The following is a 66,553-nucleotide window of genomic DNA, read 5'->3' as shown; positions in this document are numbered from 1 at the left end:
GGGGCCCGAGGAGCCGCCCTGGCTGCTGGGCTTCAGCCGGTGCGGCCGGGCCCACACTGCAGAGCGAGGCTGCCCCCCACACACACCCCCGCCCCCCGTGCTGAGGCCCCAGGCCTCTGCAGTGCAGCCAGGCCGTGGGCCCACAGGAGGGGCTGGGCTTCCCTGCAGGAAGGGAGTCTCAGGGTGCAGAGTTGCAGGGACTGGAGCTGCCGGCCGGGGGCAGTGCCTGAGCCCAGGTCCTTGCACCTGGGGGCGGGGGGTGCCTCGCAATTAGGCTGACGCTGTCAGACCGCGGCCGCGGCCCTGCCTGAGCGGTGACTAATGGGAACTGAATGTCGCTGCTGCTCTTCTCCGGCTGATCTGTCAGACGGGGGAGCGGGGAGGGCGCGGGGGGGAGCGGTCCGGCTGAGTCACTGTCCTGGGCCAGGGGGCTGCAGAGGGACCCCGGGAACCAAAGCGCCTGGCGGGAGCCCGTGGCTGTGGCCGTGACGTTACGTGAGGGAGAAAGGGGAGCCAGAGCCAGGCCTTCTGAGCCCCTGTTGCATACTGCAAGCACACACCCCAACATGGAAGACACACATGAACATGGAACACACACACGACACACACTTACACGGCACACATGCACAAGCTCAAACACACTTGTGTACGCAAATATCCATGCACACCCACACTTGCACACGTGCACACATGCTCATGTGCTCATGTGTGCATATGTGTTCACACACATGCACAGTCTCACCCACACACAGGGCAGTAATGCTGCAGGGGGGGCTCCCAGGGGTGAGCCTGGAGACTCAGCACCTCCGGCCGCTGCAGCCCACGCTGGGGAGGGCCTCCGGGCGGGGATGGGCCCCCCGAGCCTCTGCTCCCTTGTCCGAGTGAGAGGCTGGCATCCCGCCCTCCACGGACAGGTGAGCAGTAAAGGAGGTGCTGTGAGATTTGGGTTACCCTCCTCCCGGGGTGAATGGCTGAGGTCAGGGGCCCGAGGCCTCTCACCTGCAAAGCACACCCCGACGGATCCCTTGGGCCGTCTGAACCCCGAGGACACGTCCCCTGTGGCCTTGCGTCCTGGCCTCCCCCCCCCCCCCATCCGGGCGCAGCAGAACCTGGGAGGGGTGCCGTGCCTCCTGCGGGCAGGACAGACTCACCCCCCCCCCCCGAAAGGACCCAGGACGGGACCTTGGAGGGGTGCAGAGAGCCGGAGGCCGGAGGGCGCCCCCACGCTGTGGATGAAAACACGGAGTCTGCACACAGGGGCTCGGCCGGGACGCCCATCCTGGCCCCAAAGGCGACTCCACGCCCAGCCCAGCCTCCTGCCCCGCCGTGAGGGTTTGGTGCCGGCGGGAAGGGGGCCCCGGGAGGGAGGAGGAAAAGGGGTGCAGCCTTTGGAGGTCCCCTGGGTTTGTCAGGGGAGGGGGCCCCTGTGTGAGGGGGGGTGCCCTGCTGCCTGCGAACTGGCCTCCGTCCCCCCATTGCCGCTGAGCGCCCCCATCGACCGGCCGCGGCCCACGCCTGTTCTCACCGCCGTGTTCTCGCCGCCCCCGCCGCCCCCGCGGGCTAATTGCTCTGACATTTCCGCGGACAGGCGCTCGCCGGGGACTATTCCTGCTCAGGGACGGCGGCCGCTCCTTCTCTGCCCGCCCCCCCTGACGGCCCCGGACTGGGGAGGAGAGGGGAGGGCAGCCCAGGGAGGCCCGGCCCCCATGTGCTCCCCTCCCTGGGGGTGGGGTGGGCGTGTGCTCTCCGCAGGGCCCACACGGCTGTCCCAGGCCGGCAGGAGGGGGCGGGCATCGGCCCCGACCCCCGGGCCCAGGGCTGGCTGGGCTGGCGTGACGTCCTCAGAGGTGGGCGTGTCTGTGTCCGTGTCCGTGTCCGTGTCCGTGTCCGTGTCCCTGTCCGGGGACACTGGTCCCAGGACTCGAGGGAGGCCCACACGGCCTCAGGGACCTCCCCCCGGACACCCGGGAGGTGACCTTTGACCCCAGACCACGGGGAGCACCTCCCTGACGGTTCCCGCCGGCTTTCTTTCTTCCTTCCGTTTCATCCTCACCCAAGGATGTGTTTCCAGTGGTTTTCAGACGTGAAAGCGAGAGGGAGAGACAGACAGAGAGACACCGATTGGCTGCCTCCCGCACACCCCCAGCAAGGCCAGGAGCCTGCAACCGAGGCGTGTGCCCTGGACTGGGCTCAAACCCGGGACCCTTCCGTCTGCGGGCAACGCTCTATCCACTGGGCCACACTGGCCAGGGCCCAGGCGGTGTTCGGTGGTGGGGTCCCATGGAGGCCCGGGCTGAGGACCCCAGCGCTGTGCCCTCCTCCTCACCCCTCTGCAGCTGTCCCTGCCCCTGCCCCCCCCCCTGGGGGGCGCCTGGATCGTGGAGGAGACGGGGAGGGTGGGGGTTGCTGCTGGAGGTGGAGGGGAGCAGCCCCCAGGCCTGGGAAAGAGCTGGAGGCCCCCAGCCCCGCAGACGCCGTGGGCCCTGTCCCCGCCCGCGCCTGGCACCCCCCGCCCCCCTCGGGGGGAGCACGCTGTCATTACGGGCCATTAAGGCCCCGGGAGGCCAGGCTGTTGAGCTCAGCGCCTGCTGATTGCAGGCAGGAGCTGTGATTACTCAGCAGCTGGGCTGGGGGGGGGGGGCGGGGGACAGGAAAGGGGGCTGAGCAGGTGAGGGACAGGGCTGCTGGAGCCTCAGCCACGGCCGCATCCCTCACCATCCGCCTCCCTGCGGCCCTCCTCCCTGTCCACCCAAAGCCCACCCCCTGGACCTCAGTCCCCCCTTCTCCTCCTCTTCCTGCCAAGAGGAGGGTCCTTCCGGGTCTCTGCCCGCCCAGGAGTGCTGGGAGCTCAGTCCCGGGCATAGACCCCTCTGGGCCACGAGGGAGCCACGTCAGGGGCTTGGGGAACATTGGCTGCCCGGCCCAGAGAGCCCGCTCACCTCAGTCTTCCCAGCTGCAGGATGGGTCCACATGTACGTTGATATGTGTGCGATGTGACACGTATGCTGTTTTGTCGTATTGCTCCCTCAGATGACCACGTGTTCCGATCGGCGGCACACGTGCATTCTGAGCGGCACTTCAACTCGTACGAAGATGTGGACGATGGGATCTCTGCATAGTCTGCCTCCAAACAAGGAACGTTCTGTTGGGCCGGCGCCCACCAATTACCCGAAAGATGGGGGGATGTGTGGCTAGCGATAGATATTACTTTGAATAAAGAACTTATTGATTTTCTCTTGAAATTATCGTGTGTGTTTTTTTAATTACAAAATCCGAATTATTAACTGGTTGATGATTAATCTGAATTTTTTAACCAGTTGAAGATTAATCCATATTTTTAACCGGTTAATAGTTAATCTGAATTTTTAAACTGGTTAATAATTAACCCGCATTATTAACCGGTTAATACTTACTCTGCATTATTAACCGGCTAACGGTTCCTCCTCTCTATTAACCAGCTAATAACTAATCCGCATTATTAACCACAATGGTGCGGATTTTGTCACCAAAGAAAACATGGTAATTTCAAGAGAAACATCCAGCGTGCTTTGTTCACAGCGATGTCTGTCTATCGCTGGCCACACATTCCCTCGTCTTTCGGTGACTGTGGCTCCTGTCCCAGCAGCCCTTTTCCTGTGAAGGCTGAGGCTGCCACCAGGCGCCTGGGACGGGGGAGGCGGGACGGGGCCACCGGAGGGGGGCGGGCGGAGGCCGGGGGTGAGCCCTGGGGCAGGGCCGGGGACCAGAGGCGCCTGGGAGTGCGGGAAAGGCTTCCCAGGACCCAGAGGGCTCGGCTGGCCGGATGGCCGGACGAAGGGGATGGTGCCTGTGCGGGCGGCTGAGGCCCTGGCCCCGGCCTGGCCTGGGCCCTGGCGGGGTCACTGGCGGGGTCACGGGGCTCGGGGGAGAATGAGAAATGAGTCCCGGCCAGCGCCCCTGCTCAGGCAGACAGGAACGGAGAGACAATATTTGTGTTGGCAGCAGACGTCTGCCGAAAGGTTAAGTCCACAGCGGCGGCAGCTGCCCTTCCCCTGCTCGCTCAGCCCTCCGAGCCTCGGCCCTGCACCCCCTGAGCAAACGGGCGGGGCTGGGCCACGTCACGGGGCCCCCTCAGCCCTCCTGCAGGAGCACACGGGGTCCGGGCGGCTGGGACCGCCCTGGTGGGGTTCCCGCCCTCAGGGTGTTTGCCGAGGGGGGGATGCCGGGAGCCGAGTGGAGGTGGGAGGCCCACGGCGGGTCTGTGGGGCGCTGAGAGCTGGGCTCTGCGGGGTGCATAGGAGCTCACCAGGAGGGAAGGGCGAGGACCTGGAGGAGGACGGGGCACCGGTGTGGGAGGTGCTCCCCCTGTGCCGGCCAAGCACTCGCTGCTTCCCTCCCGGGGTGCCTGGGGTGGAGGAGCCCCTGGGATGGGGAGCCCCTGGGGCCGTGGAGAGGGACACCTGTGGGCACAGCCCCTCGGGGCTGCGATGGAGAGTGGGCGGCCCCTGAGGTGTGGGAGGTGTCGGGGAGGTGCCCGGCCAGGGTGGACCTGAGGGGAGGGGGCTGGACACAGGCCTTGGGCTCCTGCTGCGCCCACTTGTCCCCCTGGGTCCCCCCGGGCTGCCGACAGGGGCTGCACACCAGGACCACCCCGTCTGCGGGAGCGGCCGGCCGGCGGGTCCCCGAGTTCACGGTCCATACCCTCCCCGCTGCAGGCACCCCGGGGTGATGCACTGCCAGGCCCTGTGGGAGCTGATGAGGGGAAGAATCATCTAGAAAGACAGGCTGTCCTCCACCCCCAAGGGGGGTCTCTGCCTGGTGTCCGGACAGCGAGCCCCCGTGGGTGCCTGTGTCCCACCTCTCTGCTCCCTGCCAGCTGCCTCCCTGCTCCCCGCCAGCCACCCCGCCTGGTGGTCCCCAGCCCCCGGGGCGCCCGCAGGAGCGCGGTGGCTCAGAGCCGCCAGGCCTCCGGGGTGGGTGAGAGGCGGCTGCGGGGTGGGTGAGAGGCGGCTGCGGGGTGGGTGAGAGGCGGCTGCGGGGTGGGTGAGAGGCGGCTGCGGGGTGGGTGAGAGGCGGCTGCGGGGTGGGTGAGAGGCGGCTGCGGGGTGGGTGACAGAGGCGGCTGCGGGGTGGGTGACAGAGGCGGCTGCGGGGTGGGTGAGAGGCGGCTGCGGGGTGGGTGAGAGGCGGCTGCGGGGTGGGTGACAGAGGCGGCTGCGGGGTGGGTGAGAGGCGGCTGCGGGGTGGGTGAGAGGCGGCTGCGGGGTGGGTGACAGAGGCGGCTGCGGGGTGGGTGACAGAGGCGGCTGCGGGGTGGGTGAGAGGCGGCTGCGGGGTGGGTGAGAGGCGGCTGCGGGGTGGGTGAGAGGCGGCTGCGGGTGGGTGAGAGGCGGCTGCGGGGTGGGTGAGAGGCGGCTGCGGGGTGGGTGAGAGGCGGCTGCGGGTGGGTGAGAGGCGGCTGCGGGGTGGGTGAGAGGCGGCTGCGGGGTGGGTGAGAGGCGGCTGCGGGGTGGGTGAGAGAGGCGGCGGCGGGGTGGGTGACAGAGGCGGCTGCGGGGTGGGTGAGAGGCGGCTGCGGGGTGGGTGAGAGGCGGCTGCGGGGTGGGTGAGAGGCGGCTGCGGGGTGGGTGACAGAGGCGGCTGTGGGGTGGGTGAGAGGCGGCTGTGGGGTGGGTGAGAGGCGGCTGTGGGGTGGGTGAGAGGCGGCTGCGGGGTGGGTGAGAGGCGGCTGCGGGGTGGGTGACAGAGGCGGCTGCGGGGTGGGTGAGAGGCGGCTGCGGGGTGGGTGACAGAGGCGGCTGCGGGGTGGGTGACAGAGCGGCAATTAGATTTAATGGGACAGAGCCGCTCTCGCCTCCCTCCGGCGATGGCAGCAGGCGGGGAGGATGAGCCGGAGGTGGGGGTGGGGGACCCGGGGGAACTCTGACGTCAGCTCAGCCTATAAGAGGCCGCCGGGCCGGCCGAGGGCCGTGGAGAGAGCCCCGAACCTCCAGCGCCATGCCCACGCCCGGCACCACCGCGCCCCCGGCCAGGGGCTTCCGCAGGGCCGTCTCCGAGCTGGACGCCAAGCAGGCCGAGGCCATCATGGTAAGGGGCGGCCGGTGCCCCGGTGCCCGCCGGGCTCGACCTGGGCTCAGCGTGGCGTCCCGGCCTCGGCACCGCCTCTGCCCAGGCTGCAGGGCGGCCGAGCCTGCGTGTGTGAGGCTGGCTGGGTGGCGGGTGGGTCAGCATGGGTGCGAGGGTGTCCCAGGCCCCGCACAGCTCACGGTGCGGGGTGCTGGGCACACGGGGTGCAGCCTCTGGGGATGGTGGTCTGAGCTGCGGGGTGACCTGGATTCTGGGGCGAGTCCCACCATCCTCGCCCGTCCACCGTGCCCCCCAGCCCCCTCCACAGCCCCGGGGCCGTCCCCACACCATGGCCACTCCGGAGCCCCGAGTTGAAGGGAGTTTGTGCCAGGCAGACCCCTCGGTGGGCCCCTCCATGAGACGGGGGGCGGGGGGCTGGCCGGCCCGAAAGAGGGGTCTGCAGTGCATCCTCGGGGACAACCGAAGTGACCGGCCCCCACCTGTAAAATGGGCTTCGGTCTAGACACTGAGTGACACCGGGGTTTGCGTTCCAGAGAGCTCAGGTGCCGGCACCTTCTCCGGGGCCCTTCTCGGGGGGCCCCCATGGGGGAGTCCCCGGGGGAGGCCGGGCCCTGGCTCTGTCCACACCCTGAGGTCACGTGGGGACCCAGAGCGGGGACCCCCTCCCTCCCACCCCCGTTCCAAGGGCACCCGCACCTACTTGGAGTTCAGCTCCTCCTCGGTGCGGCCCGCAGCTCTGGGGGCCTCAGACACGCTGGCCGGGGCTGGCCGCCCCGGGTCAGGCTGTGGACCGGACGCCCGAGTCCGGATGGAGGGACAGCTCCTCCTCTGTTGGGGGCCTCAGACACGCTGGCCGGGGCTGGCCGCCTCTGGTCAGGCTGTGGACCGGGCGCCCGTGTCCGGATGGAGGGGACAGCGTGTGGCTGGTGTTCCTGGGCTGCAGAGCCTGGGAGGGACCCGGAGCAAAGGTCACTCCGAGGAGAGGCCCTGGGGGCTGTGGGGGGGGCGCTCCCCACCCGCAGACACCCCGCTGGCCTCCCCTCCCACTCAGGCTCTGGCCGCCGTCCATCCTGCCACCTAATCCAGTTAGGGTCAGGCCTGGGGACAGGCAGGCGGCGTCTCGGCGCCTGGTGACCCCTGCCGACCCCGTCCCCCGCTCTCCGCCCCCTCGCTGGGGCCGGCCGAGGCCCTGCCGGCCGTGGGTCCCGGTGCACACAGCAGGCGCTCATGCGGCCGCCGCCCTGTCCGCCCGCAGTCCCCGCGCTTCATCGGCCGCAGGCAGAGCCTCATCGAGGACGCACGCAAGGAGCGGGAGAAGGCGGAGGCCGTGGCGGCCTCGGAGCCGGCCGAGCCGCTGGGGGCCGGCGCCTGCGTGCAGAGGGACGGGAAGGCCCTGCTCAGCCTGCTCTTCACCCTGCGGGGGGCCAAGGCCACCCCCCTGTCCCGCGCCCTCAAGGCCTTCGAGGTGAGGGTGGCGGCGGGGGCCCCGTGGGCACCCGGGGGCAGGGGAGAGGGTACGGGGAGCCTTGGGGGACCCCACAGCCCCCATCACAGCTCAGGCTCTCGGGGACCCCAATGAGGCCCCCCAGCCCTGACGCCCCCCACCACCGCCCACGCCCGCCGCCCTGCACGTGTGGATGTGTGGACGTGGCTCCCAGCGGCTGTTGGGGGTCAGGGTCCCCCCGTCCGCCCCCCCCTCGTGGCTGATGTGGCGGCTGGCTGTGTCGGCTGCTCTGGCCACGCCAGGCTGGGCGGGCCGGCAGGAGACTGGCCCCGGCTCAGGCGCCCAAATGACATTACGGCCAGACCGCGTCCGGCTCCTGAGAGGCCGTGTGGCCCGAGGGCCCTGGAGACCCGGCGCCCTGGTTGCCGGGCAACGAGCTGGCAGTGCAGCCCCCTGCAGCCCCGGGGACTGTCAGTCAGTCAGGGAGGCGGGACCTCCTGGCCGCAGCACGCCGGCCGATTTTTGAAAAATCAGGACTTTTTTAAAACCTCATGGGACGTGGGACAAATTGTTAAAAATCAGGACTGTCCCGCCCAAAGCGGAACGTCTGGTCACCTTAACAAACGCGGCAATGCCCGGCTTCCCGCCACGGCCCTGCCCCCGGCTCCTCTCCATCTCCCCCCCTCGGCCCCCAGACCTTCGAGGCCCAGATCCTGCACCTGGAGACGCGGCCGGCTCAGAGGCCGCGGGGCGGCGCCCGCCCGCTGGAGTGCTTCGTCCGCTTCGAGGTGGGCGCCGCCGCCCTGCCCCACCTGCTCAGCTCCCTGCGCCGAGAGGCCGAGGACGTGCGGGGCCCCCGGGAGCGAGGTGAGCCGGCCCGCCGGAGAGCAGCGGGACCCCGAGGGCAGTGTGACCCCGAGAGCAGTGTGACCCCGAGAGCAGTGTGACCCCAAGAGCAGCCGGGACCCCGAGAGCAGCGGGACCCCGAGGGCGGCCGGGACCCCAAGAGCAGCCGGGACCCCGAGGGCAGTGTGACCCCGAGAGCAGCGGGACCCCGAGGGCAGTGTGACCCCGAGAGCAGTGTGACCCCGAGGGCAGCGGGACCCCGAGGGCGGGCGGGACCCCGAGAGCAGCCGGGACCCCGAGAGCAGCCGGGACCCCGAGGGCGGCCGGACCCCGAGAGCAGCCGGGACCCCGAGAGCAGCCGGGACCCCGAGAGCAGCCAGGACCCCGAGAGCAGCGGGACCCCGAGGGCGGCCGGGACCCCGAGAGCAGCCGGGACCCCGAGAGCAGCCGGGACCCCGAGGGCGGCCGGGACCCCAAGGGCGGCCGGGACCCCGAGGGCAGCGGGACCCCGAGAGCAGTGTGACCCCAAAAGCAGTGTGACCCCGAGAGCAGTGTGACCCCGAGGGCAGTGTGACCCCGAGGGCGGCCGGGACCCCGAGGGCAGCGTGACCCCGAGGGCGGCCGGGACCCCGAGGGCAGCTGACCCCCACACACGGGGTGCAGGGCTCCGAGGGGGCGTGGCCAGAGGGCTCGCTCCCTGCTGCTCTGGGCCCTGTTCTCCCCCCCCACCCCCCGCCGTCCGGGAAGGGCCACACTCCCCCAGGCCCACGGCTCACGGCCCTCCGTCCGTCTGCCCGCACGCAGCCCTGTGGTTTCCGAGGAAGGTGTCTGAGCTGGACAAGTGCCACCACCTGGTCACCAAGTTCGACCCCGAGCTGGACCTGGACCATCCGGTGAGCCGTCCATGTCCCCGCCCTGTGGCCGGGGTGGCGGGCGGGACCCCGGGCCGACCCTGGGGGTGACCGGCTCCGAGCAGGGTGGCCCCGGGGCCCCCCCGGGCGTGGGCAGGGCCGGGCGCTTCCTGAGGGCCCCTCCACCTCCAGGGCTTCTCAGACCAGGTGTACCGCCAGCGCCGGAGGCAGATCGCTGACATCGCCTTCCAGTACCGCCAGTGAGACCCCACCCCGCCCCCGCCCCCCGGCCTGCCCCTGCCCCCCTGCCCTCTGCCCCCTGCCCCTCCACCTCCTGCCCTGCCCCTGTCCCCCCGCCCCTCCTGGCCCCCACCCCCCACCCCCCGCCCTGCCCCTGCCCCTGCCCCCCTGCCCTGCCCTGCCCCTGCCCCCTCGCCCCTCCTGGCCCCCACCCCCCACCCCCCGCCCTGACCCTGCCCCCTTCCCCCCGGCCTGCCCCTGCCCCTGGCCCCCCTGTCCTGCCCTGCCCCTGCCCCCCCCGCCCTGTCCCTCCATCCCGCCCCCTGCCCCCAGCCCTGCCCCCTACCTGATCCGCCTATCACAACCCACCCTAGACCTTCTGGAGCCGGGGAGGGGCGTCCTGGTCACCACCGCCTCCCCCACTGCCCCTGGGAGGGTCCTCAAGTCACAGCCAAGCCCACGTGGCACAGAGCTGCCAGGTGTCCCCCTCAGTCCTCCCAGCCCCTCCCCGTCCACAGGGCCCCTGACCGCCCACCATCCTTTCACAGCGGCGACCCCATTCCCCACGTGGAGTACACGGCCGAGGAGATCGCCACCTGGTGAGGCCCTGCAGGGCGGGGCGGGGCAGGAGGGCCTGGGCTGCCCCCTGAGTCCGGGTCCGAGGGCAGTGGCCTCCAGCAGGGCAGACCCAGGCCAGTGGAGGGACTGCCGCAGCCCCCATGGTGGGGCCTGGGGAGCTGAGGGCTGCCCCCCATGGGGCTCCCAAACCAGGGTGAGGTTCCCCCAGGACCGAGGAGAGGCCGGGGGGGGGGGCTGCTCAGGGTAGGGACCAGGGCGCCGGGCCAGGCCTGAGTCCCCGCTGACCGCCCGCCACCCGCCCGCCGGCCGCCGCCCGCAGGAAGGCCGTGTACACCACCCTGAAGGGCCTGTACGCCACGCACGCCTGCCGTGAGCACCTGGAGGCCTTCGAGCTGCTGGAGCGCTTCTGTGGGTACCAGGAGGACAGCATCCCCCAGCTGGAGGCCGTCTCCCGCTTCCTCAAGGGTGCGTGCCGCGGGGGAGTGCTGACGGGAGGGGGAAGGGGCGCTGCCCAGGGGGAGGGGGCAGAGAGCTGGGGGTGGGGACGGGGAGAGGGAGACAGAGGGCTGTGGGAAGAACCAGGGGTGCAGTGGGAGGGCGTGGGGGTGCAGTGGGAGGGCCTGGAGGTGCAGTGGGAGGGCCTGGGGGTTCAGTGGGAGGGCCTGGGGGTTCAGTGGGAGGGCCTGGGGGTGCAGTGGGAGGGCCTGGGGGTGCAGTGGGAGGGCCTGGTGGTGCAGTGGGAGGGCCTGGTGGTGCAGTGGGAGGGCCTGGAGGTGCAGTGAGAGGGCCTGGTGGTGCAGTGGTAGGGTCTGGGGGTTCAGTGGGAGGGCCTGGTGGTGCAGTGGGAGGGCCTGGTGGTGCAGTGGGAGGGCCTGGAGGTGCAGTGGGAGGGTCTGGGGGTTCAGTGGGAGGGCCTGGGGGTGCAGTGGGAGGGCCTGGTGGTGCAGTGGGAGGGCCTGGTGGTGCAGTGGGAGGGCCTGGGGGTGCAGTGGGAGGGCCTGGTGGTGCAGTGGTAGGGTCTGGGGGTTCAGTGGGAGGGCCTGGGGGTGCAGTGGGAGGGTCTGGGGGTTCAGTGGGAGGGCCTGGTGGTGCAGTGGGAGGGCCTGGTGGTGCAGTGGGAGGGCCTGGAGGTGCAGTGGGAGGGTCTGGGGGTTCAGTGGGAGGGCCTGGGGGTTCAGTGGGAGGGCCTGGGGGTGCAGTGGGAGGGCCTGGTGGTGCAGTGGGAGGGCCTGGTGGTGCAGTGGGAGGGCCTGGAGGTGCAGTGGGAGGGCCTGGTGGTGCAGTGGTAGGGTCTGGGGGTTCAGTGGGAGGGCCTGGGGGTGCAGTGGGAGGGTCTGGGGGTCCAGTGGGAGGGCCTGGGGGGTTCAGTAGGAGGGTCTGGGGGTTCAGTGGGAGGGTCTGGGGGTCCAGTGGGAGGGTCTGGGGGTGCAGTGGGAACCCCTAGAACCACCAGCCCCCCTTCCCCGCTCTCGGAGCCCTGACAGCCCAGTCCTCGCAGAGCGGACCGGCTTCCAGCTGCGGCCGGTGGCCGGCCTGCTGTCTGCCCGGGACTTCCTGGCCAGCCTGGCCTTCCGCGTGTTCCAGTGCACCCAGTACGTCCGGCATGCGTCCTCACCCATGCACTCGCCGGAGCCGTGAGTGTCCGCCCGGGGCCGGGGCCGGGGCGGGGGTCCTCCAGCCGGAGGCAGACCGGCCCGCCCACCGCCCCTCTCCCCACACGCCCAGGGACTGCTGCCATGAGCTGCTGGGGCACGTGCCCATGCTGGCCGACCGGACCTTCGCCCAGTTCTCCCAGGTGGGTCTGCAGGCTGGGCCGGGACCGGTCAGCGGGGGGCAGGCCGGGGCTGGGCCGCCCGGGTTCAGGGGCCGTCAGGGAAACGCTGGCCACCTGATACAAAGGACCACATCCCCTTTGCCAAGAGGCAGCCTGGGTCAGGGAGCCCAGGACCAGCTGGGCGACGCCCATGGCCTTCGCTGCCACCTGCTGGCTCTCCCGGGAACAGCAGCCGCCGTCCTGGGACCTCGGTTTTCCCAGCCCAGGCCCCTGTGGGGCTGCCCCCAGCCCCCAGAGCCCTCACCTCCTGCGGGCGCCCAGGCGATGGCCCGAGCCCCCGGCCCCGTCAGCCTCCTGCCCCCTCCCCACAGGACATCGGCCTGGCGTCCTTGGGGGTTTCGGACGAGGAGATCGAGAAGCTGTCCACGGTGGGTGCCCTCCCCGCAGGCCAGGGCGTGGGCTCAGGACCCCTGGGTGCAGGCAGGGCCTCTGCTGGACTGAGGTCTGTCTCTGCCCCAGGGGCTCACCCCCACACGGGGCTGCCCTGAGCTGCCTGGTGGGTGGGGACCAGGGGGGCAGTGGGGGGCCATCTCGCTGACCTGCCTGGTGGGTGGGGTTCAGGGGGGGCAGTGGTGGGTCTCACTGACCTGCCTGGTGGTTGGGGGTCCAGAGCAGGCAGTGGGGGGTTGCTTGGTGGTGGGGTCCAGGCAGGCAGTGGGGGGCTGCCAGGTGGGTGGGGGTCTGAGGCGGGCAGTGGGGGCTGACCTGCCTGGCGGGTGAGGTCTGGGGGGGTTGTGGGGGGCTGCTTGGTGGTGGGGTCCAGGCAGGCAGTGGGGGGCTGCCTGGCGGTGGGGTCCGGGGGGCGCCTCGCTGACCTTTGGCCCCGCAGCTGTACTGGTTCACCGTGGAGTTCGGGCTGTGCAAGCAGAATGGGGAGGTGAAGGCCTACGGTGCCGGGCTGCTGTCCTCCTACGGGGAGCTCCTGGTGAGCTCCTGGGGCCCAGAGTCGGGGTGCCGGGGGGGGGGGGCAGCGCGGCCCAGCCTCCTGGGGAGCCCTCCCGGGGGGCCCAGAGTCGGGGTGCCGGGGGGGGGCAGCGCGGCCCAGCCTCCGGGGGAGCCCTCCCGGGGACGCCGAGAGCATGGGTCCCTGCCTGTCCTGCCCGCGTGCTCAGGCCTCGGGGGGCTGGGGGGTTGGCCGCCCAGGTCAGCTCCCCGGGGCCGGGCAGGGGGTCCTGTGACGGTGACCCCCCCCCCCCCAGCACGCCCTCTCGGAGGAGCCCGAGATCCGGGCCTTCGATCCGGACGCGGCCGCCCTGCAGCCCTACCAGGACCAGACCTACCAGCCCGTGTACTTCGTGTCCGAGAGCTTCAGCGACGCCAAGGACAAGCTCAGGTGGGCGGCTCCGGGCCGACGGGAGCCGCGTCACAGGGAGAACACGGGCCCTCCGTGGCGGCACCGCCCACAGCAGCACCCCAAAGCCTGGGGAGGGGAGGCCGGAGGCTGGGCCCCCCACCCCCTCACTCCCGGGAGGCGGAGTCTGGTTTTGTAAGAGGAGGTGTGGGCGCCCCCAGCTCCGCCCTCTGAGCCGCGGGGGCCGTGAGGAGGGTGCACAGGAGGGTGCACAGGAGGGCTGGGGGTTCTGGGGGGACTAGGGGTTCTGGGGGGCCCAGGGACCTGGGGGGCCCGGGGGCCTAGGGAGCCTGGGGGGTCTGGGGCCTGGTGCCTGGGGGCCTGGGGGGTCTGGGGCCTGGGGGGTCTGGGGCCTGGGGGGCCCAGGGCCTGGGGGCCCGGGGTCTGGGGGGGTGGCCGTGGGAGCTGGGCAGAGTCTGACTTTATCCTGGGAACGGCCGGCTCCGCTGAGGCCGGGAGCTGTGCGCCAGCGAGGGGGGAGGGGGTTGGAGCCCCCACACAGGCTCAGCACCGAGGCTTCACTGGGACGCTCCAGGGCGCAGTCTGGGAAGGCTCCCTGGAGGAGGACTGGCTGAGCGGGGCCCTGAGGAGCAGCCAGAGGGACCGGGTGTCCCAGAGGCCGAGACCCAGCCCACGTGCCCCAGCTCCTCCTCCCCACCACTGGTGTCCGAGTCTCCCTCCCTGACCCAGGCCCCGAGTCCCCCCCCCGGGCCCCGAGTCCCCCCCCCCCGGGCCCCGAGTCCCCCAGAGACTGAGGTGCCCGCCCGCCCCCAGGAGCTACGCCTCCCGCATCCAGCGCCCCTTCTCCGTGAAGTTCGACCCGTACACGCAGGCCATCGACGTGCTGGACAGCCCGCGGGCCGTCCGCCAGGCGCTGGAGGGCGTCCAGGACGAGCTGCACGGCCTCGCCCACGCACTCAGCGCCCTCGGCTGAGGCCGCGGCCCACGCCCTGTGCCCGGCAGGCTGGGCTGGGCGCTCCCCACCCTCTGGGCCCCCGGCCTCCCTGGCCTCCCTGGCCTCCCTGCCCCGGCCCCTGCCCCTGCCCCGGCCCCTGCCCCTGCCCCAGCCCCAGCCCCGGCCCCTGCCCCTGCCCCTGCCCCTGCCCCTGCCCCTGCCCCTGCCCCTGCCCCTGCCCCTGCCCCTGCCCCTGCCCCTGCCCCTGCCCCTGCCCCTGCCCCTGCCCCTGCCCCTGCCCCTGCCCCTGCCCAGCCCCTGCCCCTGCCCCTGCCCCTGCCCCGGCCCCTGCCCCTGCCCCAGCCCCTGCCCCTGCCCCTGCCCCTGCCCCGGCCCCGGCCCCGGCCCTGGCCCCTGCCCCTGCCCCTGCCCCTGCCCAGCCCCAGCCCCGGCCCCTGCCCCTGCCCCGGCCCCTGCCCCAGCCCCTGCCCCTGCCCCTGCCCCTGTCCCTGTGAGCTCTCCAGAGACCCTGCCTGCCCAGGGCACCTCGCCAGCCCCCACCGTGCCTCCCAGCTCTGCCTGTGATGTCCTTGTCCTGACTGGCTGCCCGCCATGCTGTGTGCCCCCCACACTGTGTGCCCCCCACACTGTGTGCCCCCATGCTGTGTGCTGCCCTCTCACAACCTGAATAAAAGGAAGAAGCCTGTGCCAGCCTGGGTCCGAGTCCTTGTCCCCGGGCCCAGTGCGCCCTCAGCCTTGCTCAGAGGCCTCCTGCCGCCTCCTCCAGGGAGGCCTCCAGGGGAGCCCGGGCCGGCACGGGGCTCCCGGGCCGCGACCTGAGCCAGCAGCTCCAGAGGACCGGGGGCCCGCCCGGGGCTGGGGGGGAGGCCACAGCTGTGCCGATCGCGGGGGTGGGGGTGGGGGTGTCTATGTCCACGTGGGGGAGGATGGGGTTCGGGGGGGCCCGCCCGGGGCTGGGGGGGGGGGAGGCCACAGCTGTGCCGATCGCGGGGGTGGGGGTGGGGGTGTCTATGTCCACGTGGGGGAGGATGGGGTTCGAGGGGGCCCGCCCGGGGCTGGGGGGGGAGGCCACAGCTGTGCCGATCGCGGGGGTGGGGGTGGGGGTGTCTATGTCCACGTGGGGGAGGATGGGGTTCGGGGGGGGCCAGCCCGGGGGAGCAGGCTGGCATGGCTGCCTCTGACCCCTGCACCCCCCACCCAGAGCAGGAGCTGGGTGCTCCCCCATCTGCCCTGTTCCCGGGGGGCTCTCTGGCCGGGGTCTCCCCGCAGGGGGGAGGAGAGTGGGTGGTGGCTGTCAGTGCCCTCCGACCCCTCTAGCACCCGGCTTCTCGGGGCTCCTTCCCCCCCTGAGGGGACTGCCTGCCCCCTCTCCGGCCCCTCGCGCCCCCAACCCCGGCCACACCGAGGGCGGCAAACCCTGTCCGTCAGGTCCCCAAGGCAAAGCCTCCTTTCCAGCCTCACTGAGCCTGTCCCTCCATCAGCTGTGTCCCCAGCACCCGCCTGCCAGCACCCCAACTGTCCCAGCACCCACCTCCCAGCACCCCGCCTCCCAGCACCCGCCTCCCAGCACCCAACTCCCAGCACCCAACTCCCAGCACCCCACCTCCCAGCACCCCACCTCCCAGCACCCGCCTCCCAGCACCCAACTCCCAGCACCCCACCTCCCAGCACCCCAACTCCCAGCACCCTGCCTCCCAGCACCCCACCTCCCAGCACCCCAACTCCCAGCACCCTGCCTCCCAGCACCCCACCTCCCAGCACCCCAACTCCCAGCACCCCGCCTCCCAGCACCCCACCTCCCAGCACCCCACCTCCCAGCACCCTGCCTCCCAGCACCCCAACTCCCAGCACCCCGCCTCCCAGCACCCTGCCTCCCAGCACCCCGCCTCCCAGCACCCCACCTCCCAGCACCCAAACTCCCAGCACCCCACCTCCCAGCACCCTGCCTCCCAGCACCCTGCCTCCCAGCACCTGCCTCCCAGCACCCAACTCCCAGCACCCCGCCTCCCAGCACCCCACCTCCCAGCACCCAAACTCCCAGCACCCCACCTCCCAGCACCCTGCCTCCCAGCACCCTGCCTCCCAGCACCTGCCTCCCAGCACCCAACTCCCAGCACCCCGCTGCTCAGCCTGCACCCGCTCCCTCCAGCCCAGGGGGCCCAGCCGGGGCCGCTCTGACAGCTCTGAGCCCCAGGAACCCTGGGAAGGGCTGGTGAGCAGCCTCTCCCTCCGGCCTGACTGACCCCCGGCTCTGTCCCCCCCCCCCCCCGGCCTCCCGTCCAGCCTCGGCCCTCAGGCCGTTCACAGAGGCCAGGGGGCCCCGGAGGCCGTGGGCACGGTGATGTCCGGGAAGGTGGGGTTCCCTCCTACCTGGGCGAGGGGCCCCAGACCCTGGTGCCCAGGGAGGGTTAGAGGCAGCCGGGGGGGGGGGGTAGGTCAGGGCGGGGGCACCATGGAGTTCGGCCTGCGGGACCGACGAGGGACGAAGGGGTGAGGGCCAGGCCTAGCGGCGTCATTGTGGGGGGGAGCAATGTGGGCGGGCGGCAGGGGCTTCGGGAAGAGGCTGGGAGCAGAGAGGGGATGTGTTTGAGCCCCACCACGGAGTCCTGTGGCCAGAGCGCAGATGGGAGCTGCCCCCGCCCCCGCCCCCAGTGAAGCTGAGGGACCGACCAGCCTGGGGCTCGTGGCCGCTGGTCCCCACGTCCAGGGCCCACCCCCCCCCCCCAGCACCCGGGAGCCGGGGCAGTGGGGAGCCCCCGTGCAGGGCAGCTGGGCCCAGAGCAGAGCTGCCCCTTCCCGTCCGGCCCTGCAGCCGGACCCCCCGGGGCCGGGAGGGCGGACAGGAGCGGGCTCAGGGCTGGGCAGGAAGGACCCCCGTGCGCCCCCCCCCCCGGCCCCCTGGACTGATGTGGAAACAGGGCCTGGCCCGGGAGGCGGGGCGGGGACTCGCCTCCGAGCGGGGACACGGCCATCAGGCCCCTCGTTAAGGCCTTAATGACCGCGGCCCCCGAGGTGCTGACGACCAGGGCGGCCTCCTGCGCACCCAGCTCGCCCGCCCGCGGGGCAAATGGCCCGGAAAGTGCAGCCTCAGGCCCGGGGCCATCTGCCACCCTCGCCCCCCGGGGCGCCCGCCGGCCGGGGTATAAAGCAGGCCGTGCCCAGCAGCCCCCAGCGCTGACCCGGACCCGGACCCTCTGCACCCCAGGCCCAGCGAGCAGGTCGGTCCGGACTCCGGGCTGCAGGGAGGGCTGCCCCCCGGGAGGGGCCGCGGACGGGACAGGCCCTCAGGGCCCCGAGGGCGAGCACGAGGGCGAGCAGGGGCGGGCACCCCCGGGGACGGGCACCCCCGGGGACGGGCCTCGGTCACACCTAAAGGGCCCTCACTGCATCGCCCCGCCCGCTCCAGCCCCCGACGCCGCCATGGCCCTGTGGACGCGCCTCCTGCCCCTGCTGGCCCTGCTGGCCCTCTGGGCGCCCGCCCCGGCCCAGGCCTTCGTCAACCAGCACCTGTGCGGCTCCCACCTGGTGGAGGCGCTGTACCTGGTGTGCGGGGAGCGGGGCTTCTTCTACACGCCCAAGGACCGCAGGGCGCTGCCCGAGCTGCAGGGTGAGCCCTTGTGCCCCCATCACCCCATCCCACCCTCTCACCCCATCCTGACCTCACCCCTCACCCCCACCCTGGCCTGCAGGGTAAGGCCCTGCCCGCCCCCCATCACCCCCTCACCCCCATTCTGACCCTCACCCTCACCCCACCTGGCCGGTAAGCCCCTGCCCGACCCCCTCACCCCCACCCCTCCCTGCCCCGTGCTGGCCGGGAAGCCGGTGGGAGTCCGAAAGGGGAGGACGGGCCTCGGTCACACCTGGTCAGTGCTCCAGGGGCAGAGAGTGGGTGACCCCGAGGGAGAGCCCGTCCCCTCCCGCCGTCCACCCCTCCGACACCCCCGCCCGCTCCCCGTGCCTCTGACGGAGGCGACAGCTGTCGCCTCCGGGTCAGGTCCTGGCAATGCCCTGGGAGCGGGGCAGGCTGTGGGGCTGGGAGTGGGGGCAGGGACTGCCCGGCAGCAGGTCCCTCGCCCAGGGCTGTGGGCCGGGCCGGGTGGGGTCCCGGGCGGCCCTGACGCCCCTCCCTGTCTCTCCCGGCAGGGGGCGAGGGGGAGCTGGGCACGGGCGACCTGCAGGCGCTGGCGCTGGCGCAGAAGCGGGGCATTGTGGACCAGTGCTGCACCAGCATCTGCTCGCTCTACCAGCTGGAGAATTACTGCAACTAGCCGCCCGGCACCCCCACCCCCCCAGCCTGGCCGCTCCCGCCTGGCCGCCCCGCCCCCCTGGCCCAATAAACCCTGAACCAGCCTTGTGTGTGTGGTCTGTGCGGTGTGGGCGGGAGGGGGCGGGGGCGTGGCAGGGCTCAGGGGCCACCCCCTTGGCCAGGGCTGCCGAGTGGCACCCTGCGTCCCCTTCTCTGTTCTCTCTGCCTCGGCCCCTCTGAGCTTCTCCCCGCTCAGCGGGAGCCTGGGCAGCCGTCCTGTCCCCCAGGGGCAGCAGCCCCCTGGCCTGGCCTGATCCCTGGGGGCCCCGGGCCCCACGGCTTCGGGATGGGACAGAGAAGGGGCCCGGCTGGGGCCCCAGGGTTTTGGGGGAAACAGATGGGGCCGTTCATTCAGAGATTGTTCCCGCCCTCAGCCCAAGAAGCCCGTTTCCGGGCCGTTCCTGAGGGGCCCTGCAGGGAAGAGGCTGGGCCCAGAGGGGAGGGGGCATGAGATGCTGCCCACATGGGGCCTTTCTCCCACCCTCACCACCCAGCTCGGGGGACCCCAGCCCAGGCCTCAAAGGAGGAACCCCGGGGCCTGGGGATGCAGGAGCGAAGCACCCTGAGTCAGCAGACAGACTGGGATGCCCCGCTCTGGGCATTGGGCTGTGTGCCCCCCCAGCCCCAGCCCCAGCCCCCTGCCCCCAGCCTCAGCCCCCCAGCCCCCAGCCCCAGCCTCAGCCCCCCAGCCCCCAGCCCCAGCCCCCCAGCCCCCTGCCCCTAGGCCCCGCCCCCCCAGGCCCCAGCCCCAGCCCCAGCCCCCAGCCCCAGCCCCAGCACCCTGCCCCTAGGCCTCGCCCCCTCAGGCCCCAGCCCCCGCCCCAGCCCCCAGCAACAGCCCCAGCCCCTAGGCCCCACCCCCCCAGGCCCCAGCCCCAGACCCACCCCCAGACCCACCCCTAGACCCAGCCCCCAGCCCCAGCCCCACCCCCAGCCCCACCCCCAGCCCCACCCCCAGCCCCAGCCCCAGCCCCAACCCCAGCCCCAGCCCCCAGCCCCAGCCCAGCCCCAGCCCCAGCCCCAGCCCCAGCCCCAGCCCCAGCCCCCAGCCCCAGCCCCAGCCCCAGCCCCAGCCCCCAGCCCCAGCCCCAGCCCCAGCCCCCAGCCCCCAGCCCCAGCCCCAGCCCCAGCCCCAGCCCCCTGCCCCAGCCCCCAGACTCAGCCCCAGCCCCAGCCCCAGCCCCAGCCCCAGCCCCAGCCCCAGCCCCCAGCCCCCAGGCCCCAGCCCCAGCCCTAGCCCTAGCCCCCTGCCCCAGCCCCCAGACTCAGCCCCAGACTCAGCCCCAGCCCCAGCCCCAGCCCCAGCCCCAGCCCCAGCCCGGGATGAGGCCCGACCACCCCCTCCACCGCTCCTCCCACCATGCAGCCACGTTCCCCGCCCCACGCTGGCCATCACCCTCAGAAGTGCCCCCAGGTCCCTCCAGGTCCAGGCCTTTACCCCCCTCAGCACCCATGCAGCCCGGGCAGCTGCACCGGGCACGCCCTCGGCCACTGCGGGGTGTGCCAGGAGCCGGGGTGCCCGTGGCCTGGGAGGTCAGCCGGTGACCTGACTGTACCGAGGCCTGGCCAGCCTGCCGGCCACTGGGCCAAGCCAATGGGTGCCCTCCCCGAGGACCCGCCCACGCCGGCCGCACCAGACCCTCGTGGTGGGGGCCCAGCCCCCGCCCCCACCCCGCGGTCCTCCCCACAGCCCCGAGGCTCCCTCCCGGACCCTCCTCCCCACATAGACACCCCCAGAGGCACGGCACTGCCCCCCGCTGGCCCCGCCCTGGAGTGGGGGCCGGGGCCGGGCAGGGGGCGGCCGGCAGACAGTGGACCCGGAAGAGGAGGTGGTGGTGGTGGCTGGGACCCAGGACTTGCTCACGGGAGTCGCCAGGCAGGGGTGTCCTGAGGGAGCTGAGGTACGTGAGCCTGGCAGGCGGGGCGGGCGCTGCGGGGTGGGAAGGGGCCTCCCAGGAGGGGAGCCGGACCCCTCTGGGGTGCAGGGCACACAGCCTGTGCTCCTGGCGGGACTCTGAGCAATGGGCCCATGGCGTCCGGAGAGGGGTCACCCCGCAGGGCAGGGGGCTGACACCCAGGATCGGGGCTGTGCTGGGCCGCGGTCCTCGGTCCCCAGGCTGGGCCGGCCATGCCCCCTCCCCTCCTGGGAAAGCACCGGTGAGAATCTGACCTTCCCGAGCCCCCAGAATCAGAGACAGAAGGCCCTAGGGGTGACCCTCCAGCCTGGCCGCTCCTCCAGGCCCTGGGCCCCCTGGCTGCTCTTGAAAACACGGGGTGGGGTGTCCCCGTGCTCCCAGCATGGACGCGGTCCTGGCGGCAGAGCTGGGGTCAGACCCTGGGCTCCGAGCAGCCCGGCAGGTGCCAGGCTCATGGGCCTTGGCCTTGCCATCTGCCCAGGCCTGTGCCTGCCCTTCTGGGAACTGGGCAACAGCCTCTCGTGCCCTGCAGCCCCGCCTCCAGGGCCCGTGGGGCTGGCTGCGGGGTCAAGGCCTCCAGGCCCACGTGCCACCTGGAGCCGGGACCGAGGAGCAGCTGGTCCCAGAGGCCCCTCACAGGCCCACCGTCCCACACGGCCCGCGAGCTCCCATGGGGACACTATGCCAGGGCCAGGACGGCTGCTGCTCTGGTGCCCAGTGCGCCGCCTCCAGGCAGGCCCCCCAGATTGCCTGCACCCGGCCGGCCGGCCAGCCGGCTGGCGTGAGCGGCCCCTGCCCCTGGCTGGGGGCAGTGTTTGCCTCCTCCTGTTGGGGTGAATATTTACCGTCCTCTCTGCTCTCCGGCCTGAACAGCCCTGGGGGCACGGGGGGGGGGGGTGTCAGTGTGGGGATGCCATGCGGGGCCCCTGCCCCTGAGGGCCCAGTGCCCGGTGGGCCGCCTGGGAATGGGAGTGGGACTGGGAACCAGGGGCCTGGCTGCTGGGGAAGGGCCCCGGCAGGACACAGGCTGCACCCTGGCCGGCACCCGTGTCCAGCGAGGCGTCCCCACTCGGGCGTCTGTCCCCGCCCCGGGCAGGCCCGGCCCCCGGGAGGGGGTTCTGGGCGGTGGGCACCCGTCCACGTGGACAAGGTGGCCGGAGCGGCCATTTCCCGGTGTGACCAGCAGAGGGCGCCAGAGCCCCGCTTTTGCGGGATTCCTGTGGGCTGGGCGGGCGGGCGGTCCTGGGACTGTCCTCACGGGGCCCCCTTTGCCCGGCGGGGGGCGCTCCTGCCCGCCTCCAGGGGCTCAGGTTTAGGAAGGAGACGGGGTGGCGGTGCCAGCCCCCTGCCTCCTGGGCTCAGGCCTCCGGGAAGCCCTGCCAGCGGGCCGGTCCCCCACATCCTGGAAAAGCCCCCGAGCCCCCAGAACCAGGGACAGGAAGTCCTTAGGGGCGATTCCTCCAGCGCCCCCACGTCACCGCTGGGAAACTGAGGCAGGAGGCCGGCCGAGCACAGGCCCCGTCTGCCGGGCCGTCCCCCCAGTCTGTGCGGCCTCCCGGCTCCAGCCGAGGCCACGTGCGGGGCCAGACCCCAGCGAGGAGGCCTCAGCGGGGTCAGTGCTGCCCCAGGCCTGGCCCGGTGGGGAGGCAGAGGCCAGAGGTTCCTCCAGGAAGAATGTGGGGCGGGTCCGGGGGGCCGGCCCACCCCCTCGGCTGCCGCTCAGGAACCCGGGCAGGGTCTCCCCGCGGCCCCCTGCGCCCTCCTGCTCCCCCCACACCCTGGGGTGCTCGGCCTCGTGCCTCGGTGCAGCCCCCATCCCTGGCCTCGAGGGACCCCAGGCCTGATCCCGGCTGGCCCCATGTGCAGCTGAGCCATCAGAACGGGCAACATTCCGCCGGCCCCCCTCCAGCCCCCCTCCGGCCCCCTCCGGCCCCTTCCAGCCCCCTCCGGCCCCCCCCCGGCCCCCTCCGGCCCCCTCCGGCCCCCCTCCGTCCCCTCCGGCCCCCTCCCGGCCCCCTCCGGCCCCCCTCCGGCCCCCTCCGGCCCCCTTCCGGCCCCCTCCGGCCCCCCTCCGGCCCCCCTCCCGGCCCCCCTCCGGCCCCCCCCAGCCCCCCTCCGGCCCCCTTCGTCCCCCTCCCGGCCCCCCTCCGGCCCCCTCCGGGCCCCCCTCCGTCCCCCTCCCGGCCCCCCTCCGTCCCCCTCCGGGCCCCCCTCCCGCCCCCCTCCGCCCCCCTCCGTCCCCCTCCGCCCCCTCCGGCCCCCTCCGGCCCCCTCCGCCCCCCTCCGGCCCCCTCCGGCCCCCTCCGGCCCCCCTCCGCCCCCCTCCGGCCCCCTCCGGCCCCCTCCGCCCCCTCCGGCCCCCCTCCGGCCCCCTCCGGCCCCCCTCCGCCCCCTCCGGCCCCCTCAGGCCCCCCTCCGGCCCCCTCCGGCCCCCCTCCGCCCCCCTCCGGCCCCCTCCGGCCCCCCTCCGCCCCCCCTCCGGCCCCCTCCGGCCCCCTCCGCCCCCCCTCCGGCCCCCTCCGGCCCCCTCCGGCCCCCCTCCGCCCCCCTCCGGCCCCCTCCGGCCCCCCTCCGGCCCCTCCGGCCCCCCTCCGTCCCCCTCCCGGCCCCCTCCGGGCCCCCTTCCGGCCCCCCTCCGGCCCCCTCCCGGCCCCCTCCGGCCCCCTCCGGCCCCCTCCCGGCCCCCCTCCGGCCCCCTCCGGCCCCCTCCGGGCCCCCCTCCGGCCCCCTCCGGCCCCCTCCGGGCCCCCCCTCCGTCCCCCTCCCGGCCCCCCTCCGGCCCCCTCCGGCCCCCCTCCGCCCCCTCCGGCCCCCCTCCGTCCCCCTCCGGCCCCCCTCCGTCCTCCCCCCACCCCCCTCCGTCCCCCTCCGGCCTCCCCCCGGCCCCCCTCCGGCCCCCCCCCGGCCCCCTCCGTCCCCCTCCCGGCCCCCCTCCCGGCCCATCTGTGTTTGTGGAAAACAGAGCCGGCACCCCGCAACCTGCCAGCTGCAGCCCCAGCGTTTGTTCTCCCAGCCCCGCTGCCCCGACTTCAAACTGGGCCTGTCACCCCCCCCAACCTACCCCCCCACACCCCGGTCACCACCTCCTGCACCCCGGCCACCCCACCCCCACCCCGGCCACCCCTACCCCCTTCCCGCACCCCGGCCACCCCGACTTCAAACTGGGCCTGTCACCCCACCACCCCCCACTTTCCTTCCCCCGGCCGCCCTTCCCCCTCCCGGCCACCACCCCCTGCACCCCGGCCACCACCCCCTGCACCCCAGCCACCACCCCCTGCACCCCGGCCACCACCCCCCTGCACCCTGGCCGCCCCTCCCACACCGCAGCCACCCCTTCCCCCTCCCGGCCACCACCCTCTGCACCCCGGCCACCCCCCCCTGCACCCCGGCCACCACCCCCCTGCACCCCGGCCACCAACCTCTGCACCCCGGCCACCCCCCCCCCTGCACCCCGGCCACCCCCCCCTGCACCCTGACCACTCTGGGACCTTGGGCAGCCCTTTGCTCCGGGCTCAGGTTCGGGCTGGGGGTCAGTCCACATGGCCCAAGGACACTGCCAAGACCAGAATCTGAGGGCCCCAAGCTCTGCCTGCCTGTCACTGTCCCTTCATGACCTCCCCTGTCCCCCTGACCTTCCCTCTCCCCCTGACCTTCTCTCTCCCCCTGACCTCCCCTCTCCCCCTGACCTTCTCTCTCTCCCTGACCTTCCCTGTCCCCTGACCTCCCCTGACCTCCCCTCTCCCCCTGACCTTCTCTCTCTCCCTGACCTCCCCTCTCCCCCTGACCTTCCCTCTCCCCCTGACCTCCCCTCTCCCCCTGACCTTCTCTCTCTCCCTGACCTTCCCTGTCCCCTGACCTCCCCTGACCTTCTCTCTCCCCCTGACCTCCCCTCTCCCCCTGACCTTCCCTCTCCCCCTGACCTCCCCTCTCCCCCTGACCTTCTCTCTCTCCCTGACCTTCCCTGTCCCCTGACCTCCCCTGACCTTCCCTCTCCCCCTGACCTTCCCTCTCTCCCTGACCTTCCCTCTCCCCCTGACCTTCCCTCTCCCCCTGACCTTCCCTCTCCCCCTGACCTTCCCTGTCCCCCTGACCTTCCCTCTCCCCCTGACCTTCCCTCTCCCCCTGACCTTCCCTCTCCCCCTGACCTTCCCTCTCCCCCTGACCTTCTCTCTCTCCCTGACCTTCCCTGTCCCCTGACCTCCCCTGACCTTCCCTCTCCCCCTGACCTTCCCTGACCCCCTGACCTTCCCTCTCCCCCTGACCTTCCCTCTCCCCCTGACCTTCCCTGTCCCCCTGACCTTCCCTCTCCCCCTGACCTTCCCTGTCCCCCTGACCTTCCCTCTCTCCCTGACCTTCCCTGTCCCCCTGACCTTCCCTGACCTTCTCTCTCCCCCTGACCTTCCCTCTCCCCCTGACCTTCCCTCTCCCCCTGACCTTCCCCCGTCCCCTGACCTTCCCTGTCCCCCTGACCTTCTCCCTCCCCCTGACCTTCCCTCTCCCCCTGACCTTCCCCCGTCCCCTGACCTTCCCTGTCCCCCTGACCTTCTCCCTCCCCCTGACCTTCCCTCTCCCCCTGACCTTCCCTCTCCCCCTGACCTCCCCTCTCCCCCTGACCTTCTCTCTCTCCCTGACCTTCCCTGTCCCCTGACCTCCCCTGACCTTCTCTCTCCCCCTGACCTCCCCTCTCCCCCTGACCTCCCCTCTCCCCCTGACCTTCCCTCTCCCCCTGACCTCCCCTCTCCCCCTGACCTTCTCTCTCTCCCTGACCTTCCCTGTCCCCTGACCTCCCCTGACCTTCCCTCTCCCCCTGACCTTCCCTCTCTCCCTGACCTTCCCTCTCCCCCTGACCTTCCCTGTCCCCCTGACCTTCCCTCTCCCCCTGACCTTCCCTGTCCCCCTGACCTTCCCTGACCTTCTCTCTCCCCCTGACCTTCCCCCTCCCCCTGACCTTCCCTCTCCCTCCCTGGCCTTCCTCAGGGGTCGGACTCGTCTGTCCAGGGCTGGGTGAGGAGGGTGGGAGGTCCTGTGCCCGCTGTGGGCACAGAGGGCGCCCGGGCTGGGCTCCAGGTGGCTGAGGCCCAGGCCAGCAGCCAGGTCTCCCCGGAGAAGGCGCCTGTGCCCCCCCCCCCCCCCCGCCCGCCCAGGTGCCCGGACCTGAGAATTAGAACAAGTGGGACCCCAGGACTCAGCAGGGAGGGCCGCTGGAGTGTCCCCCACACCGGGCAGGGCCGGTGGGGGTGCGGTGGGCCCGGCCCCAGCCCCAGCCCTTCATCCATGGGAAGGGAATCAGAGGAGACGCCCACACCCACCCACAGGGGCTGCGGGGTCCCAGGCCGGACGCGGGAGGGCCACCCCTCCAGGCCCCGGGCTGTGGTGCTAGCAGTACCCCCCCCCCCCCCAGCTCCCATGCGGGACGAGGGCTCTCGAACCCCCTGCACAGTCTGCCCGGAGCCCAGCGCCCTGGGCCTGGCTCTCCCCAGGCGACGTGGGCACAGGAAGCCGAGGGGTCCTCCGAGGGCCCCGGGCACACCACCCGCTCCCAGCGCAGGAGGCAGCTGGGCCGGGAGGGCTCAGGGTGGGAAGGACGAGAAAGGGAAGGAGCCATCTGACTGAGCCTCTAGGAAACGGGGTCCCTCTGCCGGAGCACCCCCCCCCCCACCCGGCCCCGCTCACCAGCAAGAGAGCCCCATGGCCGGCCTCCTGCTCCCCAAGTTCCGAGGCCTCCCCCCCTCATATTTTTATTAAGGTATTATGTGTACGTGTCTTCCCACTGCCCCACCCCACTCCGTACATGCCCGCACCCCCAGTGTCTTGCATCCACTGGTTATGCTTATATGCATGCATACAAGTCCTTCGGTTGTTCTCTATCTCCCCCAGATCTCCCCACCCTTCCCGCTGTAATTTGACAGTCTGTTGGATGTTTTCTTTACTGCCTCTGTATCTACCTCTTTGTTCGTCAGTTTATAATGTTCTTCATTATCCACAAATGAGTGAGATCATGTGGTGTTTTTCTTTCACTGACTGGCTTGTTTCACTCAGCATAATGCTCTCCAGGCCCATCCATGCTGCTGCAAACAGTAAGAATTCCTTCTTTTTTATGGCAGCGTAGTATTCCATTGTGTAGATGTAGCTTAGTTTTCTGATCCAGTCATCTGCTGACGGGCATCTAGGCTGTTTCCAAATCTTAGCAATGGTGAATTGTGCTGCTATGAACATAGGGGTGCATATGTCCTTTCGGATTGGTGTTTCTGGTTTTTTAGGATACATTCCTCGGAGTGGGATCACTGGGTCAAATGGGAGTTTCATTTTTAGTTTTTTGAGGAAACTCCATACTGTTCTTCACAGTGGCTGCACCAGTCTGCATTCCCACCAGCAGTGCACGAGGGTTCCGTTTTCTCCGCATCCTCGCCAGCACTTGTCGCTTGTTGATTTATTGATGGCAGCCACTCTGACAGGTGTGAGGTGGTACCTCATTGTCATTTTGATTTGCATCTCTCAGCTGATTAGTGACTTTGAGCATGTTTTCATATGTCTCTTGGCCTTCCTTTTGTCTTCTTTTGAAAAGATTCTATTTAGGTCCGTTGCCCATTTTTTATTTTTTAAAATATATTTCATTGATTTTCTACAGAGAGAAAGGAGAGGGATAGAGAGTTAGAAACATCGATGAGAGGGAAGCATCAATCAGCTGCCTCTTGCACACCTCCTACTGGGGATTTGCCTGCAACCCAGGTACATGCCCTTGACCAGAATCGAACCCTTTCAGTCTGCAGGCTGATGCTCTATCCACTGAGCCAAAATGGCTTTGGCTGTTGCCCATTTTTTAATTGGATCGTTTATTTTCTTTTTATTAAGTTGTATAAGCTGCCTGTAGATGTTGGAGATTAAACCTTTATCAGTGACAACATCTGCAAATATGCTCTCCCAGACAGTGGGCTTTCTTGTTGTTTTGTGGATGGTTTCCTTTGCTGGGCAGAAGCTTTTTATTTTGATGTAGACCCATTTGTTTATTTTCTCTTTAGCTCCCATTGCTCTAGAAGCGGTATCTATCGGTGAAGAAATTGCTTTGGCCTATGTCTGAGATTTTGCTGCCTGTGGATTCCTCTAGTATTTTTATGGTTTCCTGTCTTATGTTTAAGTCCTGTATCCATTTTGAGTTTATTTTTGTGTGTGGTGTAAGTTGGTGGTCTAGTTTCATTTTTTTTTTTTGCATGTATCTGTCCAATTTTCCCAACACCATTTATTGAAGAGACTGTCTTGGCTCCGTTGTATGTTATACCTCCTTGGCCAAATATTAATTGAGCATAGTGGTTCAGGTTGGCTTCTGGGTTCTCTATTCCATTCCACTGGTCTATATGTCTGTTCTTGTGCCAGTACCAGGCAGTTTTGAGAACCGTGGCTCCTGTGCCGGAGCCTCCCTAGCTCACCAGAAAGAAAGCTGGTCATCGAGAGACCCCACCCCACCTGGCCGGCCTCCTGCTCCCCAAGTTCTGAGGCCTCTTTTTTTTATTAAATTAAATTGATTTCAGAGAGGAAGGGAGAGGGAGAGAAACATCAATAATGAGGGAGAATTATCAACAGCTGTCTCCTGCACGCCCCACTCTGGGGACCCGAACCCACAACTCCAGCATGTGCTCTTGATCAGAACAGAAACCAGGACCCTTTGGTCTGCAGGCTGATGCTCTACCCGCTGAGCCAAACTGGCCAGGGTGCCCTGAGCCCTCCTGGTGGCCTCTCACCTGCAGGAGACGCAGGGGACGAAGGGTCCCTGCAGGCAGGCGCCCCGGGACAGCAGGGCCCGCTGTGGAGGTGTGACCCCCCCCCCCCGTGCGTTCCCACAGGACCCGGGAGGGACCCCGTAGGGGCCAGTGCACCCTACATCAGGCTGTGTGCAATTCGGGGCGGCCTCCCTCCAGCCTGCCACTGCCCCCACGAAGGCGGCTGAGCCCCACGTGACTTGCCAGCACGGGGCCTCAGGAGGGGGGTTCTGGGGCACCTCCTCCCCCTTGACCCCTGGGTTTGGTCAAACGCCCCGTTATCCTAAGGGCCCTTATCCTTTTGTATTGATGCCCAGGGAAGCCAGGTGCTTTCGGAGGCTGTGACTGCACTTCCGCAGGCGGCCACAAGGTGTCAGGCTCCGGCCAGATTTGAAAGCTTGGGGCGGGTAGAAACGGCGGCCAGCAGAGGACCACGCCCACCCTCAGTCTCCGGGTCCCTGCCTGTCTGAGGGGCGGGGGGCCCCCCAACATTCTGCCTCCCTGTAACATCTCATTTTATTCTGACACACACGTAACACAGCTTCCTCTAAGCCTCAGGACACGACGGGAGCTTCAGGAGGGTCCCGGGGTCACGTTTGGCTTTGGGCACCCGCCTTTCCGCACCTCCTGAGGCGGGAGACCCCCCACACCCTGTACCCCAACATCCCAGGGAGCCAGAGACCCTGGGGAAGGGTTCCCTTAGGCCATGCCAGGATGGAGGCAGACAAGAGACTCAAACCCAGTGCAAAGGTGCAGAGCTCCCTGTACCCCGACCGTGCGGGGGCCGGGGGCTCCCCTTGTCGGAGAAATGGGGTTGCTTTGCCCCCACCCGCTCCCCTCCTGAGGGGGTCCGGAATGTGTAATACCTTTGGGCTGTGACGTTGTGATTCCAGAAGTGACCACCAGGTGTCAGCACGAGGCCACGTAAAGAGCCACGTCGGGGAAACCGGAGATGGGGATTTCTGGGTTCTCTCTGCACCAGGAGGGCTCCTTGGTGTTCCCTTCACTGTCCCGTGCCCCCGGAGCCCCTGTGTCCGGAGGGTCCGTGCCTTCAGCCCTGCCTCGGTGGGACCAGGGCTGAGTCCCCCGGGGGCCCTCCCAGCCGCGCCTCTCCCATCCTCCTGCTTAAAAACTCTGGGTGGCAAGATTCTGGTGGAATGAAATGGCCTGCCATGTGGGACCCCTTTGGGGGGTAGAAATGACACAGCTCGGGTTCGAGACACCCCCCGGGGGGTGGGAAGGTCCCCATGGGGCAGGGGTCCGGCCTGTGGGCTTGAACAGGTGCCCACGCTCTCCCCCTGGGACGCCTCCTTCCCCGGGCCTCCCCCGCCATGTTCTTGTCCGGCCTGGTCGCCCCTCTCCCCCCCCAGCCCCGCCTGCAGCTGGGGGTCCCAGCCCCACCTTCCGATGGGGACGTGGCACCTTGCAGGGGACACGGGGCAGAGGCCATGCTGCCTGCAGGCCACGGAGCCCAGAACAGAGCCGTGGCCGGCAGAGCCACGCTGCTTCACGCTGACCGCTCTCCGTGTGCCGTGAACCTGCTCGGGCCCTGAGCATCCCGCATCCCTCACCCCTGCCTGCCCAGAGCCCCGCCCGCCGTCTGCGGGGGGGTGTGGACCTGGCCCTCTGTGTCCTGTTTGGCCACCCAACCAATGAGTCTCCCTCAGGGCAGCCTGCCCCCCCGTGCCCCCTCCCGGGACCCCGTGGTCCCATGGAGCTCAGAAAGGACCTTCGTGTGGAGCTTGTGTAGGAAACGGGAGAATTTAACGCTGATGCCGGCTGTGACAGTCGGGGGAACCAGCCGGTGCAGGAACGCAGGGGCGGGCGCCGGGGGAGGCGGTGCCTGGTGCAGAGCGCCCGCCTTGGCCTCTTGGCGCGCCTTTGCCTGCTCCTGCCTCCCCGCAGGCCTGGGGAAGACGGTTCCATTCCCTGACGGTGAGATTCAGTCGAGTCGGGGGATGCTCTCCCCTCCTGGTCAGACCGCTGAGGGCTGCACCTTCCTGGGGTTTCAGCCGTGTCCCCAGGTGGGAGCGGGACACCCCTGCCCCCACGCTGCTGCCACCGGCGGCAGTGCCCAAGGGCCTGGCACTGACTCCTGCCGTGTGCGGGGCGGGGCCCGTGTGACCGGGGAGGGAGAGAGCACCACACGCGTGTCCCGGCTCCGGGAGGAGGCAGAATGGGACCGTTCTGCGCGGGAGCTGGTCCGGGACCACCGAGGGGTCACTTTGCTGACCTCCCCTTTCAAATCGGCCGCCTCCCCCGGGGGCCCCACCCCCATTTTACCCGTGCCAAGCCCTCGCATTCCAGGGTGTCGGGTGACTGCCAAGTGTCAATCATGTGAAGTCAGCCCCCCCTCGGGCAGGCCAGCTGGCTAGCAGGCATGTTCCTGGCTTGTGTGCAGGCCTACTAACCCTCTTCGGTGGGGTCAGGGGCAGGCCAACCTCCACCACCCCCCACCCCCGCCCCCCGCCCCCCCCCCCCCCGCCCCCTGTGCCTGGGCTTGGGACAGAGCCACGGCCAGCTGCCCCGGAGGCCCCAGCCACGCTGCTCCGTGCAGAGCTACCCAAATTTGGAGGGGCTGGAGGGACGGCAGCGTGGGGGGGCCGGGAGGACGAGGGGCCCGGCTATAAACGCAGCTGGCGTGTGGCAGGTGCCTGCTCAGTGGTGGACGCCGCCCGCCCGCTGCCGAGGCCCCGCTGCCATGCGAGCCCTCACGCTGCCCTTCACCATCTCCCCGGCCCCGGCCTCGCCCCCCTCCTCGGCCACTTTGAGCCCCCCTGCCTCGGCGGCCGCAGCTGCTCATAGCAGCCCGGCCGGCAGCTCCTCGACCGGCGGCTCCCCGGCCGGGCAGCTGGGGCAGAAAGCCTGGGGCAGCAGCGACTCCCCGGTCCTCTTTGTCCACCGCCCGGGAGCCTCGGGGGCCACCCAGCCGCTGGAGCACAGGTACCGGGGCTCCCTCCCTCAGGCAGCGGCTCAGGGTGCCGCTCAGGCTTGGGGTCTGGGGCTTGGGGTGGCTAGCGGAGTGAGGCTCCGGCCGAGGGGACGGAGAAGACAGGTGGCCGGGGGGCTGCCTGGAGCCCGGGGCTGGGGCGAGGAGAATCCGTTTTCCCTCCCTGATCTGCTGGCAGCCTGGGCTCGGGGCTGGGGGGGCTGCCCTGGGGGTGGGGTGCAGCTGTGCTGGCAAAGGGGAGGGGCAGGGTTTTGCTGTCAGGAGCTCCCCTGAACCCCCCACCCCAACCCCAACCGAAGACAAAGGACGCAGTACAGAGGCCGAGATTTTGAAGCAGTTTTTTTTTAATACAATTTTTTAAAAAGTCAGGCTCCCACCTTCATCCCCTGCACCCCTCAGCCCTGTTCTGGGAGGGTCACCACCCCACCGAGGGGCTGAGGGCCAGGCTGCCCCCTGCCCGTGTGCCCAGCTCTCCGGGGCCCGAGCTGTCCTGGTGCAGGCAGGTCTCTCCCACTGCCCAGTGCCTGCTGGGCTCCGGGCTCGGCTGGCCTGTCCACTGAGGAGAGGGCTCGCTCCCCACCCCCGCTGCCTCCCCACTCCCGGCAGGGTGGCTGCGTGGGAAAGGTTCCCCTGTTTCGTGCTGTGATCCCCAAGACAGGCCCTGTGTGCAGCCCCAGCCCCAGCCCCAGCCCAGTGGGTCTTCCGGCCACAGGGGTCTCCCGCCCGTGGGGGGTACCTCCTGGGCCTGGCTCCAAAAGCCCAGCTCGCGGTGCCCTGTCAGCCTCTCCCCCTGCCCCCCAAGTAGCAGAGGGACCACCCCCAGCAGCCCCACACGATGCCTGAGGACCCCCAGGCTCCCCCCCCCAGCAGCCAGGGGAGAGACGGGGGGCCATCGGTTACAGCGACCACCTCCCTGTGTTCCCAGGGGCCGGAGGGTCACGGCCGAGCTCCAGGAGGAGGAGGCGGGGACGGACTCCATCCCGCGGCCCCAGGACGCGGCCGCCCCGCCAGCTCAGCCCCCAGCTCAGCCCCCGGCCCGGCCCGCGCGCCAGCCCCGGCGGAGGCCCCGGCAGAAGCCGCCCAGAGCCGCCCGCGAGCACAGCCCCCAGGCCGGCTGCTGCGGCCTGTGCCCCTGGCTCGCCCGCCCGGCCCCCCAGCACTGAGCCGCCCCCACCCCCGGCCCCGGCCCCTCGAGGTGAGTGTCTCCGCCCGGGCAGGGCCCAGGGGCCCCTCTCCAGGTGCCAGACCAGGTTCCCTCAGTGCTGGGAGCCCCCTGCTGCTCTAGCCCGCCCCCCACTTTTAAGGAGGTGAGGCTCAGCAAGGCCGGGGGTGCTCGGTCACAGAGCCCGGGCCTGGGGTTCGGCCGCTCCAGGCGTGTCTGCCTCCTGGGGACTCAGGGGGGGCAGCAGCGAGGTCCGAAGGGCACTCCTGGGAGAAGGTCAGAGGGGAGCGGGGAGCCGGGAGGGGGAAGGCAGGGGTCAATGTGCAGAGAGTGAAAGAGGAAGGAAGGGGAGGGAGAGGGGCGTGAGGAGAGGGCACTGGCCACCTGGGCTTCCCACTCCTTCCCCTGTGGTGGGGGAGGGAAGGGGGCGGCAGGCGTGGGGAACTGAGGGGCACGTGAGGCACAGCCCAAAGGGAGAAGCCTCCTGAGCCTGGGAGTGGAGAACCGTGGGGGGGGCCCTTTGTCTGGGGTGCAGGTTCCCTGTGAGGGAGTGGGGGTGGCTGGGTGGGGAGGCCAACGTCTCCGACCAGGACCTGCCCAGCTCCAGGGTCCTGGGTGCTGCAGGCTCTGTCCTTGAGCCAGACACAAAAGCCACGGGCCGCCCTCAGAGCCTGCAGGGACCCGTTCACCCAGCAGGTGACCCCCTTCCCCTGGGCCTGCAGCCCAGAGACACCCAGAGCATGCTGTCCTAGGCGCCTCTAGTTCACTCACAGGCGAGGGGGACAATGGGGCCACATGGGGCTCCTTCCCCAAGCAGCCCTGCTGCCCCCTCCCTGCCCCACCCGACACCCGGACACCCTGACACCCTGACACCCTGACGTGCTTTTGGGTTTTGGTTTATTGGCGGGCGATGCCTGGTGCTGTCGGTCCCTTGGTTCTGGTTCCGGCCTGGGCATCTGGCCCCGCTTCCCATCGGAGGTCGGAGGTCGGAGATCGGGGTCGGGGCTGACCCTGAGTGGGAGTCCGAGCCCCACAGGGGGGGAGGGGCCGCTTGGGGACCCTCAGCCCTGGAGCCGGGTTTGCAGACTCTGGGCTTGGGCCCAGGGGGGGGGGCAGCCAGGTAGGAGCCAGAATCGGGGGAGGAAGCTGGGAGCCAGAGGCAGGAGGCAGGCCAGCCACTGCGAGGGCCGAGGGACTGCAGGAGCCGGGAAGGCCGAGAGTGACGGAGCTGGTGGGGGGCGCAGGGCAGTCCGAGGGCCGAGTCTGATCCTCTTTCGTCTGTGCCTGTGGATCCAGAGGGGAGGTCAGTGCTGCCGGGCTGGGCAGGGCTGGGGAGGGCGGCTCGAGGGCCGGGGTCCCTGCCAGCCAAGCTCTGCCAGGAGACCCCCGCCCCACAGCCAGCTCCGGGGGCTGGCAGGGCCCTCCAGGCCTGGGGGGCTGCCAGTCGGGGAGTCGGGGAGTCGGGAGGGTGGGTCCCGGCTGGGGTGAGTGTCCTTTCAGAGCCATGGGGTGACCTGCGCCTGCCCTGCGGCCACACTGTTGACTAAATAAGGCGAGGGTTCTGGGGCAGCACCAGGGAAGGCCATGTGCCCCCCCCTCTGCCCTGACCCCAGCCTGGCACCGGGAGGCTTCCTTCCTACCTGTAGGGTCCCGTGTGTCTCCCAGCACCAGCTTCTCCAGACACAGGGGACGCCCCACACGGGCGGCTGGCATGCAGGCCCCCAGGCCCGGGTCTAACGGCTTCCCCTGCAGCCAGCCGGCCGCCACCCGCCTGGGAAGCCCAGGGTTCAGGGCTCGGAGGAGAGTGGAGAGGCCCCAGCAGGGCCGGGAGCCCCGTGTCCCTCCGTTTGCCCTGAGCAGCCACCCCACCAGGATGTGGACTCTGCTCTGGGCTCTCGGGGACCCCAACCTACAGACGATCTTAACACTCCCCCACCCCACAATTCACAAGTCACCATGGAGCAGGGAGCAGGGCTCCCTGCCACCCCTTCCTCTGTAGGCACAGGCCCGCATGCGGCCTGAGGCAGAGGAGGGGGCTGTCCTGGGGGATCCACAGGCCAGATGTCCCTGGAGGGGGCGAGGGGTGATTGATGGGGGCTGGGTTTTGGAGGGGACATTCCCCACATGCCTGGGGCTGGGGGGAAGGTGAAGGGGCTGTGTTTCTGGGGTGGGGGCAGCCTGCCTGTCACACCTGTCCCTCGGCCTTAACCCCTGCCTTCCAGCGGCCCCTTCTGGCAGGGGTCCCCCGTGGGGTGCCCCTGGGGACCAGCAGTGCCCGGTGTCCTGGCCACAAGCCTCAAACCATTGTGCTACACTGCCCAGCAGCGCCTCCTCGCTGACATCGCCCCCCCCTCAACAGATCCCTGGGGAAGGGGGTCACTGCCCCACCTCCCCAACACTGCCCAGTCCTGAGGGGTGACCCCATCCCACCTCCCCCAGCCCACCCACCCACAGCAGCTCATGGGTCTAGTTGGGTTCAGAATCTGCCTCCCCCCGCTCCACTCTGATCCCAGGGTCTCAGCCTCGGGGAGGCGGCCCTCGGCGGACATCTGCAGAAAACGAAAGGAGCCCCCGGCCCCCCATCCGGGCAGGCCTGCTCCCCACCCCTGCCCCCACTCCCCCCTCCCTCCCACGGCCTCTGCTCACTCGCCTCGCCCACAGCGAACTGGTTTCAGGCCGTTTGGTGACTGAGTGAGACCCGGGGCCGCGCTCCGGGCGCGCGGGGGCGGCCGGCGGGGGTGCCCCGGCCCCCCCCAGCCCCGTCGGGTGGGGGGAGCCTGCCCGCGGTGGCGTCCGGGGCGGCTTCGCCTGGGCTCGCGGCGCGTGGGGTGGCGAGTGGGGCACGGGGTGCCAGGCGCGGGGACCCCCGGAGCTGCCGCCGCGCGGGGCTGCGGCCGAGGCACCCGGGCGGCCGCTGGGTTCCGCCGTCCGCAGCCCCGGGGCCTCGGCCGCGGCGGCCTCTCCGGGGGAAGTGGGAAGGCGAAGGGAAGGAGGACCTGCCCCGCCGCGCCCCGCGCCCCAAGTCCCCCGGAAGGCGCCCCTGCTCCGCGCCCCGGAGGCGCGCTGGTTCCGTGGACCTGGCGCCCAGCCTGCCTCCTGCAGACCTCGCTCTGGGGTCCCCACTTATTCAGCCACGCGCCCCCCACCCCAAAAAAAAAAAAAAACCCAAACCCAAACAAAACAAAACGGACAAGGCTTTTTTTTTTTGTCCTGGGCCCCTCCGGGGTGCAGTCCTGCTCCCAAGGTTTCCCCCACACACATTCAGCCTTTTCCCAGGTCTGGGCGTTTTCTTAGACATGAATTCCCAGAGACCTGCAAACCCGGGAAGTCCTCCTCCGAGCCCCCACATTCACAGCGTGGCCCGGCTGTCTTCACGGAGTCTCCTGCCCTCAGGGCCCCGTAGGCCCCCCACCCGGACCCCCGCCCTGCCCCGAGGCCACGGCCAGCCTGCTGGCTCCCGGACAGTCTGTCCCGCACGTAGGTCTGTGTCCCCAAACAAGTGGCCCTTTTTTTTCTTCTCACCACGGTGGGTGCTAAGGACACGGTCTCCCTGGCTTCCTGTGAATGTGGACACCCCGCGCAGCTTCCCCACAGCCCGGGCAATGCCTGCGGGGGCCCCTCAAAATTACTGGCCCAACCCGGGCTCCCAGAATTTTACACCAAGAGTCCCCGGTCCCCCAACGCAGGAAGCAAATTGCCCCAAGCCCCTCAGAAGGTTGCTCCCTGTCTCCCCAGGACTTAGGGGTCTCCCCCGAGTGCACCCAGCCCTTTTCCAAGTCCCGAACAGTCCCCGCTCGGGGGCCTAGGTCCCCCCAAGCCCCTGAGCACTTTCCTGTGGGCTGTGGGAACAGGGTGCCGTTTTCCCGCAGTGCTCGGGGCCCTGCTGGTCCCTGCCCCGGGGACCTGCCCTTCGCCCCATGGCCAGCACAAGGAGCCGTCACCGCTGCCCCTGACCTGGGTTTTGCAGGTTCCCCAGAATCTCTGGGGTCCCCCAGGCCCTGGGGCTCCCCACCCATGCTCAGGACAATGCTGTGCCTGGGACCCTGGGTCCTGTGAGTGCCCGGCCACCAAATCGCCTAGACATGTTCTCCGCGGGGCCACGTTTTGCGTCTTTTAAAATCCCCAGACCCCTCGCTCCAGACAAGAACCCGGGTTTTCTAAAATTCAGATGCTGATCAGAAACTTGGACCCGCACAGAGTGGCTCCTGGCCCCCGGGTCCGGTGTGCTCCGTCCTCTCAGACACCGGCTTTGCACTCCACCACCCCGGCCACGGTTACACGCGGGTCACAGAAAGGCACTGGGACCTCTCCGGGGACACCCTGAATTTAACCCACATTTTCTACATTCCCGTCTCCCCCAGCTCACTCCCAGGATTTTGGACTCTGGTTCCCCAGGTCCCAGGGTTTGGGGACTCGTCACCCTTCACCCCAAAGTTCGGCACCAGCCTCCAGTTCTCTGGGGATGGGAGCCACTTATCTGGATCCCCGATTCCAACAGCACTTCGGGGGCTCTGAGCCGAGCGCTGCCTCCAGCCCTCCAAAGTGAATGGAGATTTTTAGTTTTTCCTTCCACAAAACAACTGAGTGGTTGTTTTTTTTTGTTGTTTGTTTGTTTCTTTTCCCTGAACATTGACTGATGGGTCCTCTGACTTTATAACCCTTTTCCTGAGCCCCCTCCCCGAAGTGTAGGCAATTTCCCCCCCATGGGCATCCCCAAAAATGAAAATGCCTGGGGACTGGAGAATACTCTCAGGCCCCACACCCTGCAGGCGGCAGAGGCCTGAGCCATGCAAGCGCCCTCGCCACAAACCAGGGTCCCTGGAGCTCAGCTGTCAGCCGCCACGGGGCAGTTTCCAGTGACCCCCAAATTCGAGCCGTGTCTCGCCAAGGATCCCCAAACACAGACAGTGTCAGGGGCGGAAAGAAAAAGAAGGGGTATTTCCCTTGTTCGCCTCAAACAGACCTCCAGTAAGTGAGTGAAAAATAAAATAAGACAAGCTCCCTTTTCTGCACTCCCCCGAGCCCTGCTCCTACTCTGGGGCTCCTCCAAATTTAGCCCGCTTTCCTGGAGTCCCTGAAGGACGCCGAGGACCCATGGAGGCGGCTCCCCGAGCCCCAGCACCGAGCCCCAGCGCCGAGCCCACGGCGCAGGAATCCGGGAACCAGCCCTGCCGCCCTGAGATCCCCGCTCCGCGGTCCTGTTCGCTTGTTTCATTTCAGACCCCGCGCTCCCCGGTCCCCCTGAGTGTGACGGGGAAAATGTTTCCGGAGTCGCCGACAAATCTGCCTCCCCGCCGCCCATCCTGCGGGGGCCCCCCAGCCTGCCCCCCACGCACCCACGGGGCGCCCCCCGTGCGGGCCGCCTCCCCAGCCACGGAGCCGTCTCCAGGGGTCCCCACACTCGGACCCTATTTTCCTGGAGCCTTGGGCATCCTGACTCCGCACAGCTCCCACCGCGGGAGATTCCAACAGTCCGGGGACCTCACTTTTTCCGCCCCCAAATCAGAGCGCGCTCGGTCCCCAGTCCCCCAGTCTGGGCACGGCTCCCGCCGCCCCGGCCCCGCGCCCTCTGCGTGGCCCGCGTTTACGGGTGTCCGTGCCCCCAGCGCCGGGCCTGGCAGCGCGTCCGCAGGACGTGGGCAGAGCTCCCCCGTCTAGGAGAGCAGCGCTGGGCAAAGCCCCCAGTTACCCCCAAATTTGGGCATGATCCCCGGGTCCTCCACGCGCTGGGCGTAGCCGGGGCCTCGGGGACGCCGCCGGGGTTCCTCTCACCTCCAGCCCGGCCGCCGCCGCAGCCGAGGAGCCTGCGCTCCGGCCCCGCTCCCGGCCTCGCGCCCGCCTGGGACGCCGCGCCCAGCCCCGCGGTGAGCTCCGCCGCCTCCCGCCGCCGCCTCACGGCCGGACCCGGGCCCCGGCCCATTACCCCCGGGCTGGCGGCGCTCGCCCCCGGCGGCCGTTGGGGAGCCTGCGGCTGGCTGGCCTCAGGGCGGCCCACGGGCGGGGGCCGGGCGCCCCGAAACCAGCGGCGCCGCTCTCGCTGGCTCTTTGCAAAGACCGCGGTCGTGGGGCGGGCAGGGCGCGGGGTCCGGGGACGCTGGGTCGGGGGCCGCCGGGCCGGGGGACTCCGGGAGAGCCGCACGGCGCCCGCCGCCCGGGCGGGGGACTGGGCGGCGAAGTGCGCGCCGAGCGAGCGGGCGGGGAGGTGATTGACGCGACCCTGGGCCTCCCCGGCAGCCCCTTCCCCTTCCCGGCGGCGGCACGGGCGCTGGGGCGCGGGGGCTGAGGGGAGCGCGTGGTGTGACTCGGAGCGGCCGCGGGTGTTCACATCGGGAACTTTTCACACCGGCGCGCGGGCGGCCCTCGGGGCTGAGCCGGGTCCACGCAAGCCCAGCGCCCCGAGGCCGGGGAAACCATGATCGGGGCATGCTGGGGGGCCCCCCGAGGCTGGGGAAACATTATCCTGACATTTTGGGGGGGTCCCGAGGCTGGGGAAACCATGATCGGGGCATGTTGGGGGGCTCCCGAGGCTGGGGAAACATTATCCTGACATTTTGGGGGGTCCCGAGGCTGGGGAAACATTATCCTGACATTTTGGGGGGCCCCGAGGCTGGGGAAACATTATCCTGACATTTTGGGGGCCCTGAAGCGGCAGCTTTGCGTTCCCGTGAGCGCGGTCACGCAGGTGAGACTTGGACAACGTTTCCCGCCTCGGCGCTCTCTCCCCGCCACCCCATGTCCAGGCCCGGCCCCAGGCGGTTGTTCTCCGCTCGGACCGCACCCGGCGGGGACCGAGCCCTGGCCCCGCGGCTCCGGGGGCACCCGGCTCTGGCGGCGGAAGCCCGCGCTGACCCCCCTCCTTCTCCTCCTCCGTTCCCAGCGGGACTGGGGGACATGGAGGGGCCACCTGCGCCCACGCGCGCCCACGGGGCGCCCCGCCGCGTGGGGCCTTGTCCTGGGGAAGCGGGGACCTCCGACCGCCGCCGAGAGGGCCCGGGACACCGCGCACCGCGCTCACGCCGCGGCCCCCCGCGCACCTAGCGCCGGGGACCTGGCACCCCGGAACCCGGGATGAGAGGGGCCCTTCGCACTTTGGACTTGGGATCGCTCGCACACCGGGCCGCTCCCCGCCCCCACTCATCCCGGGCCCCGCACCCCGCGCCCCTCCCCTACCCCACCCCCGGGCGCCCGCGCCCCCCGCCCCCGCCCCCGCCCCCGGGCGCCCCCGCCCCCGGCCTGGCTGGCGCGGCGGGGCGGGCCGGGGGCGGGGCGCGGGCGGCGGGCGCCCATTGGCGCGGGCGCGGGGCCAGCGGGGCCCGGCGGGCGCGCGGCGCGGGGCGGCGCGGCTATAAGAGCGGGGCCTTGGCGCCCGGACCTCGCCTGCTCCCCGGCGGAGCGCGGAGGCCCGGGGCGGCCCCCCCTTCCGGCCGCCCCGCCCGCCCCGCCCGCCCCGCGCCACCGGGCCGCCGCCCGCCTCGCCGCCGTCCGCGCTGCTCTCCACCCCGGGCGCCGCCGTCGCGGGGCGCGCTCCGCCGGGCCTGCGGACCCCCGCCGCCTCCTCGTCCATCTACCTCATCGCTCCGCTCCGCCGAGGAGGCGGGCCCCCCCGCAGGCAGTCCGGCCCGCAGGCCGCCGGCGTTGTCATCTCCCCCCCCCTCCCCAGCCCTCGCGGTGTCCGCCGGCCGCTCCCTCCTCGCCCGAGCGGCCTGGCGGCCACCCCGCCCCCCTGGGCCCGGATTTGCGACGGCGGAGGGCTCCGTCGGCCCACGCCGAGCTGGGCGCCCGCGGCCCGGGGACGCCTCCACTCCGCCCCCCCTCGCACCGCCCCCGAACCCCGACGTGGCGCCCTAACCTCGGCTTCTCTTTGCGCCCCTCCACTCTCTGCCTCTCGCCCCGGCCCCGTTTCCCCCGCAGCCTTCCCCGTGCTCCCTCCCGCCCCCCCCAGACCCGCGCCTCCAGCCCGCCCCCCCGCCCCGCCCGCCCCGTCTGCCTTCCGCTCTGTTTCTCCCCGCTGTCCTGCCCCCTGTGCCGGCCCGCCTCTCGCTGTCCCGCTCCCTCTCGCCCGCCCTTCGGCCCCCCCCCCTTTCCGCTCACTCTGTCTCTCCGACTGTCTCTGCCCCCCTCTGTCCTGCGAACAACAGCTGACCTCATCCCCGACCCCTTCCCCCCCCAAAGTACAACATCTGTCCGCCCCAGCCCCGGAAGGCCCGTCCCCCCCACGATCAGAGGATGCTCCCCGCCCCCCCAAACAAGCCATCCCCCCGTTCTGCCCCGTCGCACATTCGGCCCCGGCGACTCGGCCAGAGCGGCGCTGGCAGAGGAGTGTCCGGCAGGAGGGCCTTCGCCCGCTGCCAGGTTCGCATGTCACGCAGCAGGAAGGTGGGCGGCGTCGGTGCCGGCTTCAGGTGAGCGCGTGGGGGGCCGGGGGACTGCGGGGTGCGGGTGCGGGGCGCGGGTGCGGGGTGCGGGGCGCGGGGTCTGCGGGGCGCCGGGTGCGGGTGCGGGCGGCGGGCCCCTTCCTTGCGCCGCGCTCTTCCCTGCGCCTTGGAGAGGGGGCGGGGGCCGCGGAAAGGGCCCGGAGAGGTGTGCGCGGGCTGCAGGGGCCGCTTCCTGGTCAGTTTGGGGGTGCGGGGGGGGCGTGTTGCTCAAAGTGTGGGATTTGCGCTGTATGTGGCGGGGCGGGGGGGGAGGGCCGTCCCCACGGGGCGCTGGGCGAGGAGGGGGGCGCGCGGGTCTCAGAAACCCACCCCGGTATGCGAGCTGCGCGCCAGAGAGAGGGAGAGGGGGGAGGGGGCGGGGCCGGAGGAGCCAGGGGGGCTGAGTTGGCAAAAGAGTCCTGCCAGGCGCCACATTTGCAGGATCTGCCCGCCCCCCCCCCCTCCCGCCCGTCCCCAACGTCTCCAAGTCGGAATCTGGGGAGGGGGCTGCGCGGGGCCCCGGGGGCGTGTCCAGCCCCGCGCTGCGGGCAGAAGGAAGTTTCCATACATGGAGGGGAAGCAGCCCCCTCCCGCCCCCCCGCCCGGGGCGGACTTGGGCTGGGGGCTCAGTCCCCCTCCCCCACAGGGTCCTCAGCTCAGGGACGGAGCTGGCGGGGAGGGGAGGGGGCGGGGGCGGGGGGCGCGCAGGGGAGGCAGGGGACTGGCTGGCTGGACGCCGCGAGGGGCGGGGGCAGGGGGGCGGGGGGAGTGGTCAGCGGGGAGGGGGGTGGGGGCCGGGGTGGAGCCGGGGCTGGGAGGAGCCGACTCAACACATAAAAAGCGGAGGCACTGGCCACTCTGTGCGCTGGACATTAGCTTCTCCTGAGAGGCCACCTTCCAGCTTCCTTCTCTTCCTCCACCTCCTCCTCCTCCTCCTTCTCCAGCCCAGGACCTCCTGTCCAGCTGCAGGTAACCAGCGCTGTTGAGCGGAACCCCGGCTTCGGCCCTCCGCTCCAGCCTGCCTGCCTGCCTGCCTGCCTGCCCGCCTGCATCCCGGTGCCCGGCCCAGCCCGGCTTCTGCCCGCTGCTGCCTGCAGCGAGGGCACTGCCCTCCTCCCTGCCCCTGCCCCTCACCGCCCGGGGCATGCTCCCTCCCGGGCTCCGCGGACCCCACCACAGGGCCGGGTTTGGGAGGGACGGAGCTGCTTCGCCATGGGGTTGGGAGGGGGCAGCTGGGACACAGCTGGGGTCCAGGCTGGGACGGCACCAGGGGATGGAGGGGGGCAGTTCAGATCCTTCCCTGGAGCTGCGGCTCTGGGGGAGCTCAGCCCATGCGGCTTCCTTCTCAACCCGGCTCCTGGTTCATTGCATCGAGACTCCCCGGGACCCCGCGTCTCCATCCCCATCGGGGGTCGGCGCCTCTCGGGGCAGCACACCCAGCCCTTGTGTGGGCTTGTGCCTGGGGCTGCAGGGCCAGGCTGGGGGCACCCGCCTGAGGGGTTCCCAACTTCGGCACCCCGTCGGGGTGTCTTGCTGAGTCTCCCAGTCCTAACGGGGCGCACAGCCTCGCAGGGGGGTGTGTCCTAAGACTGCCACTCCTTCCGAACAGGACCGAGGAACTCGGTCTGGTCTCCGGGCGGCTTCACCTGCTCCCGCTCCCGCTCCCGGGTGGGGAGGGGGACCCCGAAGGGACCCCAAGGCTTTGACTTTGCTGCGGCTGTTGGGGTGCCCAGGGCAGACTGGAGTTGGGGGGCTGGGGGCGTCAGGAGAACAGGCCCCCCCAGAGTCGTGCTGGCCATCGGATCCTTGGCCCGTGCTCTGCCTGTCGACAGCCTTGAGGGGTCCGACCTCAGGGCCCCAGTCTGGGTCCTCTGGGATGCTGGGGCTGCCCGGCGGTGGGGTGGGGTGGGGCCGTCTGCCATCTTGGCTGGCGCTGGGAGACCCAGGAGTGGCCGCCGCCTGGTGCTGGCCCCGCCCTCATGACATCATAGGCTGGAGGCCAGGTCCCGCGTCCAGCGCTGGCCCCTGCCGCGGTGACAATGGGGAGCCCCCTCCCCCGTGAAGTCACTGACCAGCCCTCGCTGCCAATCAAACCGCTCAGACGCCCCCCGTCTGCCTCCGTCGGCGTGCAGGCGCCGAGTGTGGGGCCCTGCCAGCCGGCGGGCAGCCGGCTCAGTCTCTCTCTCCCCCCAGAACCATGGCGCTTCCAGTGGGGAAGTCGATGCTGGTGCTTCTTGCCTTCTTGGCCTTCGCCTCGTGCTGCTATGCTGCTTACCGCCCCAGCGAGACCCTGTGCGGTGGGGAGCTCGTGGACACTCTGCAGTTCGTCTGTGGGGACCGCGGCTTCTACTTCAGTGAGTGCTGCGGGCGGGGCTGGGAGGGCACCCACTGCAGCGCCCACGAGTGCTGGGCCCCTGAGAGCGGGGCGGTGGGGTGGCTGGGGCCTGACACTCTGACAATGGGCGCACACTCCTGGATGTGCCGTGGGGAACATTTTATCAAGTTCACGATTTGATAAAAGGGGCTGGGAATCAATGGGAACAAAAGCCCCCGTGTCTGCCACACCTGGCGCTGGCACTGGCTGTCGGCATTCTCTGCTGCAGCCTCCCCTTGCTCGCCCTGAGGGACGTGCCGGCCTGGCCGTTTCAAAGCTTCTCTTGGAAAAGCATCCCCGATGCTTAATCCTGAAGCCCCTGCCCGTCCTCCCCCAGAGCGAGGCTCCCTGAAGGGGTGCGGGGCCACGCCCCCACCCACGGGACCCAGCGGAGGGCTGAGACGTGGAGCCTGGGGGAGCGAGGGGGGGACGGGAGGAGAGGAGGGCGTGGTTTCTGCAGGTCCTCACTCCTCTCCTCCCGTCTTCTTCTTCCTCCTCCCATTCCTACCTGTCTCAGCGCCCGGGCTGTGGGCCGCCCGCCGGCCCCTGCTTAGCTCAGGGGGCCCCTCGCGCCCGGGACCCTGCGGTCCCAGAAGGTGGGGGGCGGCCCTCTGAGCCCATTTCCCCAGCCGCCCGGGGTCTGGGGACCCTGAGGCTGTGCCGGTTCTCAGTCCGGACGGGGAGGAGCGGGGTGGGTGGGTCCTCCTCTCTGGGGCACAGCGCTGACCGCCCCCCGCCCGCCCACAGGCAGACCAGCCGGCCGTGCGAGCCGTCGCAGCAACCGTGGCAACGGGATCGTGGAGGAGTGCTGCTTCCGCAGCTGCGACCTGGCACTTTTGGAGACCTACTGTGCCACCCCCGCCAAGTCCGAGAGGGATGTGTCGACTCTCCCGACCGTGCTTCCGGTGAGAACAAAGGCTCCTCCCCCGCCCGAGGGGGGCTGGCTCCGGAGGGGGAGGGCGAGCCCCTCGCCGGGGGAGCTGGCCCCCTGACCGGCCCTTCCCCCCGCAGGACAACGCCCCCAAATACCCCGCGGGCAAGCAGTTCCAACCCAGCGCCTCGCAGCCCTCCCAACGCCTGCGCCGAGGCCTGCCCGCCCTCCTGCGGGTCCGTCGCGGTCACATGCTGGCCAGGGAGTTGGAAGCCTTCAAGGAGGCCAAACGCCAGCAGCGCCCCTTGAATGCCCTGGCCACGCACGACCCCGCTGCCCGCGGGGGAGCCTCCCCAGAGGCGTCCAGCGATCGGAAGTGAGCCAAACCAGCGTGATTCTGCAGAACGGCCCCACCCTCCTCCTGCGCTCCTGACCGGACTTCCCACCAGGTCCCGGGACTTCCCATCAGGTCCCCAAAACCTCTCTGCGCCGACCTCCTCCTCCTAGCGTGCCCCTGGCCGCCCCCTGCCCCAACCTCCCCATGTCAGGCTACGGCCCTCGGCCCCTTCCATCGGCCAACTACCTCAAAACGGCTCAATCAATTGGCTTAAAATATCCCCCCAAATTACCCCCCAACAGCCTCAAAATGTACAAAACCAACTAGCTTTGAATATCCCCCCAAATTATCCCGCAGGGATATTCAACAGCTTCAAAAACAATTGGCTTAAAATACCCCCCCAAATTATTCAACAGCCTCAAAATGTACAAAACCAATTGGCTTCAAATATCCCCCCAAATTATTAAACCAAATTATTCAAATTATCCCCAGCAATAATTCGACCAAACTATTCGGCCAAATTATTCAACCAAATTATCACTCCAAATTACAATAAAATCTAAATCTCACACACACACACACACACACACACACACACAACACACACACACAAACACAAACACACACACACAAACACAAACACAAACACACACACACACACAAACACACACACACAAACACAAACACACACACAAACACAAACACAAACACACACACAAACACAAACACATACACACACACAAACACAAACACACACACACACACACACACACACTCACACCAAGCCCTAAAACTAATGGGCTATTTAAAAACACCAAAAATCCAATTGGCCTTAAAAAAAAAACAACCCAAAATTCTAAAATATTCAATTGGCTGAAAATACACTAAAAAACGAATTGGCTAAAAACAATTGGCAAGTAAAAGAATTCGGCCCCCCCCCTCCGTCTCCTCCCCCAGGACCTCGAGTCACATTGGCCTTGAGCTCGAGTCCTTGACCATCCAGGAGAACGGAGGGACCAAATTCTCAGGTGGGCATGTCCTTGCCTCCCAGCGCCCCTGCCCTTTAGACCGGGCACTCTTAGCTGCACTGGCCGCCCACACCCAGCCTCGCCCCGGCTCGGCTCCCCACCTCTACCTGACACCAGAGGAGGGACCTGGGACATGAACACCTGAATCGGCACTAATTAAACTTAATTGGCACGAACCCCAACATCCATCCTGTAAAACCCCCACCCCACACCCAAATCTTACACATCTATTCTACCTCACACACACACACACACACACAAACACACATCACACACACACACAAACACATACACATACACACACACACACACACCAAGCCCCCCAAACTAATGGGCTTTTTAAAAACACCATAAAATCCAATTGGCCTTAAACAAACAAACAAAAACAAAAACCCCACCAAAATCCTAAAAAATTCAATTGGCTGAAAATACACTAAAAAACAAATTGGCTTAAAAACACACATACACAAACACCCTCACACACACACACACACCACACACACACACACACACACACACACACATACACAAACACTCTCTCACACACACAACACATAAACACACACACACACAACACAGACACACACACACACACACACACACACACACACACACTCTCTTACAGGATGGATGTAAAATTGGTTTAGACCCCCCCCCCCCCCGCCCCTTCGTGCCAATCTGATCTGACCGAGTTCCATCCCAAATTCTGCTGCCGATGTTCATGCCCCAGCTCCCCTCCCAGCCCTGCCACAACCGCCTCGGCGGTTCCATCCGTTTGAGATGAAGGAGGGGGGGCCCTTGTCTGTCACCACGGCCCCCCCTCCCCGCAGTGTGAGCCGATGCCCCCAGACCCATCTGCGCACCCCGCCATCCTGGGTGCCAGCGAGGACAGGAAGCGGCCAGACTTGGAGGTGCTATACCCAAGCAAGGCATGCCCCCTCGCCCCGTAGCCTGACCCCCAGGTGCACCTGACACCCGGGCCCTGGCCCGCGCACCTGGGCTCACCTTCGCCGGCCTCCTGGGGGCAGCTCTCAGCAATGAGGCCCCCCCGGGAGGCCGGCGAAGGTGACGGGGAGTGTGGGAAGTCTGGCGGTTGGAGGGGTGGGTGGGGGGCAGTGGGGGCCCAGTGGGGGTGCTCTGGGGGAGGCACTGGCTGGAGAGGTTTTGGCCCCAAATGTCAGAGAGCGAATGTGTTGAGGAGACCTGCAGAATTACAGACCCAAATCGGAACCCCAAATTGACGCCAATTGATCTATTTCCCCTCTTTAATTCGATGCTCCTGGGGCTTCTTTCCTTTTTTTTTTTGACCCCTCCCTTCGCTTCCTCGCGCTCTCATGTAACCTCCCGCCCGTAACAGGGGAGCAGCGACCAAAGCCAAGCGCAAGCCTTCGTTGTCACCACCACCACGGCCTGCTCCCCGCCATTTATCTCCCTGCGTTTTTTTTTTTTTAATCTGTCCCTGTCGCTTGGGTAGAATTGAGAGTGGGAGTCTCTGTGGGGTGCTCGCCACAACACCCCGCCGAGAAGTCCAAGGGGAATGAGAGGGCCACTGCCCGGCCTGGCTCCCGGGGATGGTGGCTGGTCCCCGGGGGTCCTGAGGGGCGGAGGAGGGGCGGGGCGGTGTTCCCCAGGTGTCAGGAAGGTGCTCGGAGGCCATCAGGAGGGGGCCCCCGGCGGCGGCCGGGGGGGAAGGGACCTCGCACGTGAGAAGAAGGGCTTCATCGGGCGTGAGCAGGTGGCCGCCTTCCGAGCACTTGGGGCCCGCGCCCCCCGCCTCTCGGTGACATCTTGCCCGCCCCCTCGGCACCCCGTCTTGTCCTCCCCGGGAGGCTCTGGCTCTGCTGGGCCTCCCGGAGGCGGTGGGCGGGGCGAGGCCGGGCAGTCGGGGGGGTCAGGGGGGAGCCCAGCAGAGCAGAGAGCTGCCAGGTTGACTTGTCAACCAACTGGGGTTGCTTGGCCCTGAGGCCCCGGGCCTGGCACGGGCCGGCCACCACTCATGCTCGTGCCTAGGGCGCCGCGGGGACGCGGGCGGCTGGGGGTTTACCTCCCCCCACTCCTGCCCCCAGCGCAGCCCCCCCGCGGGCGGCCCGACTAGCAATCTAGAGGCCCGAGGCTTCAGGGCCCAGTGACGGGGCTGGCGTGACCCCGGGGGCGGTCATGCCAGCCTGCCCTCTGGCACAGAGGGGCTTCGGCAGGTGCCCGGGGAATGGGCCGTTCGGAACATTGGCGGAACCCAAAGACCAAATTGCCCTGACTGGAGACACCCACAGATTGGCCCGAGATCCAAAACGACTCCGAGGCACCCCCAAACGCCCGCCCATTCGCCGGGCGCCCTCCCCACCCAGTGTTACCTCCTCGCCTCGCGGGGACGGGCGCCCGGGGCATCTGCCGACCCTCCTCTGTGCCCCCCACTCAGCAGCTCTCCCAGGGTCCCTTCCATCCGACCTGGCTCCCCACTCACCCCCGTGCCCAGGTGTGGCCGTCCATCTCGTCTCTTCCCCCGGGTTCTCCCCACAACCGTCTCCAGCGGGACCCCTCTGTCCCCCCTGTGCCACCAGCTGGAGACCCCCCCACGCGCAGAACACCCTGTCACCGTGTCATCGCCGCTGCCCCCTTTGCCAGCGGCCGTGTTCGCCTCGATTCTTCCCTCTAACTCGCTGTCTCCGGCGGGGCCCAGTTCCTGGGCTCCGTCTCTAACCTTGATGCTCGCAAACCCAATAAAATTTTCAAATGCATCTCTGCGTCCTCTGCTCTCTTCTGGGGTTCGGGGCTGCGGGCGGGGGGCACCTGGGAGGGGGGCGCCTGGGGGGGGGACCTCACAGCTCAGGGAAAGGATGGCACTGGGGTCTGCACCTCTGGGGGGTCAGGGGGACCCGGGACCACAACCTCAAACAAAGAGGGTGCAGGGGGCAGGGCCCATGGGGGCAGAGCCTTCTGCTGTGGGTGGTGGGCCCTGGGCAGGTTCTGAAGGTTCCGGAAATGGCGACTGTGGCTGGAGACGGGGTGGGGGTGGGGGAACTCGGGTCCCCTGTGCGCCCACCTGCCCAGGCAGACACTCGCCCTCTCCCCAAGGGAAGCCTCCTCACCCCGCTGCAGCCCCCACCACACCCTGCTCCCCCCGACCCCCGGTCTCCCTGGTCCCCAACGGCCCTGGCCATAGCTGTCCCCTCACCAGCTCTCCGGCGTGAGCCTGGGTCCCCGTCAGCTGCTGCTGCCCCACTCCCACTCTGCATGGCCCCACGGTGTGACAGTGATTCTGCGACCACGGCCAGGCACCCCCTTCCTCCTCCCTGCCCGCAGACTCTCAGCTCACCCCCAGCCCGAGCCAGCCACTCACATACATGAGGGGTACCCCACGTGCCAGGCGCCGCCGGCTCAGGGTGGAAAATTTTCAGGAGGGAAATCTTGGGGGGTGCAGGGTGCCCCCCTTGTCCCAGAAGCAGATGCCACTGGGAGCTCCTCCCCTGCCCACTCTGACCTTAGCCTTTGGGGGTCCTGACTGTGGGGCTGGTTCCCCTACTGCATGCACCCCTACAGCAAGGCTGGCACCCAAGGTGCTGGAGGCCTGACCCACTCTCCCCACCCCGGACCAAGGCAGTGGAGACTGCGCCCCGGTCCAGGCAGCTTTGGGGGGCTGTGAACCTTCTCAAGCCAGTCCTTGGGGGTCTGGGGGACAGCCACAGGGCCGCCATGTTGCTCAAGCTGAGCTCGCTGAGTGAATCCAATGGGGACGGGGGCAGCCTGGAGGCAATGACGTCAGCCTTCAAGATGGAGGGCTGGAAGGGGGCAGGAGAGAGAGTTGGGGGCTTGTGCAGGGGCCTGACGGCGAGGTCTGGGGGCCGGGCGGGCGGAGGGCTCTGGACCCCCCCACTCCCCGTGAGATGATCTGAGATGATCAGGACCCTCTGTCCAGCCCCCTCCCACAGCCCGCGAAGGCCCCCGGCAGCCCCGCCTCCTCCCAGACCCCCTGCCCCCAACGCTGGGCTCAGGGTCTCCCTTCCTCTCAGCTCTGTGCCAACCATGCCAGCACCAGCACCAGCACCAGCACCTGCCCGCCTCACCCAGGGCCTCCCCTTGAAGCCCCCACCACACCCTGCTCCTCCCGGACCCTCGGTCTCCCTGGTCCCCCGAGGCCCTGGGCATAGCTGTCCCCTCACCAGCTCTCCGGCGTGAGCCTGGGTCCCCGTCAGCCGCTGCTGCCCCACCCCCACTCTGCGTGGCCCCACGGTGTGACAGTGATTCTGCGACCACGGCCAGGCACCCCCTTCCTCCTCCCTGCCGGCAGACTCTCAGCTCACCCCCAGCCCGAGCCAGCCACTCACACACTTGAGGGGTACCCTCACGTGCCAGGCGCCGCAGGCTCAGGGTCATGGAGGGAAATCTTGGGGGTGCAGGGCGCTCCTCTTGTCTTGATCCTCACCTGGGGATACGTGCTCATTGATTTTGGAGTGAGAGGAGGAAGGGAGAAGCAGAGGGAGAGGAACACTGATCTGTTGCCTCCTGCGTGCACCCCACTGGGGACGGAGCCCACAACCCAGGCATGTGCCCTGACTGGGAATCAAACCCACAACCTTTGGTGCCGGGGACGAGGCTCAGCCAACTGAGCTGCTCCAGCCAGGGCAGGGGGTGCTCGCTTCAGCGGAGGGGCTTCAGGTAGAAGGTGGCATTGGGGTGCAGGCTGCAGGAGGTGGGGTGCAGGCTGGAGGAGGTAAGGGGCGGGCCTCTCGGAGGGGGCTGAGGCCACAGCCCAGGGGAGGGGCCAGCGTGGGAGATGAGGCCAGATTTGTAAGGGGAACCCCGAAGGCCATGGTGGTGAGCTGGGACCTGAGGCAGTGACTTCAGGAAAGGGTCTTTGCAGAAGTGAGCAGGTGAAGGGTCTCAAGGTATCATCCTGGACTTGGGGCGTGGGGGGCGGTAAACCCAGGGACGGGTGTCCCCATAAGAAGGGAGTCCCGCCCGGCCGGCGTGGCTCAGGGCTGAGAGTCAACCTATGAACCGGGAGGTCCTGGTTCGGTCCCGGCCAGGGCACATGCCCAGGATGTGGGCTCGATCCCCAGTGTGGGGTGTGCAGGAGGCAGCCGGTCCATGATTCTCTCTCATCACTGATGTACTATCTCTCTCTCCTTCTCCGAAATCAATAAAGATATTTCTAGAAAAAAAGAAAAACGCCCTAACCTGTTTGCTCAGTGGATAGAGCATTGGTCTGCGGTTTCAAGGGTCCCGGGTTTAATTCCGATCAAGGGCACATCCCCAGGGGGGGAGTGTGAGAGGCAGCTGATCGGTGTTTCTCTCTCATCGATGTTTCTAGCTCTCTATCCCTATCCCTTCCTCTCTGTAAAAAAATCAATAAAATATATTTTTAAAAATAAAGGAAGGAGAGGGGCCTGCAGGCAGGACCCACACGCCTGGGGAATGCCTGAGCCCTGGAGGGCAGAGGGCGGAGGGCAGGCAGGACCTCCCTGGCCCCTGCAGCCCGGACACCTGGACCCCAGCCCAGAGGACTGGCAGCTTCTGGTGCATAAAGCTGCCCGGGTCCTGCTCATTAGGAAACGAGGGGCAAGAGGGTGACCAGCGCCCGATGCCGAGGGCCCGTGTGAGCTGAGCAGGTGGCCACGCCCTGTCCAAACCTGCCATCTGCCTCGCCCCAGTGCCCGGCCTGGGGGCTCCTGTTTGTCTGCACTGCTGACCTCCACACCAAGACGGGTGGGCCTCTGCTCTGCATTCTCCTGGAAGTCCTCACCATGGCCCAGAATCACTCTGGCCTGCTCGGCCCGGGTCCGAGCAGATACACATGCGCAGTCCACCTTCAGGCCTTGGCATGGCTGCCCTGTCGGGGCCACGTTTCCTGCGGACTGCCGGGGCCGTGCCCACGTCGCCTCGAACGCTTTGCTGATTGTGCCACCTCAGGGAGTTCTGCCCCCAGCACCTCCCATAGGGCAGCCCGCGTTGGTGTGTCCCAGCGACTCGCTGAGTGACCAGGTTGGGAAGGGCTGAGGGGGGCACGGAGGCTGTGGCCTGAGCGACTGGAAGGACAGTGGCCGCTGGCTAGGCTGGAGGGCTGGGCTCACTTCCTGGGCTGCCGACACCACTTGGGTCTCCATCTGGCGGCTTCTTCTTCCTCTTCTTCTTCCTCTTTTCCTCCTCCTCCTTCTTCTTCCTCTTTTCCCCCTCCTCCTCCTCCTCCTCCTCCTCCTTCTTCTTCTTCTTCTTCTTCTTCTTCTTCTTCTTCTTCTTCTTCTTCTTCTTCTTCTTCTTCTTCTTCTTCTTGTTCTTCTTCTTCTTCTTCTTCTTCTTCTTCTTCTCCTTCTTCTTTATAATATACTAGTGGCGCTGGTGCACGAAATTTATGCACATTAAAAGGGGGACCTTGCCAAAACCATTTGGCTCAGTGGATAGAGCTTAGGCCTGGGGACTGAAGGGTTCCGGGTTCGATTCCGGTCAAGGGCATGCACCTTGGTTGCGGGCACATCCCCAGTGGGAGGCATGCAGGAGGCAGCTGATCGAAATTTCTCTCTCATCGATGTTTCTAGCTCTCTATCCCTCTCCCTTCCTCTCTGTAAAAATTTAATAAAATATATTAAAAAGTAAATAAGTAAATAAAATAAGAGGGGGACCCAGAGTCAAGACCCTGCCCACCCCATGCCACTCAAAACCACATTAGACCCAGCCCCACCCCTACTCCTCAACTGGGCTAGATCCAGACCCGGCCAGTCCCACCCTTGTCAAGTCCCACCAGGCAGGGGGCATGGCCTTAGCTCTCCTGGCCTGGCACCAGGACGGGGTCCTGGCCTGAGGTCCCCCAGATGGGGCGGAGGCATGCCTTGAGGTCCTCTGTCAAGCCTCAGGGGATGGGGCGGGTGTAGCCTCAGGTCCCTGCTGATTGTTCATTAAGGCTCTTTAAGGGAACTTGGTCTCAGCTGTGGGTGCAGCCATCTTTGTGACAGAGTGATGTTCAATTAGCATATTCCCTCTTTATTAGATAGAAGGATTTTTACTGACTTCAGAGAGGAAGGGAGAGGGAGAGAGAGGTAGAAACATCAATGATGAGAGAGAATCATGGACTGGCTGCCTCCTGCATGCCTCCCACTGGGGATGTGCCCGCAACCAAGGTACATGCCCTTGACTGGAATCGAACCTGGGATCCTTCAGTCCACAGGCCAACACTCTAGCCACTGAGCCAAACTGGCTAGGGCTTTTTTATTTTCTTTAATACATTTTTATTGATGTCAGAGAAGAAGGGCAAAGGAGAGAGAGAGAGAGAAACATCAATGATGAGAGAGCTTCATGGATCGGCTGGCTCCTACAGGCCTCCTACTGGGGATCGAACCTGAAACTCAGGCAGGAGCCCTGACTGTGACCTCCTGGTTCCCATCTGATGCTCAACCCCTGAGCCACGCCGGCTGAGCCCACCTGGCTTTTCACCAGAGCTGCAAAACGGCTCTGCCGCCCTGGCCAGATCCCTCGGACGGACACACTGCAGACCCCTGGCCTGGAGCCCTCGCACCCGCCTCCCCTCACACCGGCTCCCGGTCCTTCCCTCTCCCTCCCCACAAGGCCCACCAGCTCCGCCCACCACCAGACCCTGCTGCCCTCTGGCCACTCTCCTATGGGGCCAGGTGAGCTCACTCTCCCCTCTCCCCCTAGGACTCTCCGTGGCTCCCGTGGGCTCGGGGCCAGGCTCTCCCGGGCCCTGCCGCACCTGCCCCGCCTCCCACTCCACACTCTGCCTTCCTCTCTCCCCGGCCCTCAGCTCTGTGTCCTCCCTGGCCACCCCACACACCCCCATCCCTCTGCCGTCCTGACCCCCAGCCTGGCTCTCTGGGCTCCGGAGCTGGTCCTCCCACGTGGACGGCACGCTGGCATCCAGGCCGGTGCGGCCCCTGGCACGTGCGGGTCTCCACAGGTCACCGCCAGCACACGGCCGCTCCGGGCAGCCCTGGCAGCGCAGACGAGGAGGAGGCCCGGGCGGCCTGCCAGAGGCCTCCCACCTGGGCACGCTCACCTGGCCCTCCTTCGGCCCTCCCCACGCCTCCCCCGAGGGTCACGTCCCTCCTGCCGCCCCAGCCCGGCCCCCAGCGGCCACTCCTGTGCAGGGGTGGCCAGCGTGGGGGACACCGACCCAGCCCCCCCCCCCTAAGGCCCAGCCTCTACCTGCCCAGACTCCCCTGGCCAGGCGGGCAGCGGCCGCAGGCCTCCCGCCTCCTGGCCCGGCTGGCCCGGGCCTCGGCCGGCCAGAAACCACAGAGAAAATGCCTGTTTGTGCCAGCTGTGCCGAAAGCAAAACAGTTTGTGGTTTGTGACCCAAATTTTTTGCCTTTTTTTTTCAGAACATAACAAAGCCCGAGACAACTCCCTCCCCCAGCCCTCACCCCCGGGCAGACAGAAATGATCTGTTTACACTGGCAGGAGCAGCCCGCCAGCCCTGCAGCCTCTCCCCAGGCTGTGCCCTCCACGCCGGCCTCCTGGCCTGGGAGGGGCGGGGGGCGGGGCAGCGGCCGTGTCAGCGGGGTGTCGATGGCTGGAGCACCCTGGGGGCCTCTCCATCTGGCTGGAGGGCCCTGAAGGGGAGGAGGCATGATGGCACCCCCAGATGCTCCCCTCCAAGGGAGCCCCCCCGAGTCGGCCCTCAGCCCCACAGGCCCACCCTGTCGTGGTTAGGGACTCGGTATCCCCTAATTCCCAAGGACTGTGCTTCCCTGCCTCCGAGGGGCGCTCCCTGCCTCCCCCTGCCGTCCATCTGTTCTTCCTCGCTTGTCCGGGAAGGCCTGTGCTGGCTGCTCAGAGGCCCCAGAAGCACAGGCATGAACAGGTCTGTCCCGCCTTCGTCTGTCCTGGTGAAGGAGGAGCGTGTGGGACAGGCCACGCCCTGGCGGCACCTTCCCAGAGTCCTTCCTGACCCCTGTTGGCCCTGGGGGGGCCGGCATGGGAGCTTGGAGGTGGCACCCCCAGAATCAGTCACTGAGGTCAGCCACTTGGGCCCGGGTCTCAGCACAGCACCTCACCTCGCTCTGTTCTACCGGCGGGCACATCTGGCCGGGCCATTCTGAGCCTCTGATTGGACAGCCAGGCCTTCAGCTCTGGGTTTGTCTCCCATCCATGGACTCGACACCTGAACCACAGAGGAGACTCCATGCAGCCCATGAATGGACAGAGGGATGGGGCTGGTGGGTGGTATAGAGGTAGGTGGACAAATGGGTGTACACATGTGTGGCATACGTGTACACACGTACGAATTAGGGGTAGGTACATTATATGTGCAATGTGTACCCATGTACACATGCATGGAGAGATGGGTGGATATGTATGTGATACGTACACATATATACACATGCGTAGATATATACATATGCAATGTGTATGCACACATGCACACACCTATGGGCAGATATAGACAAGTAGTGTGTAATATACATATGTGTACCATATATGTACAGTAGGTGAGTGGGTGGTTGGGCGTGGAACATGTATGTGTATTTGTTTTGTTTTATATTGTCCCAAAGTTCCCTTAGGCTCTCCTGCTTTTTATTTTTTTTCCCCAGAAGCTGCTCTAATTGGTTATTTTTTTCCATCTTGTCTTCTAGTTCATTGATGCAGTCCTCTACTTCTTCTAGTCTACTCTTGATGCTTTCTATTGAGTTCTTTACAGTAGCGATGTCATTTTTCATTTCTTCTTGGTTCTTCTTCATTTCCTCTTAGTTCTTACTCATATTGTCAAATTTGTCTTCCATTCTTTTTAGCCATCTTATGATCATTTCTCTGAATTCTTGCTCTGATAGGTTGCTTGTCCCTAATTCGTTTACTTCCTTTTCTAGTGATGCCTGCTTCTCTTTCATGTGCGGGCTGTTTCTTTATCTCCCCACGGTCTCTCTTTTCAGGGTGTCTGGGTATGTAGTGCTCTCTCTCCTGGAAATGCTGCCCTTCCTTGCCATTTGGGAGTTGCCTATTATCCCAGAGACCTCCGGCAATGCTTGTTAGAACCCAGCACTCTCCTCCGATATGTAGATGATCTCGTGTGTGTGTTTGTACATGTGTGTGGATAGAAACATACATGGGGGCAGATCACCTGCAGGCCCACACGGGTCTTCCTGTGTTCTCACTGAGCCAGTTCCCGTGGGTGAAGGAGGAGCGAGGGACTGACATACGCTGTGCCTGTGGTGTTCCCCCAAACCCCGCATGCTGGGTCAGACTGCAGGTGCTCTGAAGCATACCTCTGGGCACGGTCTTAGAGGACCCGGCGGGCTGGAACCTGAAGGATCGGAACCGTCCACGCGCAGGGTGCCTCGCTGCCGGGGCAGCCCGCCCTGGAAAAGGCCGGGGCCCAGGGAGGTTCACGGCATGTTTTGTGGGTTTTTAATGCTTGAGGCCATTTCCGTTCTCCACCCACAAGGCTTCGCATCTAGAAGGCAGACAGCACGTCCGTTCCTGGTCTGGGTAGTAGAACCTGAGAGCACAGCCCCATCCTGACAGCAGAGAGGAAGGGGGACCACAGACCGAGGTCTCGGGCAAAGACAGACTCTCCGTGGTAAACAAAAGAATGAGCGGATTAAGTCCAGGGGCGGGCTGGACTAAGGCCGTGGTCGGCAAACTGCAGCTCTCGAGCCACCTGTGGCTCTTTGGCCCCTGGAGTGTGGCTCTTCCACAGAACACAACAGCCTGGGCGAGGCTATGCTGAAGGCGTGGCGTGAGAAGACGTTTAAGTTTAAAAAATGTGGCTCTCCGAAGAAATGTCAGTCGTCCTTTTGGTATTAGGTTCTGTGGACAAATGAGTTTGCCGACCGCTGGCCTAAAGCAGCAACACCCCACAACCACGTGGCATTCGCCTGCATTCCACCCTGCTCACAGCCCGGAGACAAACCACACGACGGCACTGACAGGTGCCAAAAGGGGCTTCGTGCAGCTCTGAGGAGGTGTTTCGCCCACCCGCCACCCTCTCGCCCCGGCTTCCCCACCGCCAGCTCCCCTGTAGCGGGAGGCGACGGGTGTGTTTTTCTCTGTACGATGGCCCCCTGTTCGCCACTGTTGACCCACCTGCATCTCCACTCTGAAGCCCCTCTGGGTTCCACTTCTCACGCGGTGCTGTGCATTCCCAACAACCAGCCCCCTGCAGACACCTGTGAACCCGGACAACAAACGCACCAACCCCCCCCCTCCCCCCAAGGGCTCTAGGGCAGTGGTTGTGCACTCATCAGTCCACAGAGCCCAATATCAACAGCACAACGATTGAAATTTCTTTTGAGAGCCCAAATTTTTAAACTTCTTCTGACGCCACTTCTTCAAAATAGACTCGCCCAGGCCATGGTGTTTTGTAGAAGAGCCACACTCAAGGGGCCAAGGAGCCGCATGTGGCTCTCGAGCCGTGGTTTGCCGACCAGGGCTCTAGAGAATCAGCGAAGGCAGAGTCTTAGAGGTGCCGGCATCTGGACCCCAGTAGCAAACCCTCTTCCTCCTGGCTGCAGGACCCAGGAGGATGGGCCTGGGCACTCCAGGCTCCTGGGGAGCGAGAAGGGAATCCTAGGAAGAGCCCGAGAAAGGGGCACCCCACCTCTCCTGCATCAACGCCACCCACGTTCCCAGCGCGGGCCAACCTGCACGCCACCTGCCTGGGCGGAGATCTGCAGCCGGAGCCCGATCCAGGGAATCAGCCCGGAGAACAAACACACCCCTCAGGCTCTTTGGAGAAATAGAACCCAATGGAGTCTCTACAGCATTCACATTCGCATTCGCACTCGTTCGCATTCGCATTGCACGGGATGCAGACCAAAAGCAAGTGGCACAGGTGAGGGCTGAGGACACGCTTTTTTTTCTCAAGGGATGAGACAGTCCTGCATCCAACGTGGAGGTGGCTCACGGGTTGGAGTTATCGGACGGGGACTTTAAAAGAGCCATGGTCGGGCGTTCCCAAGCAGGAAGGAGATAAAACTCCGACTGTGCTGGGCCCCCGACTGCTCTGATCCCCAGTTTTAAGCCAGACCCCAGGGACTCAGGCTCAGCCATAGGGAGCCGGGCTGTAAGGCGGAACCCCGGGGAAGTGGCGAAAGGAGGTCCTGGCGGTGCGCACACTGCGCACAGAGAAGGGACTGTCAGCTGTGCCGCAGGATTGCCCTGACGGGAAGGAGACTGGGGCTCCAGACTGCTCTGAACGCCACCTCCAACTCCACTTCCAACTGAACTGAACCCAATACCGGGCTCATTGTGGGAGAGCATAGACTGGCAGCAGGCGAAAATCGAGGGCACCTTTCTCTCAGAGGTGCTGGCAGCGAGCACTGAAGGACCCGCAGAGGGCGGGGCTGATGGAAGCCAAAGCTGCAGGCTCCACCCTGAAACCCCGTCCCATCAGTAACTGCGAAATGAGACAACAAAATAGATCACAAACGAAAGAAATGGAGGACAAAAAGCGTCTGGATATAGAGTTCAAATCTACGCTTATAAGGTTTTTCAAGAATTTCCTAGAAAAGATGGATAAGGCCTATGAGGATATGAAAAGAGATCAACTAGAATTAATAAGGAGTCATCGAGAAATGATAAGGGATCAACAAGAAATAAAGAATACATTGTCTGAAATAAAAAATATTTTACAGAGTCCTAAAAACAGAAGGGAAGATCACAAGAATCAAGTCAAAGATTTGGAACATAAAGAGCCAGAAGACACTCCTCCACAGAAGCTAGAAGGCAAGAGAATCCAGAAAATTGAAGATAATGTAAGAAACCTCTGGGACAACTTCAAACGAACCAACATCAGAATTATTGGGGTCCCAGAAGATAAAAGAGAGCAAGATATCGAAAACATACTGAAAGAAATAGTGACAGAAAACTTCCCCCACCTGGTGAAAGAATTAGACTTACAAGTCCAGGAAGCACACAGAACTCCAAACAAAAGGAATCCAAAGAGGACCACACCGAGACACATCATTATTAAAATTCCAAGAGCAAAAGACAAAGAGAGAATATTAAAAGAAGCAAGAGCAAAAAAGGTAGTAATCTATAAAGGAGCACCTATACGATTGTCAGCTGACTTCTCAACAGAAACCATGCAGGCCAGAAGGGAATGGCAAGAAATATTCAAGGTGATGAACAGCAAGAACCTACAGCCAAAAATAATCTACCCAGCAAAGCTATCACTCAGAATTGAAGGGCAGATAAAGAGCTTCACTAATAAAAAAAAGCTAAAGGAGTTCATCACCGCCAAACCAGAATTATATGAATTGCTGAAGGGGGTTCTTTCAGAAGAGAAAGTAAACAAAGATAAAAATTATGAACAACAAATACGTAACTATCAACAAGTGAATCTAAAAACCAAGGAAATTAAAAAAATCTGATGAACAATATTAACTATTGAATATAATAGAATCAGAGGTATGGAAGGGGAGTGAACTGACGATTCTTGGGGAAAAGGGGAGAGGGGGGCGTGGGAAGAGACTGAACATAAACTGTGCACCTATGGATGAGGACAATGGGGAGAGGGGAAAGGGCAGAGGGTGGGGTGGGAACCTGGTGGAGGAGAGCAATGGTGGAGGGGAAAAAAAGGAACATTTGTAATAATATGAACAATAAAAACTTATTAAAAAAAAAAAAAAAAAAAAAAAAAAAAAATAATAAAAGAGCCATGGTAACTGTGCTCATGACGATCAAGGAAAACACTTCCACAGTTGTGAATATTTCTCTCTTTTCCGCGTCCAGCACGGCTAGAGAGCTGTCTGGGGGTTGAGAAAATAAAAGAAACAGACAGACACAGAGATAGAAGGAAGAGGCTGGGGCCGGGGGGTGGGGGGGGACCACTGCCCTCTGACAGGGACCGTGACTCTGAGCCTATACAGCGTGTTTATTTTATACAGAAAAAAACAGGAAGTTTTACTAAAAGTCAAGACTTTTAGTGCGTTCTTGGGTGGGCCCGAGTCCAGTGGTATTCATTCCTGGTGCTTGGCTGGATTTAAATAACAAACACCACCCACCCTGGCACCTGGCTGAAGGTCAGGCTGACAACATTCCTGCCTCAGGTGACGTGTGTTTCCAGGCTTTGCTGCCTCCACTGGAGTCAGCTGACAATCATTAAGGAAATGCCCATGTGCCTTCCCAGGTGCTCTCTACAATCAATGAACGGATGGACAGGAAATGTCAGCAGACAGATGTAAAATATTAACTATACCTAAGTGGGTTTTAGAACTAAAAACTATAGTTTATGATAGAAAACATTACTGGATGATATTAGTAGCATAAGGTGAATGACAAAGAAAGTGTCTATGAACTTGAAGACAGGTTCATAGGGTTATCTAACATAAACAAGAGAGAGAGAAAAACATTTTTTTTACAAGAGCAGACTCAAGGTCATATGGATGGTATTAATAGGTCTAATATATTCATAATAGGGGTCTCAGAAGGGGTGGAGAGAGAAACTGGGGAGGAAAAGATCGAAAAAATAATGACCACAAACCTCCCAAATGGGTTGAAAATACAAACTTCATCGAGAGCCAAAATCGATTTGGCTCAGTGGATAAACTGTCAGCTTGCAGACTGAAAGGTCCAGGTTTGTTTCCGGTCAAGGGCATGTACTTTGGTTGTGGGCACATCTCCAGTGGGGGGTGTGCAGGAGGTAGCTGATCCATGTTTCTCATCTAACTTTCTGTCCCTCTCCTTTCCTCTCTGTAAAAAAAATAAAAAAATAAAAAAATAAATCAATAAAATATATTTAAAAACAAACAAACAAAAGCAAACAACAAGAAGTTCAGCGAAAGCCACCTGGGACCCAGTTGAAGAACATCATGCCCAGACTCATCCACATTGATGTGATGACAAAGACAATCTGGGAAGGTGAACACAGCATATGACACAGCAGGAAGCCAGGACTTGAGTCCTTACCACTGACTTCTCGCCAGCACCGTGGAGACCAGCCGTCTCTCAAGACCTCCAACAGCCGTTCTTCTCGGCTCTGGGCCGCCTGTGGTGGTGGGAGGCTGGTCTCCGCTTGGGCCTCGCCCTGACCCAGACATCTTCTCTCTCCCCTTCCCGGCTCCTCCTCCTGGGGGAGGGCCTCAGCTCCCACGGCTTCCTGATCATGTACGTCCTAACGTGGATCCCTGGGGTCACTCCATACGGTCAGGAACATGGACCCATGTCTGCTCAGTTCACCCACTGGCTCTTCATGTTTCAAATATGGCTTCCCTCCAGGGCACCCGTCTTAGCCACTTCACTTCGGTGCCTGAGCCGGGCATCTGTGTGCCAAACGCCTCATCCCTTCTCCCTGGCACATCCGAGGCACCTGGGACCGGCCGGTCTTGCTGTTTACAAGCGGCCTCCACCCCTAAGTGTCCGCTGAGTGGGGGCTGTTCCGTGCTCCCCACTGTGCACCTGTGTGATCACGGAATCCCCCGAAGGGGAGCCTCCCCATCACAGATGGCCGCGCGGGTGCTGGCACGGAGCTGGGCATCACCAGGAGGCTAGCGCTGCCCGCCCTGCAGCTCACCGTCTGGAGGGAGAGCCTGAGGACTAATGAGGCGTTTAATGAGCCTATGGCGTCATCATGGGCTGGGCTGTGGAGAATCACAGGCTCACGCCTGCGTCCACACCCCGCCCCCCGCCCCCCCGCCAGTGTCTTCTGGGGAGTCCCAGGCGCCGCTCAGACCTCCCTCCCCACAGCCGCAGGTGCGGTGGGCAGCTCCTCTCCCCTGCCCCACGGGAGCCTTTCCCCCTCACGAGGGCCTTTCTGGACCCTGAGTCCGGGAGGTGCTGGGGAGGGAGTGCCCCGGACCTGCCCTGGACCCCGCAGCCCCTCCTCACCCCCTCCTCACCCCCAGAGGGGCTCCTGTTCCACGCACCCTCCCTGGGGCAGCAGCCCCCCGGGTAACGGAGCCCCCACATGGGGTGGGCTGCAGGCTGGGAGCCCCATCCTCCAGGGACACATCCGGCTTCCCCAGCGCCGGCTCCAGTCCCGCCAACCTGTCTGTGGCCCAGGCTCTGGGGACCCCGGCCCGGCCCGGCCTCGGGTTCGGGAGAGGCAGCTGCTTCCTGTTTGTCAGGAATGCCCTCTTTCCTGCAGCCTTCTCGGGGCCTGCTGCTCCGAGCAGAAACTTAATCACTTTGTTTTCTTGGTTTAGGTTTTGCTTTTTAATAAAGAAATGACCCCGCTCAGCTCCGGCCTCGGGCTGTGACGCTCTGAGCACAACGGGCGTCACTTTTAAATTCTCTGCGGGCGGCTGGCCGGCCTCGGAGACGCTGTGCCCGGCCCTCGGCTGGCACTGCCCCTGGGGAGGCTGGGGAGCAGCCAGGCTCCAGCCTCCACCCCCAAAGCCACGGTCAGTGCTGGGGAAGGAACCCCCAAGGCCAGGTGGATCTCAGCAGAGGCAGCAGATTTGGGGGCCACAGACACCCCTTCATGAGTCAGCCTTCCCCTCCTCCCTGCCTTCTTCTAGGGGCCTGAGCCTCAAAAAGGAGGGAGGGACCCCCCCAGCACCCCACTCTCCCAAGAGGCTAGGGAAGAATGCGTCCACCCAGCCATCCTGTACCCACAGTCTCTCCATCCACCCATCCACCCATCCACCCATCCACCCATCCCTCCATCCACCCATCCACCCATCCACCCATCCACCCATCTCTCCATCCACCCATCCACCCATCCACCCATCCCTCCATCCACCCATCCACCATCCACCCATCCACCCATCCACCCATCCACCCATCCACTCATCCCTCCATCCACCCATCCACCCATCCACCCATCCACCCATCCACCCATCCACCATCCATCATCCACCCATCCACCCATCCCTCCATCCACCCATCCACCCATCCACCCATCTCTCCATCACCCATCCACCCATCCCTCCATCCACCCATCCACCATCCACCCATCCCTCCATCCACCCATCCACCCATCCACTCATCCCTCCATCCACCCATCCACCCATCCACCCATCCACCCATCCACCATCCACCCATCCCTCCATCCACCCATCCACCCATCCACCCATCTCTCTATCCACCCATCCACCCATCCATCCATCCACCCATCCCTCCATCCACCCATCCCTCCATCCACCCATCCACCCATCCACCCATCCACCCATCCACCCATCCACCCATCCACCCATCCACCATCCATCATCCACCCATCCACCCATCCACCATCCACCCATCCATCATCCACCCATCCACCCATCCACCATCCACCCATCCACCATCCATCATCCACCCATCCACCCATCCACCATCCATCATCCACCCATCCACCCATCCACCATCCACCCATCCACCATCCATCATCCACCCATCCACCCATCCACCATCCACCCATCTACCATCCATCATCCACCCATCCACCCATCCACCATCCATCATCCACCCATCCACCCATCCACCATCCACCCATCCATCATCCACCCATCCACCGATCCACCATCCACCTATCCACCCATCCACCCCTCCCCAGCCAAGCACCACGTGGACTCCTGGGGAGAAGGTGCTGTGGCAGGAGCATCAGGTGCCGAGGTTCGCATGGAGGCAGCTGCTGCCTCTGGGGTGGGGCTGAGGGAGTGTGGGAGGCAGCACGAGCAAGGGGGTGGCCTGGAGACGATCCGAGAGGCTGTGGGGAGCCGGCACTGCGAGGGCCCAGAAACTCTGGGGAGAGGGTGGCTTTTGCCCTGAGGTGAGGTGAGTGGAACATGCGGCTTGTGTCAAAGGACCCTCTGGGTGTGAGTGAACTGAGAGGGGCCCGGAGAGGGGAGGGCTCTGAGGAGGGAGGGGGGTGGTGTTAGGTCCTGAATCGGGGCCGGAGGCTGAGCTGAGAGCATTGGCTGGGGGCAGGCAGGGCCCAGGATGCTGCCAGCAGAATGGAGGGGCCGTGATGGCATGGAGCAGGAGGAGGTGGGGAGGGCACATGCTCAGGGGGCTCAGGGTGGACATGGCAAGGCGGCCATGGCAAGGCGGCCTGGTAGTCTGTGAAGGGACGGGAGGTAGACAGTGCCGCTGGACCGGTGGCTGGACCCGGCCGGGGAAGTGGGGCCTGGCCACCGCCTTATCCATCCATCCAGCCATGGGCACTCCTCCTTGGGCCAGCCTCTCAGAACCCCACTGATGCCCTGTGTCCGGGCAGCTGGGCTGGCGAGGGCTGCCGTGTCCTGCCCAGAGCAGAGGTGGTGGGCGGGCGGGCGAGGGGCGCAGGGGCGGGGTCTGGAGTGGCAGCCCTTGGCTGGCCCGGGAGGCACGCAGGGCCATCAGGCCAACGGCCATGGGGGTGGTCGGCTCAGCTGTGTTATCGGGGGCGGGGCGCTGCCCCACTTTCCATCCAGGCACCAGGGATCCGGGCGCCTGTTTTCATGCCAATAGGTGGAAAGCAGCTCGTGCTGGGAGCCTAAGGCCTTCCCGGGCAGCGTGCTCTGTGTGTGGGGCTGGCGGGACACACCATCTGGGAGGGGGGCTCGACCCTCCCCGAGGCAGCCCCGCCCCCCAGAGCAGCCAGGTTGCCATGGTGCCCGTGAGCCCGCGTGGGGTTCTGGAGACTTGCTGGCTAATCTGGTGTTAATCCTAGCAACCGGGGGGCCCGGGCATGGCAGCCCAGGGTGCTGCATGGCACCCAGACCCTCCTGTGGGCCGGGCCGGGCAGCGGCTGGGCCCTCTGGGTGCTGGCCCTCGGTGTGGCCTGAGCCCCCTCCGAGCTGCCTGGGACCCCTGCAGCTCCCGCCCTGAGGTTGTCAGGATCAGCGATTAGCAGGTGTGGGGGAACATCCGCACAGGCGGCGTGGCTCCCTGCGGGCAGAAGGCGGAAACCCCGTGGCCCGGGGCAGCTCGGGGACCCGGGCATGCTCACTGGGGCCCTGGGCTCTGCGTCTGTCTGGATCCAGAAGGCCTGAGGAAGGACAAAGCTCTGCAGGCCTCAACCAAGGGGCCTGGTGCACGCTTGTCTGCGCCTGTGAGTCCCTGTGTGTGTGTGTGTGTGTATGTGAGTGTGTGTGTCTGTGCCTGTGTGTGAGTGCGTGTGTGTCTGTGCCTGTGTGTGAGTGTGTGAGTGTCTGTGCATGTGTGTGTCTGTGCATGTGAGTGTGTGTGTGTGTGCACATGGGTGGGAGTGTGCTGAATGTGGGTACATGTGAGAGAGTGTATGAGAACAAGTGTGTGAGTGCACACACATGCGTGTAAATGTGTGCACATGTAAGGGATGTATGCACACAGGTGTGAGAGGAGAACTGGGGGGTGGGCCGCTTTCCCACTGCGTGCAGGTCCAGTCCCCGCCCTCCCCCCTCCCTCGCCCTCCTCCCGTCATTCCACTGGAGGTCAGAGCCACTGCCTTGCCGATGGGCCTGTGGTCCGCTGTCCGCCTGGCAGTGTGTCCGGCAGCCATGCAGGTGCCCCCACCCGCTCTCCCCGGCACCGGGGTGGGGAGGGCAGCCTGCCTCTCTCTGCTCTTCACCAGCTGGTGGTCAGCAGGGGAGACCACAGGCTGGGCCAGCCGTGGTGGCAGTGGGCAGGGGTCAGAGGGGCGGCAGCCTTAGGATGAGGACGAAGGAGAGAAGAGGGTGGGCCTTCGCATTAGTGACTCTGAGAAGGAAGACAACGAGGAGCCAGAGGAGGACCCAACGCCCGGCCCCAGACAATGGGAGGTGGTGGGGGCCTCACCTGTCCCCCTCCCGGCCCCCAGGAAGGCCGGTCTCTCTGGGGCCGGGGCTCTGCCAGGCCCAGAGCCCGGGCTGGGATGCCCTGCAGGCCGTGCGGGGCCCTGTCTCTGCTGCCCTCCTGACCCCCCGGCTCCCTGGCCTCCCGCTCCGTAGGCCCCGACGCCCGCTGACGGTAGAGGCAGCCTGGGTGGAGCGGCGAGGGGGCGAGCCGGGCCAGGGCCATTGTTTAGAGAAGAAGGAACTGACTTCAGCTCCGGGACGGGCCTCCCGCTCCCCCCAGCTTCCTGCCCCCCGGGTGCCAGCGCAGACTTTGTCCACCTTATTTGGGGATCGAGAAGCCACACTGCATGTGCGGCCCTGGAGTCACAGCGAGGAACCCCGGGCACACTGGGTAGGAGCACTTCGCAGCCACGCTCCATGAAGCACTGTTACCGTCAAGGGTCCCCTTAGTCCTCCATCGCCCAGCCCCCTATCTCCCCTGTGCTCACCACCATCACCACCCCTCCCTACCGTTCACCTGTCTACACCTCTCCTCATATCTGCACTCACCCATCATCCCTCTGTCCCTCTCTCCATCCATCCACCCATCCATCCACCCACCCATCCATCCATCCATCCATCCGTCCATCCATTGATCCATCCTCATCATTTCTTCCACTTATATATTCATCCATCCATCCATCCATCCATCCATCCCTCTGTCCCTCTCTCCATCCATCCATCTGTCCACCCATCCATCCATCCATCCTCATCGTTTCTTCCACTTATATATTCATCCATCTATTCATCCATCCATCCATCCATCCATCCATCCATCCATCCCTCTGTCCCTCTCTCCATCCATCCATCTATCCGTCCGTCCATCCATCCATCCATCCATCCATCCGCATTCTTGTTTCCACCCATATATTCACCCATCCATCCTTCCATTAGTCTCTCCATCTGTTTTCCCATCCAGCCAGCCTCTCATCCATTCACCCATTCACCCACCATTTTTTCCATCACAGTTTTGAAGCCTCCTGGTGTGATACCTGGAAGCTCGTTGCTGAGAAAACCCCCGAACAAACTCCTTGACACGAATCGAAATGCTGCCTCCTCCTGCCCCTTGCACTCATGGCTGGTGGCTTTCGAGCCCTCACACGTCCTGTCCGAGATGGGACTGTCCCGCCAACACCCTCATTCCCCAGGATGCCGGTGATGGAAGCAGGGGGAGGCCCAGGGGCTGGGGTCCCAGCGAGGAAGCTCCTTCCTGGCCTCTGCGTGAGGGGAAAAGCACCCCCTCCTGCGATCTCCGCCTGCTCCTCTGTGCACGGGCGCCGAGATGCCGAGTCATCATGGGAGCAGGAATCTGCCGACTCAGCAGATCTCTGAGCAGGGCCTGTTCCCAGAGCCCGTTCCACGGAGGACACCTCAGAGGAGACCGAGCTTGGGTGGCGATGGGGTGGCCACAGCCCACGGTGTCTGATTTCCAGCACCAGCATCCGGAGGCCTCCTCCTGGTGTTGAAGAACCCTGGACCATGAGTTACAAGGTGGTGGCACCCAGAGCTCATTCCATCTGAACCGGGTTCTGAAGGATGCGCAGGAGGTGGCGGCAGAGAGAACACTTTGTCAGGGGTAACTCCAGTGGGAGAGACCCTGGCAGGGGTCTGAGGAGGGTGATTGGCCGGAGCTGGCATGTGGCTGTGCCCAGGCCTGGAGCGGCGGCCTTGGCA

The 66,553-nt window shown here is 66.5% G+C and overlaps 3 protein-coding genes across 5 annotated transcripts; all 3 read left to right on the top strand.

Annotated features, from left to right (window-relative positions):
• The first annotated feature begins 5,837 nt into the window (after positions 1-5,837).
• TH (tyrosine hydroxylase) lies at positions 5,838-14,264 on the top strand. Its single transcript, XM_036428820.2, has 13 exons — positions 5,838-6,066; positions 7,322-7,531; positions 8,206-8,377; positions 9,161-9,249; positions 9,400-9,467; positions 9,996-10,046; positions 10,346-10,491; positions 11,525-11,660; positions 11,752-11,821; positions 12,172-12,228; positions 12,690-12,785; positions 13,060-13,193; positions 13,986-14,264. Exons 1-13 carry the CDS (start codon positions 5,977-5,979, stop codon positions 14,143-14,145), a joined length of 1,479 nt encoding a protein of 492 aa, XP_036284713.1. The 5' UTR covers positions 5,838-5,976; the 3' UTR covers positions 14,146-14,264.
• A 3,052-nt stretch (positions 14,265-17,316) lies between these two features.
• LOC118713982 (insulin) lies at positions 17,317-32,237 on the top strand. The gene is made up of 5 exons (XM_036428823.2): positions 17,317-17,345; positions 17,534-17,734; positions 18,271-18,394; positions 30,582-31,046; positions 31,979-32,237. The coding sequence occupies exons 2-5, from the start codon at positions 17,548-17,550 to the stop codon at positions 32,214-32,216; spliced, it is 1,014 nt and encodes a 337-aa protein (XP_036284716.2). The 5' UTR covers positions 17,317-17,345; positions 17,534-17,547; the 3' UTR covers positions 32,217-32,237.
• Positions 32,238-40,216: 7,979 nt separating this feature from the next.
• Positions 40,217-47,974, top strand: IGF2 (insulin like growth factor 2). 3 transcript variants are annotated; one of them, XM_045578216.1, is made up of 4 exons: positions 40,217-40,617; positions 42,823-42,983; positions 43,751-43,909; positions 44,019-47,974. In XM_045578216.1, the coding sequence occupies exons 1-4, from the start codon at positions 40,442-40,444 to the stop codon at positions 44,252-44,254; spliced, it is 732 nt and encodes a 243-aa protein (XP_045434172.1). In that variant the 5' UTR covers positions 40,217-40,441; the 3' UTR covers positions 44,255-47,974. The 3 variants fall into 3 exon arrangements, with proteins under 3 accessions (XP_045434172.1, XP_045434171.1, XP_045434173.1); XM_045578215.1 differs by having other exon boundaries at positions 40,218-40,617; positions 43,751-43,908; positions 44,015-47,974; XM_045578217.1 differs by lacking the exon at positions 40,217-40,617 and adding an exon at positions 41,474-41,598 and having other exon boundaries at positions 43,751-43,908; positions 44,015-47,974.
• Positions 47,975-66,553: the final 18,579 nt, after the last annotated feature.

The sequence above is a fragment of the Pipistrellus kuhlii genome, unplaced genomic scaffold (assembly GCF_014108245.1).
Source record: "Pipistrellus kuhlii isolate mPipKuh1 unplaced genomic scaffold, mPipKuh1.p scaffold_m20_p_91, whole genome shotgun sequence".
NCBI lineage: Eukaryota > Metazoa > Chordata > Mammalia > Chiroptera > Vespertilionidae > Pipistrellus > Pipistrellus kuhlii.
Note: the sequence above shows the minus strand (reverse complement) of the source record. Positions and strands in the feature narration are given on the sequence as shown.

What these genes read in the sequence shown, in the direction of transcription:
- IGF2 (XM_045578215.1), top strand. Translation starts at nt 40,442, where the DNA reads ATGCTCCCCGCCCCCCCAAACAAGCCATCCCCCCGTTCTGCCCCGTCG. An exon ending in GGCGTCGGTGCCGGCTTCAG is followed by an intron (nt 40,618 to 42,822) that starts GTGAGCGCGTGG and finishes CTCTCCCCCCAG; the next exon opens with AACCATGGCGCTTCCAGTGG. An exon ending in GGACCGCGGCTTCTACTTCA is followed by an intron (nt 42,984 to 43,750) that starts GTGAGTGCTGCG and finishes GCCCGCCCACAG; the next exon opens with GCAGACCAGCCGGCCGTGCG.
- LOC118713982 (XM_036428823.2), top strand. Translation starts at nt 17,548, where the DNA reads ATGGCCCTGTGGACGCGCCTCCTGCCCCTGCTGGCCCTGCTGGCCCTC. An exon ending in CTGGAGAATTACTGCAACTA is followed by an intron (nt 18,395 to 30,581) that starts GCCGCCCGGCAC and finishes CCGCCCCCCCCC; the next exon opens with CCCCCGCCCCCTGTGCCTGG. An exon ending in ACCCAGCCGCTGGAGCACAG is followed by an intron (nt 31,047 to 31,978) that starts GTACCGGGGCTC and finishes CTGTGTTCCCAG; the next exon opens with GGGCCGGAGGGTCACGGCCG.
- TH (XM_036428820.2), top strand. Translation starts at nt 5,977, where the DNA reads ATGCCCACGCCCGGCACCACCGCGCCCCCGGCCAGGGGCTTCCGCAGG. An exon ending in AGCAGGCCGAGGCCATCATG is followed by an intron (nt 6,067 to 7,321) that starts GTAAGGGGCGGC and finishes GTCCGCCCGCAG; the next exon opens with TCCCCGCGCTTCATCGGCCG. An exon ending in GACGCCAAGGACAAGCTCAG is followed by an intron (nt 13,194 to 13,985) that starts GTGGGCGGCTCC and finishes GCCCGCCCCCAG; the next exon opens with GAGCTACGCCTCCCGCATCC.